Below are 60510 nucleotides of genomic sequence, written 5' to 3' on the forward strand. Positions count from 1 at the left end.
TAACCCGCTATAGGCTAATGTATGGAAATGAAATTTGCATCGGGGATAAAGAATATTAGTTTTGGTCTTACCCCATATATACACCGATAAGTTATTAGCACACTGTACACTCAGTACTTTCCCGAGTTCTGTGAAAACAAAGTCACAGGCATTACTCGGGTGGATTTCGAACTCACGATTTTTGCATTACTATATTATTAAATAGGCTGTTTGGGAAATCGTGGCTTTATGACGCGAAACGATTCTCAGATTCAAATATTTTTTATATAACCACATTTACCAAATATTATACCTCCCCTTTAAAAAAAACAAGCTCCCGTTTCAGCGCTCTTTGTATGCAATTTGTAAAAAACTCAAACTTTGTCTGCGTGTGTAAATAGAAAGTAGTTTGAAAACATTGAAGTTATCGCATAAAAGCTTCTAAAATGTTACATTTTACTATTGTAATTTTTAATCTAAAAAGTCCGGATTTTCAAGGGGGGGGGGGGTTAACCCCTTTGCATGCAACCTTTATTTACCAAAGGAGTGACCCTGTACATTCCATGTCCATGTCCTTATTGGCAGGCAAGATACTACACAGGCCATACAGGAAATTTACATTTTATGCTCCTTAACTTCCTTATGCATCCAATGTTGTAAAAGTAACAAAAGTAAGTTTTGAGGTAAGCCTCTTTTTTTTTTCTTTTTTTTTAACAATCAGACAAACATTTAGGATTTGAAACTGAAAACCTAGTCTTCTCTCCGTTGGGTTATTGGCATGTTTACTTTTTTGAGTGGCTTTGTACAAATCTTCCCATCTAGAAGTCTGGGCTCTGTGGCTCTTTTGTAAATAATATGTAAGGGTTTATTTCAGTATGGTAATTTAAAATAAAGAACCGGGTACTTTTGGGCGGCAGGGGATTTTCATGAGCATGACAATTGACAATGCTCCAGACAAAGATCTCAGAACAAATGCCTGATGCTAGTATTAACTGTATACAAAGTCGTTTTCAGATGAATAACAAACATTTATTTGTTCAATTTGTAAATGTTTTTGAATGTACAAAAGATTGAAAGAAATCAACACGTAACCCAAGAGTACTTTATAAATGTTTGTTGTTTGCTTGTATCTTAATATTATAGACCATGTGAACCTTGTTTACATTAAGTGTGACCTTGTACAATCTTTGAGTATTCTGGCAGGCAAGATACTACACTGGTCCTAAGGGAAAGTTGACATTTTGTGTCATAATTTCCACATAAAACCAAGAGTTGTGAAGTAAAAGCTGGTCAAGTTTTGAGATCTGCCCCCTTTCATCATATCAAAAGTTGATAAGAATTAAACAGTGCAATCTCCATAAAATATAAGATTTTATGTTTTCTTCCATTGAGCTGTGTACAAATTATGGCTCTTTTGTAAACATGTGATGTCACAGGTCACATCGTCTATAGCAGGTGTGCTTAAATTCATATTAATAATTCTGATATTGCGCATAAAGTGATATTACAGATGCTTTCATTTTGATAAACAAATTAGCTAAAACCAACATAGGGGGGATATTCAATCGAAAATAAAATATTGTTACAATAAGTTCTGTATTTCTCATCTAAAGATACGGGGATGAAATTAAACGAAAGTGAAAGTTCAAAATTAAAAATGGCTTGCAGGTTTTAGTCTCCCTTATTCTAGACCCAGAACCTCCTTCTAGTAACAACTCAGGAGGTTTACAGACTGAGGGCATTACCATAAAAAAAGAAAACTTCAAAATTTGACACAGTGTGAACTGTATTTTTCACCAATTGGTGATTGCTTTACTTCTTTCAAGACATTTTGACTGAAAGGAGGATTTGAGAAAATCCTAAAATCAAGAAAATTCCTGAGCAATCACCTGCCTGATTAATATAGAATGGTCATGGATGTAGCAGCAATGTTAGGGAGCGTTTCGAAAACTTAAACGGTCAGAATGTTCTAATTGCACATGGACTAATCTGTTGGAACGCTGGAACATTCAAAGCCCCAATACTTCAGCACAATGACAGGGTCTAGCGGAATGTTCTAGTGGAATGTTCTGGCGGTCCATTGAAACATTCCACAAGAACATTCCATAAGGTCTAATCATGTCCAACTTTTGGGATGCTCCCTTCAAGTTCAGCCCAACTGAAAGAAATCGGAAAGTATACAGATGAGATCAATCTTCTCTATGATGTCTTAGCGCTGAATGGTTAAAATAAAAACAGTAACATGCATGGTAATCTGATTTAGGACTCGGGAAGTTTGTTTCTTAATTTTGACTATGGTCTAGTACAAACAATGGGAGACTTTCTGGGACGATAGAGGGCAGCAGACTTACCGGGTAAATCCATTGTTCTCAGAATTATGCGCATGTTCAGAACTACGTAAACAATGGAAATTTACCCGGTATGTCTGCTGCCGCCTAGCGTTGGAAAGTCTCCTATTCTGGTCCGAGAGATGTTAAATTTGCATTTGGGGATAAAGAATAATAATTTTGGTTTTGACCCATACACCGATGTGTGTTAGCACTGTAAACTCAGTACTTTCCCCGAGTCCTGTGAAAAAACAATAACAGGCATGTTACATGGGTGGGATTCGACCTTCGACCCTTTCTAGACACTGCTCTAGAATTGCAAGGTTCGTGGGTTCGAATCCCACCTGAGTAACATGCCTGTGATATTTGTTCACAGTATTCCGGGAAAGTACTGAGTATACAGTGCTAACACACATCGGTGTACGGGTAAAAACCAAAATTATGATTCTGGTCCAGTACAAATGTTGAGCTACAAGCCCCGCGGTCTTGTAGGTTTTTCTCCTGTTATGTCATTAATAAGCAAAGTAGTGATTGTTCAAAGCTCTAGGATAAATAGACGCTTTCAAGATGCCACCAAATCTGATGATCTCAGCCCGTCCAACACACAGCGACGGGAATAAAGTTTCGGGCGCATACCCGTATTTCATCTCGCTGTGTGGATGGCCCGGATTAATCGCAGCTCTGTGTTCATTCTGATCAGGTGTATCCAACCATGCCACTTGAAGATCACTTATCGCTGTACTCACGTCTAACACATACTGTTGTTCGCCGTGTGGAATTCGTGTATACAGTGGAGGATTAAGCCCTAATTTGGACGGCGATTTGCAGCACCCGTACTTCTCATTGAAAGTGCAGATTGAGTTTGATACCGGAGTTTTACATTGGCAAGTTGGTGAACATGGGCAGCCTACTGGGGTTTGATCGACCAGGGAAGAGTCTTGGCTTTCACCGGGCGACGAGTTACAAGAAGCTGCTGGGATGATGTGATTCCTAGTGTCTGACTTGTCACTAGATTGACTTCGTAGACGTTTAGCATTGGTGTGGAGGTCGCTCAGGGAACCTCTCTCCACACCTCCTTGAGGGCGGGGCGGGTGGTGAGACTGCGTTCGGCTGTTTGGCTGGGGTCGTTGCGGGGCACGCATTGCTGGAGCTGATCTGTGAGAGTTGAGGGCTAAGCTTAAGCTGCTCCGGAGTTTACTGAAAAACACAATGCTGTCACCAATCTATAAAACAAAGGAGAAAATATAAGTTAAATTTAAAAATCCTGCACATGTTTAAAACAAGAGCTGCGAAAGTATTTGTTTCTCCATGGCTTTGAGCTTTAATTGGGGTGAACTTCCATATGAAAAAAACACTGTAAAAAGACTTAAAGATTTCAGGTGCGCCTTTACCTTACAAGAAGAATGGCTGAATATTTGAGGGGCAGCAAATTCCAGATGTATGATGTTAATCTCTCTCCATTTCCAGGGTACCTCACTTATATCCAGCATCCAAACGTCATTTAATACCTGGTGGGGGGAAACAATAAACACTGTCTCTTCAAATGGTTCGCTCAAGGGGCGTTAGTATTGAAAGTTCTGGTTGAAGTGGGTTCGAACCCCAGCTTGGCCAGTCAAAATGCTGGCATCTTTGACTATGATAGTTGAAACATGATTGAGTTGCGTGAAGTGCTCGCTTCTCACTACTGCGGCCCTGGTTCGATTTCTGGCGAGGGTCATTTGTGATTAGAAATGTGCGTTGGTTTTTTTCTGGCTAGTGAGTAAAGCACTTGCCCGTCACCACTGTGGCCCAGCCGTCGATTTCACCAAACTCTTCCTAACTTAAGATTAATCTTAGTACTTAGGACGAGTCCTAACACTGCACTGTAGCATGCAGACCTTAAGATTAATCCTAAGTTATGACGAGTTATTTGTCCTAACTCGAGATAAGACGAGTCCCAACTCTTTGTGAAATCGTCCCCTGGTTCGATTCCCGACTAAGGACATTGTGAGTAGATTTGTACGTTGGTTCTCTCCTATGCCATGTGGGTTTTTCTCCAGACCCCGCAAGTTTTCCTCCCTCCCAAAAAAACCTAAACACTTTCATTCTCTGGCTGTGCATTGGGGTCATATGAGTCAATGTCTCTGACTACCATAAGCACCGTTTGCATGCCTGTGGCTTGAACACATTGTAGACGCATCCTTCGCAATTCAGCTTCTTGGCTGCAAGTATAGAATGATTTAGCCTCCCAAGGTATCATATGGCAAAGTTTGACACATTCTTTTCAACAAGGGTAACCTACCTTTTCATAATTGCCCACTCCTCCAACGATTAAGATATGTCCATCGTCCAGAACAACCTGGGACAAAAAGTAATACAAACATTCAATATTTGAAGGGAACAAATGAAAGTAAAAATAATTTATTTTGTATAGGTGGAGGGGGCGGATGGCAGGGGAGAAAGGGTGAGGGTAGAAAGATTTTTGTTGTAATGACTGCATCCATGGTGAAAGCGCTTTTTGTTTGTGCTAACCCGTGAAATATGCTTATGCCTAAGCAAATTTTTCTGCAACATTGGCTTACAGTTTAGCAGCACTATGAAACTTGCCTCTGGTCTGTAGCACCCATGGAACATTCCATTGTAAAGGTTAACAATGCCAATGTGATTATTATCTGGTGCAATATCAATTCAGTATAATGATGCAGTCTAGCGGTTCAAAAGATTGCATTGCAGGCTGATGGTAATGGGCTTATATGGTATCGCTATTTTCTATTGACCCGATTCACCCGACGTCATCATCAGAATAATCCGCGACTCACGCTATTGGTGGGCAATTGACGCACCCTTTTGTTGGGCAATGTCTCTGTGCATTATTCAGTGAAGTTCACATTTTTGGCGATGCTGCATTTACTTGTAAACCTATTGCCCACCAAAATGATGAGCGTGGCACAGTCGCAGCGTGTGACGTGCGTGCAAGGGGTCAATGAGTCTGTTCTTTCAAACATGTAATGTGATGGGCATTTGAGATGGATTTGCTTCTACCTGTACGTGTTTTTCCCTGGCTGGTGGCCTCTTTCCTTCCATCTTCATACAATTCCATGTCATGCTCTGGAGTGACAGCACCCATACACCATCGTACCTTAATAATTATAAGAAAAAATGTTGGTAGTCAATCCGAGAGCTCACTAATTGTAGAGTTTTTTGTGTTTAAAAAAAGAGAAATTGACTAGAGCGAGACGTGAACCTGTGACCTCCAGCTCAGCGATTACAAGATGCAAGGCTTCTGACTGGCACCTCCAATAAGACAAAATAGGGAGACTACCAACATAAGGGGCTAGATGGATCAGTTGGTAGAGCACAGACTCATTAATCTACAGATTACAGGTTCACATTTGTTCAGCAATTTGCTCAGCCCTCAATTGAGTATGAAAGTACACTTTTTTTCGTAAGACATATGTGTGCTTACAATAAAAACAGTTTATTGTATGTTAAATGTTCCACTAGTTTTTTCTCATTTGGATTATAGTCTTTTCAAAACAAAATGCTGGTCCAGTAAGATGTTAAAGCAACAACCAATTATGGATTCCCTCCCCCAAATTTGACCTTTGTGTGAGAAAAGCAGATTTCAAAAGAAATGACTGTTCCCCGAATGAAAACAAAATATAGATTTTTTATGACCAAAGTAAAATCCACTGCTTACTTTGTTTGATTCCCGCAACTGCCACCAAATATGACCATGAGGTCATTCACCATACTTGCCCTGTGGCTGGCCATCGGTGGCGGGCAGAGACTTGTGACCACCGCCCGCCATTTGTTCTTCGGAATATCATAGATGTGAAGATCGTCGGAGATATGGGGCGGCTGGTGAGGGGGGTTTGGGACCGGGGGTGCCCATCCGCCAAAGAGAATGAGAGAGCCGTTGTGGTGGACCATTGAGGCTGCTGCTTTGGGGGACGGGTATTCCCCTAAAGGAAAGAAAAAAAACAATCATTCTACTGTTAACAATCATATTATACATGCACCTGGCCTAATACTTCACTGAGGCAACAAAGGCGGTCGCCTCCATGCCCCCTTCATGCCATTGAAATGATCCAGTAGAAATCTACACTATGAACTTGCTCATTATCAAATTTCTACTGGAGCATTTCAAGGGCACCTAGGCAAGGACCAGGGCAGTCGGCTATATTGTCTCTGTGAAGTAACAGGCCTGATGCATGTGAGATGGGTTAATGACATGCCTGCTTAGATCATGATGGCACGGCCTCTTTAAGGGATCCTGGGATGAATATTAGGGGTTCAGATAGGCAGATCTTTTTGAGATGATGTATTACAGGCCTTAAACTTAGCTCTTGGAGGGGCATGGTAATTCCATGAGGAACCATGTAAATATGGGAACTTTGCAAAGGGCACCACAGTAAAAGCACAGGGCACTATGGCAATTGCCATGGGTGCCGTGGGTTATTTCAAGGCCTGGTATTATATACATTACCGAGTGCCATAAGCCTTTTCCACGTCCTAGTACCGACGTCCATATTCTGCAGATCACAGTAACAGGTCCCACTTGCGGATCTCATTTCAGAGGGTACAGTGCCCCCAAACATGTACATCGTACCCTCAACATAGCACACGCTGTGCATGGAACGGCCAAAGAGCGAGTTGCCATTACACTCATGATGCGACCATTTTAGCGAGCCGGATCGGGCAGCCAGGCAGAAGGCTTGTTCTCGCTGTTTTATTACACCTGTCAATCAAAAGATCATTAGTTGTTTTTGTTAATCAAAATAGTTTCAACCTGAAGTTCATAAAAGTATTAAATTGTTAACAAATTATTTTTAAGACCTCCAAATCATTGGTTCATTCAAAGTATTTTATTGACCCTTTGCAGCACATTCTGTCACCCAAGCCAAGTGCCAGTGGAGCCAGTTTGTGTGAAGTTGGCTTGGGGGAAACGTGTATAAAGTCAAGTGTGTTGGTTGGACCACACCCCAATAGGAATGAATTAGTAATTTTAGTAAGGGGCAAGCATCTTCTTACAACAACTTAATAAGGTCAGGCAGGGGGAAGCCTCCATCCTTTTAATTTCAATCACATTTGTTATGGGTTCATAACTATTGAGTCTCAATCAATGGATTGAAAGGAAGAGGCAAAGACTACTTGTCTTGTTTAGAACTCAGTTAAAGAATGGATGAAGGAAACACAAGTAATGCTTTATACATTAGAGTTGTCACTAGAGGGCGGTATGTAAGATGAGTGATCCCAACAAAACACATTGACACACTCAATAACTGAAAAGAAAAAAAAACTACAGAGAGCAACATTCTTGCCGTTGCTTCGTTTATATTATAGCTTCCAATTTCCTTTTTTCCATTGCTACTAACACAATTACATTCCTGCCGTTGTATTGCTGTTTTCACTCTCACGAGTCCCAGCATAATAAAACAACAAGTGAAAGAAATAGTCACACATTTTCATGTTGTTAAATTAATCAAGATTCAATATCGATCATCAATAGTTTACAATTACATTTCTGTCATTCAGATTGGGAATTCCCAATGATTTATGTGAATGGCACACATTAGCTGCTTACCCCGCATTAGTCGATGCCACTTTCTCGACACAAGAGATGCATTTTTGCAGTCACTGTAAGGAGACAGATATGACATAATTCTCTCTAAAATCTCCTCTGGCAAGTTTTCTATCTGTAAACAGTTACAAGTTTCTCCACGGATGCTCGCCATGTCTGCCAGCTATCCACCACACCACACACACAACACACACACAGTTCACGTCTCTATGTTCCGCCCAACTTGACCATCGCACCAACTGTAGTTGGGACTTTAGTGTTCATCTTGGGCATTACTTCCCAACTAGAGTTGGACAATGGTAACGTTATTGTACAGTTGTTAAACCAGTGGGTCTCTGCTGAATTTGCAACCAACGAGCTCCGTGATGGCAAAATCCCAGAAGTTTGTATTTTTTTTGTAAAGACATTTGGTTGTGTTTTATGAGTTACCTTCAAAAAAATTAACATTATTTTTTTTGTCGGAGTGAAAAAGGTGGAGGCTATCTTGATACTGTGGTCATGGAGGTATAAATTTCTAACTCACAGTGGAGTTCTATGGGCGATCCCAACTATAGTTTGGACGCCCAACTGTAACACTCAAGTTGGGATTTTCCTAAGTTGGGACGGAACATCTAGACGTCTGTTCAGTCGTAAAAGCTTACACAACACAGCCGTCTGCTTTCACAGACATAACAGACGGCAATTAAAAACAAAAACTTTAACATTTGTTTACTACGTGGCTGTGTTTATACAACAGTTTTAAGATAAGTAAATACAAAATAATCACTTCTAGGTTTATTTAATACTTTAATGTATTTTAGTTCTAAAAGAAAAAAAAAAAAACTTACTAAAATTGTGCAACTCGTTTTGAACGAGCCTGTCATGTCAGCGCCCGTGCTGGGAACTGAATTAATTCTGCTTCAGCTCTTGTTGTTGTGGTGTGCTGCAGTATTGCTCCATGGCTGCAGCGATGTCTCTGAGTACAACCTTCCAACTATACGGCCAACAGATAGACACAAACTGGCCTAAAACACCCAAAGGAAAAGAGTATTTTTCAAGCATTGTGAGGAAGGGGAAAAGGAGAATTTATGGTGAGAATTATACTATTTTCTTTTTTTTACTAGGCAAGTTTTATTTATTTTTTTAAAGTAACTTGACTTTCTTGAACTTACTTGAATTGAATCCACCGACGCCATCACACAACTGGGGAGGAGACGGTGGTTCTGGTTACTGTGGCAGACGGCTTAAAAAAGCTTATGTGTAGAGCCCCCCGACGTTCTTTAGGAATTCGTCCACATGTCCCTTGATTGAAAATGTGTTAATAAGTTTTATATTATTAATTTATTATTAATTTATTATTAAAAAGTAAAATTTAAAAAGTTTCGTTTTTGTTGTTAATGTAATTTTCAGATTGTATTAAAAATTATTACTGAATGGGTGACAGTGACATGAGTCATGAGTACAGTGTATATATAATAATATTGTCTATGTTTTATGAAAGTTTCATATATACTATTCAATTTGAACAGTTTCATTTCATTGAAACTGTTCAAATTGAATAGTATATAGTTGTCTATCGTCGGTTATCCTTATCTCTGAGTGTTTAGGATGGCTTGGGTGGTTCTTGATGCTGAAGCCTTCAATTCAAGGAATAATTTCAAGTATAAATTTCGTTTCTCTTTTTCAGGGTTTCTGGAGAGGCCATCGCTTCCGCCAAACTTGATTCCTGATGTGGTTTCTTACAAAGTGATTTTGAGGGGAAAGGCTGGAGTTGGAAAGACGAGTACGATTGCAAAGCTTGTAGGGTTGCAAGTTCCGACATCACACAGTGAAACACCAGGTTAGCGGAGTGGTGTTGCGTTAGTTCGTTCACAGTAGTTCACTAGTTGTAAAACCCACATCCTCCATCCAATCTTCTGACCAGGATGGAGGCTCACGATTATCGCAACTGAGTTTAGTGAAGCTATTGCTAAATCTTCAATATTTTGACTGCTGCAATAGGAGACTTTCCAACGCTAGGCGGCAGCAGACATACCGGGTAAATTTCCATTGTTTACGTAGTTCTGAACATGCGCATAATTCTGAGAACAATGGATTTACCCGGTAAGTCTGCTGCCCTCTATCGTCCCAGAAAGTCTCCCATTGTTTTTCTTTGTTAACGCTAGTTAGTAAGGACAGGACCACTTATAATCTATTCCTTTTTTTTTATAGATTTGTTTGATAACATTTGTTATCTTAAACAAAGGGATGGCAAAATTTACTCTTCTTCTTCAAAACGGCGATACTAATTAACTTTATTGTTTTCATTATTTAGGAATTGTATCATCGGTAGTTTTTTGGCCAGCGAAGCTGCTACACTCTGATAAAGTACTGCTCTTCCGGCTTCAGTTTTGGGATGCAGGGGAAAATGCCATCAAGAAGTTTGACCACATTCTGCCTGTAAGTATTTAGTAAACACAAGCAACATTTAACCCAAATCATCATAAACGTTTTAGACAACGTGACAAAGTTGAGTTGTAGAAGTGTGCAAGAGCTGAGAGTAGTGGCGATTGAAAGAGAACACAAGTGATGGCAGCGACTCCAGGAATTCGCCCCTATTTAAACAATCTGAGGACGAGGCGGCCACAGATGCGACTGTGGGAATAATGATGATGGTCATTACACAGTATATAAAACAAGCAAGCGATCATGATTTGGGAAAATTACTAAGGCTGTTTTCTTGACTTGTAAGATATTTCAGTAGTAATTATTTATGTGGAGGATTTGTTGCGAGATGAACTTTTTAATCAGGTAGGGTTCAGAGTGAAACTAATCAATTTTTTCTCCGTCAATGAAACCAATTTTGTTGTGCCTTGTCTTGAGGTAACCTTGTTTATATTTCTTTTCTAGGCATGCAAGGCTGATGCAGACGCAACTCTAAACCTCTTCTCTTTCACGGATCGACAAAGTTTTGAAGATCTAAGGACACAGATGTCTCAGTCGGCTCAATCTGGCGACCGAGTTATACGCATTGTTGTTGGAACCAAGTACGATCTTTACAGCAACAGCGAAATCACGTCGCGGGAGCTCCAAGATTTCCAAGATCAGTGGACAGTCCCGATACTAAAGATTAAAAACGTCAGCAAACCTGCGGGGAATGATCTCTTGTACTCTGTAGACACGATGCAAGAAATTAACGAGGTATCGACAGTCATGAATAGTCTTGTGGATTATATTTGGACGCAGAAGAAAATTGCGTCTGGTGAATTGAAACCTGAGGATCTGAGGAGGACAGGAGTAGATGGAGGGAGTGAGGAGGTGCAATCAGATGAAGCATCTTATGTTTGAAATTTGGAAAAAATCTGCCGTGTAAACTTTCCGTTCTTGTAGGAGCACTTCTAAACCCTGAATGCCTTGCCAGGCCTGTATGCTTCGGTTTTGAAAGGGCAAGGGCACCAAGGCATTTTCTCCTTGGTAAATCGCCTCTGCCCTCCGTTGCCTCTGTGATGTGAAGTGTCGGGCAGGCCTTGCAATAAATCATTGTGCAAGTGCAAACATGCGAGGGGCAGGGCCAGAACTTACACATGTAAACAAACTAGATTGACAAAAATGTCCCTAAAACATAGGAATTGAACTGCCTCTAGATACCGGGCGGGCAATCTCGGTGTTCCAAAAAGACACTGCTCGAGAATTGAAAAGTTTGAGGGTTCGAATCCCTCCCGAGTTGTATGCTTGTGATATTTTTTTTTCAAAAAAATCGGGAAAAGTACTGAGTACGTGTATACAGTGCTAACAGTTACACCCATTGGTGTAAAGATAAAACCAAAATTAGTATTCCCTAAAAAACTATCCCCGATGATGCAAATTTAACAACTGTTAAAAATATACATTATTCAAAATCTTGTATCTTTTCAGCAAAAGCAAGATACAAAACTAATGCTTTGAAAACTCCTCCTTAGTGAAACTGTGTCGGTTAAACAAAACATAATTTTGCCTTATTGTTTCTCTGTTCACCTGTGGGAGGATGCTGGTCAGCGGCTTAACTAGATTTCTAATTGTTTCTTTTACTTATGAATGGTGAGTACAAATCGAGTAATTAAATTTGTTGTAATATTTTCTGTATTTTGTTTCTTCCTCATGTGATGTGGAATAAAAAAAATTGGAATAAAATTTCAATCATATTCTTACTTTTTCCATACACCTGGTGTTCCTTTCTTTTGGATTAAATATTAGGGTCTTTGCGAAACCTAGTTGTTGAGGTTTTGAAAACAGCTGGAAGCTCAGAATTCTAATGCGCTGTTTCGAAAATACCCAGGGTTTTCAACTACTGACATATTTTTTAAATAGCGCCCTCTTGTGGGTGCGTTTTGTAAGGTGATGCAGACGACATTATCATCAAGTTGGGTTCCCCTTTCAGTTTGATGGTTTAGGATCACATAATATCAATAGTCGGATCCCCCATTCAATCGCTAAAATTAATTACAAAATAACTCGCACGACGAATTGTTCGCCGCTGGACTGGACATTTTGAGGTAAAGTATTCATGAGGAAAAACGTCCGGGTAGTGCCCAAAAAATATGTATGACGATTTAAACCGCAACTTTGAAACAAAAATGGGAAAATGAGGGTCGCCTGCCGTGCAGCAAAGCGATAAAATAAGTGGGAAATGTTAGCATGCTCAGCAGACACCGACTTCAACAATCAAGTTCGTCTTCTATTTTTATGACGTAACTAGTCACACACTGACTGCACGCTCACTGACACACTGTGGATGGGATGGGCGAATTCATTATTGGGCGTTTGGTGCTGACGAGCGCTAGCGCATGTTTTTCATGAGGTGGACGTGGGTTCACCTCAAGTTTTGCTGTTGTCAATTTCTCTTTGTTCAATCCAAATTTATTTAAAACTAGAGGACTGAGTCTCAGTGACAGTCAGTTCTACTTTTCTAGTCTAAACTGAGTCTAGGGTAAGTTTTAACTAAATAATTTTGGATTAATGAACAAACAAACTTTTTTTTAAAAGAGAAATTGACAGTGTGTCAATTATTATCAGAAAAACAGTTTTGTGTCCTAATAAAAAGTAATCTTTACTTTGTACTAATAAATAGTTGTAAAATAGGCTGGTTGTACACATCGTTATTGCTCTTAATAAGAGTCTTATAATTTATATCATAAATTATATCAGGCCAATACTCCATGTATGATATTGTGCTTTTTGTTGCAGGAAGGTTGATGACCAGGCCTTTTAAAGTTCAGGCTGTCATCATTTCGAACCACATAAAGGCATCAAGGATTCAAGGGAACTTCTTACTAGCAGAACTGAGTAGCTCCCTCCCCCCATTCCTCCATGCTCTCCCCATGTAAATTTTCTCTTTCAACCTTCTCAAACCATTTTCCCTCACTGTACACTCAGGTTGAGTTTGAACACAAGTCAAGTCTGATGGAGAAAGAATGATGGCCTCTAAAGTACTACAGAATCCGTCTCTCAAAGGCTTTCGTCATAAACTGGCTCTTCTGCGAAGCCTAGACGCCAACTCCACAGCGGTTAGACCGCCCACCCAGCTTTACCACAACCAAGCAAGAACAATCTCACGCAAGTCTTTTCCCACCGATTCAAGACTAAGAGGCTTCGTTGCATGTTCTCCAAGCCTCCATTACCACGGTAGAACCCAATCGCACGAAAATAGAGCAGACTTCATATTTAGACAGCTGTCCACAACCTCGGCATCTACTCAGTCGTCAAGAGAGGTACCCCTAACCTCAACTGTTTATCCAAACTTGGAACGAGGTACTTTTTCAACGATAACCCCGGAAGATGTTACCTTCTTCAAGGAGCTGCTACCCCAAAGGGTTGTTACAGATAAAGAGGACTTAGTCGCCCACAATACTGACTGGCTAGGGTCGCTAAGAGGTAACAACAAAAATCATTGAGGGTCAGAATTTGCCCACCTGATGATACAAGCATGGAATTTGGTAACAACTTAGAGTATGTGATGAGAAATAAGGATAGGGCCATCGCAGATTAGCCATTGCTTGTTATTGTGCTATTCTGCCATGGTCTCGGCCTTGCTGCCCCTTGATTAGTTTCCCATGGACTTGAAGATTTTTTAATGAAAGTACCCATTGCAAAATGAAAATGGCCTTGCCCCCACAATGATGGAATTCCAGGCCTGCAGATCGAACAGCACTGCGGAACGGACAGTGGTGGACACAGACCAGAAAAGCTTTTGTCAAACATTTTTACATCCATTTTAAATACCATCCCTCTTTTGTGGGAGATCAAGCAGTAGCTCTACAAAACCAAGAATGTTGAATGTTTATATTGATTGTGATGCAATTTCAGGTTCAAGCCAAGTCCTTCTAAAGCCGAAGACCACTCAAGAAGTCTCAAAGATCATGGCGTACTGTAACAGTCGCAACCTGGCTGTCGTACCCCAGGGGGGTAACACAGGACTAGTAGGGGGTAGCGTACCAGTGTTTGATGAGATCATCCTATCAACTGCTCTGATGAACAAGATTATAGATTTTGATTCACTGTCAGGTTGGTTTAAATTTATGGATTAGATTACAAATATTTATTCAGCCAAGGTTAAAAAGTTAAAAACCACAAACTTCGGAAATTGTAGTGCACCTTCAGCTCTCTAGATTTTACAATCACAAAATGTAACACTTTATCACTTTTTTAACCATAGCTTACCTAAGCCGACCGCACTCATACCCCCTCTTTCTTACCTAAGTGACTTTAGATGACTGCACTCACACCCTTTCTTCCTTTTGACTCTAGTCCACTGCAATCATAACCTCTTCCTTGAATTGTTACGTCATTGATAACTTTAATATTATAACAAGTTGGTTGTTTGGTGTGTTTACCGAAAAAGTTGCCTCTTTCACAGAAAATTATGTATCATCATTGTGAGACCTTTTCCCTGTTTATTCATCGATAGGAGCACTTGTATGTCAAGCAGGGTGCATCCTGGAGAAGTTGGACATGTATTTAGCGGGCCATGGCCACACGATGCCCTTAGACCTCGGTGCCAAAGGCAGTTGTCATATAGGTGGCAATGTCTCCACCAATGCTGGTGGGCTCAGGCTTCTACGCTATGGGAGTTTACGAGGAACAGTGCTAGGAATTGAAGCGGTGAGGTTCAGAATTGTGTCTTTTCACCGCAATAATGTTGTAGTTATTTCAAGTTGTGAAGGTGGACCCCTTTATTAAAGGCACTGGACACCAGTCGTGACACTTGTGTCCCTGAGCAAGACACTTTACTATAATTGCTTCTCTCCTTATTTGGTAATTGTCAAAGACCAGTGAGTATTTTCACTTGGTGTATATCGACATGTGCATCAAATAACAAATATGTGAAAATTGCAAGAGATATAATGAAAGAAAAACTTCTTTGTTGCACAAACTTGTGTGCTTTCAGATGCCTAACAAAAGGCTTCGGGCCTTAAGTCTTTTAGTGTCTGAATCAGAAATTACCTCTTTCTCAAAAACTACTTACTTCAGAGGGAGCCTTTCCTCACAATGTTTTATATTACCAATAGTGTACAGTGCCTTTAACAGTTTTCTGAGAAATAATTGATTACAGGTTTTAGCCGATGGACGTATTATTGACTGCTTGTCAAGCCTACGTAAAGACAACACAGGGTATGATTTGAAACAGATGTTCATCGGGTCCGAAGGCACTCTTGGCATTGTCACCGGAGTGTCCATTCTGTGTCCACCACGTCCTCAATCTGTCAATCTCGCTTTCTTTGGTAAGTCAACAAAATTCTCTTTGGGTGCTGAGAAGTTTCTGGACCATCCATAATTTACAAAATCAACCGTGGTTTAGTTGCAGTCAATATGCTGTGAAAAACCCCCAAAAATGCCGAATCTTCCCCCACACAAAACTTACATGCATACAGAGTTCAAACCTGCACCAAAAGATGTATTTCTTTCCTTGTACCTCGTACGGTCATAATGGGTTATTGTGGCTGACTGCTAGTTGTAGCGGCGTCCTTCGCAATTCAGCTCTTAGCTGCGAGTAAGGATGATTAGCCTCCCAAATTGTTATTATTATTTTTATTATTATCACAATCTTCCTCAGTCTTCAGTTATTTGAAGTTGGCGCAAGAACCGGAAGATACTGTATAATAAGAACCAGAAGATCCTCTATAATCACTTTAAGAGCTCATGAAGTTTGTTTTGCTTTGTCTACAAATTCTATGTTTAATGTAGTTATTCATGGCAAATATTTTTACACCTATAAGGTTGTGAAAGTTTTGAGAAAGTACTGGATACGTATAAGGAAAGCAAAGCACACTTGGTGGAGATCTTGTCGGCATTTGAGTGTATGGACAAAGAATCTATGATGGTAAGTTATGTATAAATAATATTATTACTACATGTTGTGGCCTCATTTATATAGCGCTTATATCCGTCATTCAGTTATGCTCAAGATGCTCAAATTCAGTATTTGCCTAAAGGTATTGTGGAGCTACATTTATGAAGTATGAGACCTCCTTGACAAAGTACTATGTATTGGTTTACAAGGTGCTGTGTTGAAATATGCAGCCAATGAAACCAGGAACATCAGGGGGAACCCCTTGGGTTCTTTTATGTTTGTTGCACAACACACAGGACCAATGGCCCAAACATAGCACCAAAGGGCACATGACTAATGGTTAAGCGTTTTCCTTGCTTTAAAAGACACGAGCGTCACGACTGGAACTCAAACCTAATCTCTGCTGAACAGAAACAACAGAGCTGGAGTCAAGTGCTCTTATCCTCTCAGCCACGATATGCCATAATACTTTTTTTAACCTAAAAGTTATTCAGGTTCTTCTCGCAGTGCTACTGCAAACCTTACTAGTTTGCAATCCCACCCTGCCCACTTTCAAATTCTGCAGAAATGATCTTGTTTAAAGTGATTAGGTAATAATTCTCTTACACAGTACGTCACTAAGTACTTGAAGTTGAAGAACCCCCTCAGCCAGGAGTATCCGTTCTACATTCTGATCGAAACCTCTGGATCCAACGCCACCCACGACGAAGAGAAGTTAAACGACTTCCTACAGCACATAATGGAAACGGAGCTGGTGTGCGACGGAACAGTGGCAACTGACTACAGCAAAATCAAGGTAAGACAACAGTTCCTTTATGTTTAGTTCCGCCAAAAGTTTGAGTATCTCTTATTGATCAACAAAGTGGTTCAGATCTGTGGTTATGTACTAATTAAAGCCATTGGACCCTTAGGTACCCTCGGTACAGAAAAAAAAATAAAAGTTCACAGATTTACAAATAACGTACAGGGTTTACAGAAGGTAGTGGTGAAAGACTTCTCTTGAAATCCATGAAATGCTTTACTTTTTGAGAAAACAGTAAAACAATATCAATTCTCGATATCGAGAATTACGGATTTATTTTAAACACATGTCATGACACGGCGAAACGTGCAGATACAAGGGTGGGTTTTCCCGTTATTTTCTCGCGACTCTGATGACCGATTGAGCCTAAATGTTCACAGGTTTGTTATTTTATATATAAGTTGTGATACAAGATGTGTGGGCCTTGGACAATACTGTTTACTGAAAGGGTACAATGGCTTTAAATCAAGTTTGGAGGCCTTGAACTTCGCTCTTGACGGGAGACAGCGATTTTCCTCCTGTAAGGGGCACTTCAATGAGGAAAAATTAAGTTTGTGTTAAAACCTTGCAAAGGGCAGCAGCGCCAAAGCGCAGGGCACCACTGCACTTTCTATGGGGGACGGTGGGTTAATTCGAAGCCTTAGTTTGATTATTTCGTTGAAACAGCGCAGCAACAAACAGCATTGGGCTTCTTTCTGACCATTCAACATCATCCAATGCATTATAGTTTAGGGAATAAAAGAGTGGCGACAGGTCATTTTAATGGCCGTTTATAACCGACTGGGTTGTGGCCAGGCAATAAAGGCCCAAGCCGAAAAGCATGTCTAGCTACAAACTGCCTTTGTTCTGTATTTAGAAGAACAATTAGGTTAATACATAAATATCTACTTATTGTAGATGATATGGCACATGCGAGAGGGCGTTAACGAAGCTATCCAACGAACCAAGGTTCAGTACAAATACGACCTCACACTTCCCCACAAGGCGTATTACGACGTCATCCGTGAAGTGCGCGCCCACCTTCGTGACAACCACCCAGAGTTACCCATTTGTGATGTAATCGGCTACGGCCACGTGGGTGACGGAAACCTACACATGAACGTTATAGTTGAGGAGTTTTCGAGCGAGATCAAAAACGCCCTCGAGCCATTTGTGTTCGCTCTGACGGCGGAGAAAAAGGGAAGTATAAGTGCGGAGCACGGACTCGGCTTCAACAAGAGGAAGTTTATCGGGTACAGTAAGACGGACGAAGCTGTGAGGGTCATGCAACAAATGAAGAGGCTGTTCGATCCAAAAGGGATTTTGAATCCGTATAAAACTGTTCCGGATCCAGAAGTCTAAAACTGACGCTCTTGAAGTAGCGATCATAATCATGAGTTTGCCATTCTTAGATCTTATCCCCTGCATTCAAAGGGTTGTACATGTAGGCATATTTCGTTTAATGTGGTAACCAGACTGATTGTACCTGTTTGGAGGATCAAGGGGCAAAGTTCCCCTGTGTTGAAATGTGTTGTTAACATGCATCGCTTAGTATGGTTACCCGCGCAGACTGTTTTTGCTTGCTTGTAGGAGGGGCAAAGGTTTGCCTTTTTGTATTTTGGTAAATGACAAGAAAGAGAGACATCTTGTTTATTAATAATGATGTGAAGAAATGGTGTTTAAGATTTGAGGTTCCTTTCCAGCAATGCATGCACGCTACAAAAAAAGAATTATTTTCTATTTTCAAATCAACCATGAAAAGACGATTAATAAATTGGCTGCAATTTGGTTAACTTTTCGTTTTTTCTTTAATAGTGGGATTAGTGGTACTGCAAAATGGCTTCATTTCACACAAGTTGCAAAATAGTTTCAAATGTTACTTCTTTTTTTTTTTTTGGGGGGGGGGCTAAAATGCCATTGCTCCAATTTTTCCAATGACCTTTTAAAAATGTATGATAAAGTTTTAAGATAAGTTGAAAATATTTATAAATATTATATAAATTATGAGAAATAATCTATAGCACCACCAATTATCGAGGCTCACTTCAGGGTTGAGCTTTATTCTTAAAACATAAAATTTAAGTTGGCATAGAGATTATTAAATTAATTTTACAGTTTATAATAGATGAAGTTGTACAAATCATATTTTTTGAAAAGAAAGAAGAAAATAAATAAGCAATTGACAAGATAATTTTTGTTCTACCCACAAAATCACGTTGTCTATGTGATTAATTTATGTCGTGTATCATAATGAGAGAGGATTACATTGCTTGCAATCTTATGATTCTGTCTTGCTTTGGCTGAATTTAGAATCTGGCTATGGCTGTGACTTTTACAACATAAACACATCGCATGTATGTGTGTGGTTATCAAGCCATAACCTTAGCCAAAATCATCTAGCCATTAATAAACATCCCCATATTGGTCACAAGGAACTGCAAGCAAACAGAAACAAAATGGCCGCACTTGAACAACCATAAGCCCTGCACGTTGTTTGCTGTAGAAATGTAAGCGATACTGTGCCTCAGTTTATATCTACAGATGAAATCTTATACTTACGAGATAAAAAGATAAATGTTACATAATATCTAGAGTTACAATTTATTTAATACTGGCACTGATGTGATGATGTACGGTAAGCTAGAATAAAAATAGCCTTATCATGAAAAGATTAAGCTACATTTTTAAGGGAACGGGTACAATAATAAGATTTAAATTATAGTTATTTAATATGTACATATTTGTGTTATAAATATTTACAATTAATCCCTCTGCTGCCGCTTCCCAGGTTGAATTCATAAACTTTGGTGGGATCCCTTGATATATGGCAATAACAGGTTGAAAGGATTGGGACAGGCACCCTAAACCAAAATATTGACAAAATAGTAAAGACCGCCAACATCTGTGTCTGTCTGTATATTGAGCCCGCAAAAAAACATGTCTGAAAGATACATCACACCAGCTTGTGCGCATTATAGCTCAGTAGGCAGAATCCGGGGGGGGGGGGGTCGCAGGTTTAATTCCAGCTCAAGTCAATTTGTCTTTGATCAACCCCAAATGATATAACTTTGACTCAGTCGCCAGTTTTCCCTTGTGGTGTATTACTTCATATTTATACATAAGACATTTCTCCTTAAAGAAATAAATTGTAAGGGCACACTCATAAACTATTCAAAATCACGTCTTGTGGGTCAGGCGTTGTTTGGCTTTCTTTTTCGACTTCAAACCTTGTGCCTTACATTTCCCGGCGTTATGTCTCAAGAAAAAAACTTGACCATTTCCTCCATGGCTTCACTAAAAGGTTAAACGCGGTTTGATGTGAGTTTATAGGGCGCCCTCGGTCGCTCAGATAAAGTTTACAGATTAATGAATCCGTCGAATCCACTTGAGGTTGTACCAGTACAACTCTGGCATTCGCATTCTTGCACCAACTCCACCAATTTGTCCACCTTTTGGGAAACGGTATCTATGACGCAATCCAGTGGCATCTGTGAAATATAATTAAAGATTGAAATGAAATTATTCCGAATACAAACACAGTATGGGTGAACATAGCTGGACGGGGCCGAGTTTCAGAAATATCATTTCTGAAAAATATGAAATTGTTATAATTTGTTTTGTTACATTTCCAGAAATAATATTTGTGTGTGTCTATGGTCTAATTAACATATTATGTTAAATAGACAAAACAAATGCTAAAAGCAACTTAAAAATGTACCAACCAAGTCACTGTGTACATTGCTGCTAGCTGGTTATTGCTAGTTTTAGCTTGGCACATACAATTGCAAGCTATGTTTTGTAATAATACTACAAATGTCATTATGGTCAGTGTAGTTCCTTGAAATGGTGCACCAGTATTACATTGATTATGCGAACACCAAAATATAGTGATCAACCGTTTGTACCCCCCCCCCCAACCATACAGCTTTTCTGTTCTCAATGTGCTCTTGAAATCTCAGGAATTCTTAGAGGACTTTAAGGGGGGGGGGGGGGTACTGTACTAGAGTCAAACTAAAAGAGTGTGAACCGTTAAAGCATTTGAACATGGGGGGGGGGGTGCCCTTTGCTCAGTGGGGCATGCCATGGTAATGGCCATTGTTTACGCATTATTATTCGTAACACTTTGTGAGGTGCAATGAATGTAGTAGGCCACAAGTCCACTGAAGAGAATTCCTTTCATTGGTGAAAGTAAATTCCTGGGCAACGGGACCCATTATTAGTTGCAAACATTTGAATAATTATGACTTGGCGTAATTGCTGAAGAAATACCTGTCGTCGATTAGAGTATAACGTACTCCCCTTTACCGGCATTTGGGTTCATTCCTGCATTTGCCGTCAAGACGAGAGGTCTTCTGTACCGTATAGGGAACAGCTATGTTTCTTAGTTCGTTATGTTCAGCCAATTTTGGTGTTACTTGTTACTTCTGTGACTATAAAAGTATTGGGAACAGTTTGGCGTACCGGACGATGAATTGGTGAGTTGAAAATTTAGAAAATAATTGTTTTAACGAACGTTTAGAAAAGCTGATGCGTAAATCATTGGGATAGATGTTTGCAATAAATTGTCTAAGTATCTCATCAAATGAGATACTCCTTTTGGTAGAAACGGGATATTCCTATTTTGAAAATGAGATATTCCTTTTGGTAAAAATGAGATATACCTTCTGGTGAGAATGAGATATTCCTGCATGTTGGTAACATTAAGAGGATAACTTTCCATATGGCGCCACCACTTTTTCACTCATTTTTACAAAAAGGGATATATCAATCAGGTAAATTAGATACTATATTATTTTATTTCGAATGAAAAAGTGGTGGCGCCATACGGAAACTTTTCCCATTAAGATATTCCTTTTGGTAAAAAATGGGGAACAAGTGGTGATGACAGGATATGGAAATCTTTCCATAGCTACCTTTTGCCAGGTGGCTCTTGAAGGTTTACAGCAACTGCAGTAATGAAGCTGTGAGTTTGGCTCGACCGGCATCGTGCGGGGTACACTGTAGCTATAACACTGACCAAGACACACCTGAAACACAAATCAATTTGTATTTACTCTGAATTGAATTGAATTGAATTGAATGGTTTATTCGTCAAGTGAAGAGTAGTGGACCCCTCCCTCAAACTAAAATAGGCCAAAATTGCACAGGAGATGCCAGAAAAAAAATGTTGATTTTATTTTTCAATTTGTTTATGAAGTCTTTGTTCATGTTTTCCTTCGTAGTTTGTATTTTTTTAATTTTTTTTATCTGGATCGTCTTTAGATAGTGATTATTTTCCGCTTTTTGACTATCCGCAGAATTGTGCTCTAATTTGTACTGTTAGTTCTTTGGATATTGTATGAGTGCTGCCTTGAAATGAATGAATAAATTAATTAATCGATGTTTAAATGGTTAAAATAAATAAGTTATATATAGTTTTTTTTTTTTTTTTTTTTTTTTTTGCAAGATCTTACAGGAATCTTGATTAGTATGGATTTAATTTGGCCCTGTTGAGATTTCCGCTCTAGTCAATTTGTCTTTGTCCAATTCAAGAATATTTAATTAAATTTATTCATATTAGTGAATCGTCATGTTTTGGGGGGAACAAACTACGTATAATTGTGTACAAACCCATCAAAAAGAGGAGAAAAACCTGGCACAATATTCTTGTATCTTTACATAAAAAAATAAAAAAATTAAAACCTTGTTAGAAATTTTCTTTGACGTGCATCCTTCATGGCTGATAACTTGCTGTATACCCTGCGCCTCACACCAAGCTGACTTGTCCGGGAACAGAGGCAATCTGTCCACGGGTTGTCCCCCGGTGTGGCCGCCCCTACCACCGGGCCGAGCCCACGCTGTGGAAATGGCTAATATCGTTATCCAAACTGCTATGGTTAGCAAGTGTGTGAGGGTGCTGTTTGAAGTCATAGTGAGTTTCAGGGTGTGTACCTGTGGTGAGGGGAAAATATTGATTGTTTTAAAAGAAAATTATGGGTTATTAATTTCATAAGAGTCCTTTATGGTTCAACAGATAAACATTGCCGTCTCAAACTGCCAAATATGCCCTCAAATAATCTCGTGACAAAATTTAAGGTAGAGAACGTATGATTATTAATATTTTGAGTGTCACAGCTCTAATTGCAATCATGAAACATGAATCTCTAGCAAAGTTTTCCCCGCGTCCGCCATTTTAATTTAACGGCATTTTGCAAACTACTAGTGTTTTTTTTTTACTAAATTCGAAGATTTCACCGATTTTTATCCTCCAACCCTATGACATGCGAGAATAATTCGAGTACACTGCAGAAGGGCGAAAGTAGACGCACGTATGTTTTTTCTAAGGACTTGCTCGTGCTGTATAAACAGTAGTATACTACCAAAGTAAAAGGCCGACAGTAGGGCTAGTTCTGCAGCTGAAATAATATCCTTGTGAGACAAGACTTATAACTACGGTTTGTTTGTCACGGGTATAGATTTGGGGTGTGACCGTCCGCTTAACCCCTTCACCCGATGTTTGCCCCGCATAAACCCGCAAAGACAACTGCGGCAGCGTGAAACATGTTATTTGTATACCATAGTCTTACCTCGAGGCGTTACACTCAACGCACATAACGTCACAAGCTTACAAAACGCCCTCAGTACAGTACGACCAATGCAGACCTATATACTGAGAGTTGAGCGCCGAAAGTTATTAGTCAACAAGTACTGTAACATACTAACTAGCGCCACCTACTGGTCAGAATGTAATAAACTTAGCAGCAAGAGCGATGTTTTGTATAACCTGCTTTTTTTTCCAAACCTGCATGAATGTGTAGCGATACATTTGTTTGTTAGTGTATTTGTTTGTTTGTTATCAATTATTTTTGAGAAAATTCCGCGATTGTGTACAGATACCAGTATGAAAAGTAAAAAAACGAAATTTATTTACAATGACAAGTTAGGGAAAGAAGACGCTTTCTTCTAATGCTTACTTGCCAACAGCAACAAAGAGAGAACAAAATCACTTGCCGGGAAAAAAATAACAATTTGCACTTATCTGTTTATACCGCATCTCTTATGAAAACTAAACTAAGCGTCTATCAATAATTCCCAACGTACTTGACCCTTGGGTCAACTTAACTTGTAAAAGTCTAGACGGGACAATTGCCCCGGGCTTGTTTTAGTCGGTTTCACTTTGTATTGAAAAGGAGAAAGGATGCAAACGGGGAAAGTATAAACAGTGTTGCTGCTTAAAGGCAGTGGACGCTATTGGTAATTGCTCAAAATAATTTGTATCAAAAACCTTTCTTGATTACGAGTAATGGGGAGAGTCTAATAGTATAAAACATTGTGAGAAACAGGTCCCTCTGAAATGACGTAGTTTTCGAGAAAGAAGTAATTTTCCACGAATTCGATTACGAGACCTCAGATTTAGAATTTGAGCTCTCGAAATCAAGCATCTAAAAGCACACAACTTCGTGTGACAAGGTTGTTATTTTTCTTTCATAGATATCTCTCAACTTCGACGACCACTTGAGCTGAAATTTTCCCAGGTTGGTTATTTTATGCTCATGTTGAGATACACCAAGTGAGAACACTGGTCTTTGACAACTACAATGTCCAGTGTCTTTAAAGGGAAGTTGGATGGGGATGCCTCAATTTAGTTCAATTATCTTGCTTTCTGTGAACTTTCACTAAATTTCGGTGACCATGCCTCGGTTAAAACAAAGAAAAGGCAATGTATGCTTATTGTCAGGGTTTTTACGCACGTTCTTATTGGCCGTGTTTCGAATTATTTTGATAATCTTGACAGCCGGATTTCAGCTCATTTTTCTTTGACGGTGTTTGTTCCGTATTGAATCCTGTTTTGATCAGTACCCTATGCTGTCTGAAAAGTAGTCTTACTTTCAAGTCTGAGACAAGGAATGTAGGCTAATGACGGAGGTTAATCCACAAGAGGGCGCTATTTGGGCGCTGATCAAGCCTTGGACAGTAAAATTTTACCCAGGATGATAAATCTTGTAAATGCGTTTATTCTAACCTCTGTTTAAACTCGACTCATCAACCAGCCGAGATGTCATGAAGATGAAGACAATAATGGGAGGAATTGCAAAGATCGTAAATGTCGTAAATCATGATGGGATTTGCACGTGCAATTACAAGTGAAACGTTATTTATGGTGAATTAAAGGCAGTGGACACTATTGGTAATTACTCAAAATAATTATTAGCATAAAACCTTACTTGATAACGAGTAATGGGGAGAGGTTGATAGTATAAAACATTGTGAGAAACAGCTCCCTCTGAAGTGACATAGTTTTCGAGACAGAAGTAATTTTCCACGAGTTTGATTTCCAGACCTCAGAATTAGATTTTGAGGTCTCGAAATCGAGCATCTGAAAGCACACAACTTCGTGTGACAAGCGTGTTTTTTCTTTCAATGTTATCTCGCAACTTCGACGACCAATTGAGCTCAAATTTTCACAGGTTTGTTATTTTATGCATGTGTTGAGATACATCAAGTGATAAGACAATTGCTAATACTGTGAAGTGTCTTTAAAGGAAACGTATATCACTTGCAGACCTAAGTTCTGCTTTTGGTCACATCTTAAAGACATTTAGAAGTATTGAAGTGGATTTTAACCTCGGTTTCTGCGTCATTTTGACCATTGTTTGGGTCATTTTGACACAGATTTCGGGTCAGAAGTGGGTCAGTCCCCACGGGACCCGGGTCAATTCTGACCCGGATCCGGGTCAATTCTGACCTGGATGTTGTGAGAGTTCTTTGTCATCATCGTACAACAAAAAATGCTCGCATTAATACTCGGCAAGAGTTGTGCACACCATTGATTTGGCCCTCTAACGACGAAACAGTCGTTAGTTTTTTTGTTTGAAATAATGCAACGCAGTAGCACCTTTAAGGTGTTTTCCGAGCAATGGAAAACCATTACCGTTCGGGTGTGGGCAATCGTGTAATAACTCTCCCAAAATTGTCATTATTAGGTGTTAAACACAATAGTTATACTTCTCAAGTGTTTGATGCGGTGGTACTTTGTGCTGAGCCTTTTTACCGCTCCATAAGTTAGTCTTAAATCTTCATAAGTTAGTCTTAAATCAGTCAGTATTATCGTATTTATGGCATGCTGTTTGCGGTCAGGTCAAACTCGGTAAAAAAAAACTGACAGTTGATCCTAAATCTTCCGACAGCGTCCCCACCTTTTGGGGTAGTCAGCTGCATCTTGAAAAAACATCACGTACGGACTCATAAAATAATCGCTCCTCGCAAAGTGTGTTTTGTGTTTATATCGTTGTCTTCAAGATCTCGAGAAGTGGATTTTTGAGGTGGCATTGCAAACCTAGTGTGGATTTGAGAACAAAAGAAAGTTGAGGCTTTGCATTTGATGTTCTGGGGCCCTTTTTTTATTTGACTTGCCAGATGTTTGCTCTCAAATATTGTTGTTTTTTTGTTAGAATAGCATCATTGGTCTTACAAAATAAAACAGGGATGCCCTCGGTTTTGTACTAGGGTTAACATTACAGTGAACCCGAGATCAAAAGAGGTCCCCATAAAGCAGGGTTCTGAAACACTCTGTTGATTTTTAAACAAGCACATCTTTACAAGATTTTCACCACTGTTGAAGAATTGTCCTCAAGTGAAAAAAATAGTATACAACAATGTGAGATTTTGAAATGGCTCTCTCTGAAGTAGCGTATAGTTTTTGAGTAAGAGTATATTTCTCGTTCAAGCCCTTTACCAGGCATCTGAAAGCACACACATTTGTGCAACAAGGGTGTTTTTTCTTTCATTATTCTCTTGTAACATTGATGACCAATTAAGGCAAAATTTTCACATCAGATGTTTCTGTTTTATGCATTTGTTAGGATACACCAAGTGAGAATACTGGTCTACAATTACCAAAAGGTGTCCAGTGCCTTTAATGTCAAATTCTACGTTTCAAAAGCAATTTTGGGAACATCAAAACGTCCTAATTATTGTTACCTTTAGAGTAGTGTTCTGTCTTCTGTAAGTCAACCGTGACGACACGGTTCCATTCAATCAGGTCTGTGGTATTCCGGATTATTCGGAAGGGTCGGTTGGTAAGAAATGATTCGTGGCGATATGTTGGCTCGGAACGCGTATTTCATACAGTCTTTAGAAACGCACAGTTGGTGTCAAAGAGCTATGCATTTTGTGCAATCTCAAAATTTTAGTTTTCTGTTTTTTTTCTAGTAAATTATCAACCAACCAAAAAGCACCCAAATTTAAAAACAATATAGTTATGTTATTAGTCTGTCATTATGCCTATGTGAAAGGAGATTCTTTGTTCCCAACCCATTACAGCGAATTGCTTGTAGAGCTGCTCAAAACAAACAAACAAAAAGTTGTTGATATACAAAAATATATATATAATAGCACACAAGTTTACCAGCCTGTTTACACTGCGCCGTCTTTGACTGGTCTCCTGCAGTAGTTTTGCTATAACTGAACATTTGTAATTACTTGTTTTTCTGTTACGGAAGCTGTAATGAATTGAATTGAATGCCATTTTGTATATAATTGCTGTGGTTTCAACCATTTGTACATTGTCTGCTTTGTCATTTTGTCAAGTAATCTTTATATTTTTAAATTATTGTATATTGTATAATTTTCTCTTAATATTTTTATATGGAGCTGCTCTACTCTTGTAATTGCCTGCAAATGATGATTAAAGTTTAATTGAATTGAATTGAATTGAATAAATGAAATGGAATGCGATGTCCTATTCCATGGAGTTACTTAATAAATACAAAAAGTAGCTAAGCACAAAATAATTTTGCTTACCAAAATACAATGCAGATGCTAATTTCAAAGATGGCTTCCTTCATAAACGTAAACAACAACAAAATTAAAACTCCACAAAACTTACCTTTATACAAAAAGTGTTCCGCACGACTCTCTTATAAAAACCTCCTTCACTCCTCAAAACAGAAAGTCTGAATCCCAACTCCAAGAAATACTTCTCTACCTCACACTTCCCAACCTGAATTTATCCCCACCTGCAAAAAGCCAACAAGGTGTGTATTATTATTGCCCTAATTCTCCCCATCGGGGGCAGGACTTGTTTTCTTTAACGAAGCTCGCTCGCTGAAAGAGAGCTGTATAGCTATAAATTACGGCACCGGTCGCTTTAGATAAAAAGCAACGCCTCGTTCGAGAACTATTTATCATTTTGATTTATTGAGCGGTGTCTGACTGTTCTTTTAAAGCGCGTTTTGGTAACTTTTGGTGACCCGCGGTCCGCGCCTGTGATTTGTCAAGAAGGGAGTGAAAATGACCCAATAAAAACGCCTTTGTGTCATGTATGAGGGTAAATTTAGTACAAATTGGAAATGTTGTCACCTTGTATGGAGAAATTTAGCGTTGTAGTTGTGAACTTTTTGGCTGTATTTTTATCTGTTCCTTGGTGGACATTGCTAAATTTGTTAATGTGTTCGTAATATACCTACCAAATACATCCCAAATCTGATTTCACATATTGATCTGTTCATTCAATCCAAATAATTTGGTAAACAAACAATGAAAATAAAATGCATATTATTTATTCAAATGCTATTTTTTGACCTATGTTCTAACTTGGCATCCCCATGATGTTTCTTGAAAACTCGACTGTCCAAACCAAATTGCTTTTAAGAAAGTTCAGTACTGTGTTTTGACATATAGAGGGACCAGTTTTCTTTGGTCGCGTGGTTTCGGTTCAACTGCAGAACTGGCACCTTGTGTTCGCCCATGCATTTTTCGATTAACCCAAACAAAGTGACTTCTATTCGCAATATCAATTAAAATCCAATATACAACCATTTTTGAAAATGTGGCTTGAAATGAAATCCATTTAACATTGTGCTTGTTATAGCAACTATACATAGTCGTGCTCTCAGCCCTTTAATGTGCCCATAAAACTCCTAACTCCTTGGGTGTTATTATGGTGTATAAATCAACAACCAACTCGTTGTGCTGAACCCATAAAATGATTGTGATAGATTGGAGAAAGTCTCTCGAGGTGTCCTCCGGCTCGTCAATCACAAGTGATGATGTTTTACACGCTTTCTTTAATGGATTGTAGTTCGTGAAACAATTCCAGGCACGCTTTGATAGAGATGGGCACTTAGCCAAAATACATTGAGCAGTATCAGTTACTTGTTTGGGTTCTTCACATTTCCACATGAAATGTTTTCTCAGAGTTGCATTCCGCGTTGGGGATATTGTATATCTTGATGCATAGAAAGTAACAGTAGACGCATCAAAACCAGCGCGGTACCTTATCTTTGATGCAACATGACACTTACAGCAGCAAAACTGAGCTGTACTGTATCCATGATGCAAAGAGTGTAAACTACGAGCTTATATAGTGATGTACCTTGTATTGATTCAAAGACAGTAAGCTTACATGCTTATACAGTGATGTACCTGATATTGATTCAAAGACAGTAAGCTTATATTATACAGTGATGTACCTTATATTGATTCAAAGACAGTAAGCTAACATGCTTATGTGATGTACCTTATATTGATTCAAAGACAGTAAGCTTACATGCTTATACAGTGATGCACCTTATATTGATGCACATACATGTTCAAACGTACAGTAGCAATAATTATTACAGTGATGTACCTTATTGATGCAAAGAGTTGCAGTATCTACCAGTGATTACCTTTTTGGAATGCAAATAGAACAAAACACTACAGTAGCTATACCAGTGTTGTACCTTCTTGGAATGCAAATAGAACAAAACACTACAGTAGCTATACCAGTGTTGTACCTTCTTGCTACAAAGAGAGTAAATTTACAGTAGCTTCACTTATACCATGAAAACATACCTGTTATTAATGCAATAAGCTAGCATCATTTTTACAAGTGATGCACCTTACATTGATGCAAATAACTAACTTACAAGTAGGTACATTTATACCAGTGATGTACTTTATCTTGATGCAGAGAGAGAGTAAACTAACAGTAGCTATCAGCATTTGTACCAGTGATGTACCTTATATTGATGCAAATTGAATAAACTTACATTAGCTAACACTTTAAATGCACGTTATGTACATTATATTGATGCAAAGAGTGTAAGCGAACAGTGAGGTTAGAACCTTTGCAATAATTTTACAGATGTCGTTCCTTACCTTGAGTCAAAGAGAGTACCTATATACCGATTTGAAGCAGTCTTACGAGTATCAAAAATGCTGGTCCGAATTTCTAAAACAGAGAACTATACTACATAGTTCATCGACGTTTCGTGAAGTGGAAGAACGAACTGTGAATTTGACAAATGCATCTTGTTTGCCCCGTGCTCTGTCGTTGCAACTAGAGTTTATAGTGCTTTGAAGTGGGAACATGGGTAATCGCAAGCGTACCCTATAAATCAATTGTCATGTAAACTATGTATGGCTATCAATCATTCAAAGAAATGAACCAATTCAAACGAGATTTCTGCATGAAAGTGCTTATACTAACTATTTTTACACTTATGTCATAACACTTTATGTACTTGAATGGGCTATTTTAAGTTGTCTCGAGTTATTTGCAAATTGTTTATGATTTTATCATTTCCAATAATTGGGAGTTTTCTACAGACTTGCATAGACAAAGTACAATGCAACGTTCCAATTGGCACGTGGGTGTCGTCATATATTCAAAAAATGATACAAATCTACAACACAGGGTGTTAAAATAGCACTTATTTTTGCGCAATCAAATACATTGTTACACAATTCTTTTCAGAACCATCCGACTCAATAATATTAGAGACAATCATTACATGGTGTTACCGCAAACTTTTTTATACCGTATTTCAAATTCCACCATGCAAAGTTTCAAATCCTATACTTGTCTATATATTTGTTATCAAATATTCTACCTTTGTTGAACGCCTAGTATAATTTGATCTGAATGTAATAAAGCTATACTGCCTGTAAAGGTTCGTGGCCCCGGTAGCACAAGCGAAAGTGATGAGTACATTGCGAGGCCAGTCGGCGGCCCTAGCCCCCTCCAAGCACCCTGACGAACGACGAAAAGAACGGCCGACAAGGCCTTCCTGTGCTCTGGGGAGCCATCTAAGTCTCCCCGGACTACCCAACCATCAAAATTTAATTAGTTCCATGGATTTTTTAATAAATTCTTGAAGTGTTCCGGAAAAACCATGAATGGGAGCTCAATGAGGCGTTATCGAGTAAGCTGTACTTGAGAAAAAAAAAATTCTGTACATTTTTGTTTCCCCTCGTTTTATATGACATTAAAGGGAAGGTATACAATTAATGTTAATAATGTTCGATAATGAAGCGTTTTGAGAATTATTTCACTTCTAACTATGGGAATCATGTCGTTTTTTTTTATTTCCCCCAAAAAAGTTTGAATCATTTGAGAAACGAACAGTCAGAAAAAAATTTCAGATTGTGTAATCCAATTACGAATAATTCTTCCTGCATGAATGTAATCGCCCCGGATTTTGGCAATGGCTCAAAATCGCTACAACCTTTTGAAATGAAATTTATTTTCAAAGGGCAATATTTCTAGGTAATTATTTCCCTCTGCAACTAAGTCTTTTTCGAGAAAATTTAAAAGAACGCAAAAGCTCATTTTGGTTGTAACAACCAAAATTAAGGACAATCTGTTTATATGCTGAGAATTGTGCATGTTTTTCACTATCTCGTCTCCTGACTCGCACAACAGATTAAGCTGAAAAGTTCACAGGTTTGTTATGTAGGCCTGTAAAAAAAATGGTTGATCACCCAAAACATGAACACCTTTTTGTCGGCTTTTCCAATCCCGTAACCTTGAGGACAACATTGGCTTGAGGGCGCCACTTCCTTCTTTGTATTATATTGACCTATTGACTTAATTGACCTATGAAATAATGACCCACTTCATCATAAAACAACCTTGTGATAAAGCTCCCTCTGATCTGGAGATGACCAGCTTTGAATAAAGAGACATGCTTGATGGTTCCTCTGTCTTAAATATGTCATTATTACAGAAAGTCGTAAATAATCTGTCACTATTTCTTTCCTCAAAATAATGATCAGCATAAAACCTCAATTGGTAACGAGAAATGGGGAGATAGTATAACACATTGTGAGAAACGGCTCCCTCGGAAGTGACATAGTTTGAGAAAGAAGTAATTTTCCACGATTTTTTTTACGAATATTATAGTACCAGTAGTTTAGTAATATGGCTGATCTTGGTTCAAACCGTAAAACGAAAACCAGTACAGGTACTTTTAGGATAAGTAAACTATGAATGTTTGCCAATGTTGTACCGTGTATAGTGAAAAACACATGACAGCAGTTTTGCAAGCTTTTACCTTTGTTTTAATTTAAAAGAAGCTGCGTGCTGTAAGACACATTCATGCACTTTATTTTTATTCAAAAGGTTGGAAATCCAAGTACATCAACCCTAACAACATGACTGATGGCGTACCTTATCTTGACTAAGTGAAAGATGGAACTCCTACATTTTATATCAGCCATCGCCAATGATGTATTGCTCATACGGATAATGGTAAGCATAACAACATATTTCACTCTAAAAACTACCGGTTCAGAAGTGACTCGGGTTCCGGGTCCCGTGGGCACTGGCACATTTTCTTGGTCCCCGCGACCTCGAATCTGTGTTAAAATGACCCAGAAATGGACCCGTTTCTAATTTAGGAACCTCATACATTTACCAATAAACGAGAACAAAAAGTGGTGAATAAGCTGCAAGAATTGGGAGGAAAGAAACCAACAAAACTCACCTGTAACTTCACAACTTGTTCCCTTGCCGTAACTTCACAACTTGTTCCCTTGCCGATACTAAAGAACACCGAAAAATGATAGGATGCTCAACAGTTTTGGCATAAACCACGATCGATACAGCCGTTATTGTAGTTTATAGTAATCTCCAGCTACGAACCCCTTCAACAAAAACAACCCAGCCAGCCGCAAGCTCTTCAGCCAAAGTTCCCCTTTTGTCACAGAGCTTTCAACTTGAGTAACAGCTAACCGTAGTACTGTACAGAAAACCGTAACACCAAGTCCCTTGTGAGAGATGGTGAGAGTATGTGAAGGATACTTGAAAATGATGGTTGTTTAACCGTGGACACTCGTGGCCTTTTGGTTCGGGCAGGGGGTACTTCAGAGTCTTTTTGTTGGCATGATTTGGAAACAATTCACACTCATCCAGTAATTGGCGTGTCAATCAAGAGGAATTCACAAATAAAACATCCGCTCTGCTGTCGGGAGAGAAAGTGGAAGGCCTCAATTTACAATGTTGTTTTAGATTAAAGGGGTGGTTCGTTTGGTTTTCTGAAGAAATTGATTTAAAACCTCTTGCTTTCTGTGTTACCTGAGATTTTTTCCCCCAAACACACAGTACAAACACGCACACTGTTTCTGTCTGCTTATTTCCCTCGTCCTGTCTAAAAGAGAAGGGTTTCTGTTAGAAGGATCCGGAATTCCCTCAAGGTACGGTTTTGTGACCTTTTGAACTAAGGGACTTCAAATAAAAACCACAACCTGCCGACTGTTTGACCTACATCGTGATGAGAACTCCGTGTGTTCACAGTTGTCTTATTTCTCTCAAGCATGTGAAATTATTTGTTCAACATGTTTGGTGAAAAAGGAGCACCAGCCGAAGTTTAATTGCGGAGAGAATAACTTTGATATGTTTTTTTCATGTTTCTCTTCGTATACTTTAAGTGTGGTACTACATTATTTCAATTGTTGTGTAGTCGATTCATTGTCGTGCCTTTTGTCAAATAAATAATAATTACAAAAGGGTAGACAAATTTATTTATTTCAAGTAATAGACCACAAGGGAAACTGTCCAGGTAAATTGTAATAATTTTTGGTTTGAACAAAGACAAAGTGAAATTTGAACCTGCTACTCAAACTTTTCTTTTTTCAAATTGACAAAGTCACTTTCCTCAAGTTGTGGTCTATTACTTGATATAAATAAAAAGGCCTCCAAACTGAAATATTACTCATCGCTTCTCAATTCTTTCGTTTCCGGGAAAAGCAGAATGTTGAACGATTTTTCCGAGCGGCATGTGCGGTATTGACATATTAATTTAGGGTCTTGAGAAACTTGAAGCGTAGCGTGGTGAACGTACCGATTGCAGATTCACGAAGAAAAAACACATTTTAAATTCACGTGTAGTTCCCAGGAAGCACAAGAAAATAAAATATTGTGTTCACCTGATTTCAAGATTTTCTCGAAATCTAATGGAGCCTTCAAATTTTCCTGAAAGTAGACTTTAAATTGAAAGGTAGTCCACATTGTGTATCAACTTGTTAATGGTGTTTGAAACTTTTCATTGTGAAGAATTTGTCGAGGTTCTCTTGCGAAATCTTGTCAAACATTGGTTAATTTTACAACCTTGCTTAAATTAAGCAAGGGACCCTAGTAAATTGTTGTTGTCTGCATAGCACTTTACAGTTCATGCAAGGCTGATAGTGGTGTTACACATCATTTGGGTTGCGGTCTTTGTGGTCCAGTCAGTGCAGAAAGACCGCACTCTTACCGGAAACCTACTCCCATGCCAAGCCGTCAATCGAGGCCACAGATCAGCCTGCCTGGTTGAGCGACACTTCCTTCCATAATGTGCATTTTAGAAACCTAAAACAGACCTTGGAATCAATATTAGTCATTCTGTAAAGCACATGAAGGAAAGCTGCTATGTCATTTTTTAAAGTGCGTTTCTAATTTGTTATGCCATTAAATTGTTTTTATTTTATTTTACAAATCACAAGTAGTTTTCATTTTGTCATGTCACCTACGAAGGCAAGTCAGCTGGCGGTTTGTTTAAATAGCGCCATCTAACGACCAAATACATCCAACCAAAGCGGGGGGGGGGGGCAGCTTGCGTCTGTTTCTCTTATTAACATAAACAAATCCAAGAACTTATAACTAGTTTCAGTTTCACTGATTATGAAGATCGATCGATCCAGCACCAATCCTCCAGAGAAACATTTTTGCCTGAAATGATATCAACGGTAGAAAACATTAAATAGCAGATGAAGATCCCCAAATAAACACTCATTTTGATCGGAGCAATTGAAATAAGCAAGATTGTTTGTTTGACGCGATCACATCTTTTGATGGAGTTTTGTACTGCATGGTTGCCGACGTGGTTGTTGGCGGATGGGCAATAATTTGGTTCTGAGAGTCAACGATTTCATCCACATTACAACGTTTGAGCGTGACACCAGGCTTGCTGAGATATAGAGCAAGGAGTCTATTCAATAGACCTTTATCATGGTGTAGCCATCTTGATTTTCTCCCATTGATATCAATGTTACCATACCGAGGCTGGATGAGCAAAACAGTCTGGTTCCTATTTGCAAAATGATTATTATAGCATTCATTATTGTTTGCCGATACGAGGAACATGACCAACACGGAGGCAGCATGTCAAAGTCTATAGCTTCATACTGCATATATCTGGAACTCCTCGCCTGGTGCATGTTTCCCTCCATCCTACAATCTAGACTGTTTTAGAGGAGTATTAAATCCTACCTTTAGCTCCCCTGCGTTACTTTAATCTTTAATATTTGTCTTCTAATCCCCTTACAAAGAGTGGTTTTTAGCCTAGTTTGGGTCGAACTTGCAAAAACAAATGAAGACAAAACTTGGGGGCATTGTACCCGCGAATGTCGACCATTGTACCCGGCGAATGTCGACCATTGGAAGCGCAAAATTACCCCGTAATGTAGAGCCAAGGAAATGGGCACAGTTGACGGTCATTACTCCCGGTGAATTTGAACCTCTTCCAATTTCCGTATTTTCTGGACTATGTTGGTTGTTTGTGTTTGGAATTGACTAGCAAGGAACAATTCCAATCAGTGCCATGAATGTAACTCAAGTATGGTCCACTGGTGCTCACAGCAGTCCCGATTGTAATGAACTCCGAAACCCTAATCGTTGGATTCAAGACGAAACCTAGCCGACTGTTGTTAGCTATGTTAAAGGAACACGTTGCCTTGGATCGGTCGAGTTGGTCTTCGTAAAGCGTTTGTAACCGTTTTTTTTTATAAAAATGCATATGGTTTGAAAAATGTTTAAAAAGTAGAATACAATGATCCACACAAATTTGCCTCGAAGTTGCGTGGTTTTCCTTATATTGTGCAAACTAACACGGTCGGCCATTTATGGGAGTCAAAAAAATAATCCAAGGCAACGTGTTAAAATAGACGATAACGTGTTGATTCGCAGAAAGTACGGGCCGAAGGCGAGTACATTTTAATCGCGAATCTACACTTTAGAGTCTATATCTAACTTAAACTATTTCCCCCAATCTTTGTAGTTTGTACACTCTAATTTGTACACTCAACTGTAGATTCGTAACGCATCTATACTGTTTAGTGTAGATTCGTAACGAATCTACTGTTTAGTGTAGATTCATAATGAATCTACAGTGAAGTGTAGATTCGTAAAAATAATCTGCACTTTCATCAATAGTGTGACGTCACAGAAATAGTTTGTATCTCACTCTATGGCGATGGCACCAGATTGGTTCTTCGTCATGCATTGAGCATTACGCCATCATTAATGATAAGAATGTTGGCAAAAAAGTGTCCCTTCCAGCAAAAAAAAAAAAACGGGCAGAAAGACTATACTTTGATTCCATGTTCGTTATGGAATGACATAACCAGTATATATTCGCCACGCTGACCGACTCAGACTCTGTTGTGGCACTTAACCATAATTTATTCTCTTCACCCAGGTGTATAAACAACAAATGTGAATCTCAGAGAGCCAATTGCGCAGAGGCACTTTAGAAACTCCCGGGTTAAAGTTAACCGGGATTCTACAAGTCACAGGGTGCCAAGCCTATTTCTGGGTATGACCTGGAATTGGGTGTCAAACTGACCTGAAGTTTTAAAGGGACAAATTGATATATTTTACCTTTGGAGGGGAACCACTTGCTTATGATGGTGTTTTAAGAAGATGACAAACACCGAATGGTGGCTTTAAAGGAAATCTGTTAACATTTTACCTCGCCATTGTATACCAAACTCTACTACCATGTCAGGAGAGTGTACATTTATCGCATTACGGCGGCTTTAAACACGCACCACGTGGCACAGGCTAATCGCACCTTGCATCAAGGTTATACATGTACATATGACATGTATAGTTTCTGCTATCTTCAGAAGATAGCATTGAACATGCCCCATGGCTATACCTGAGCTTCGCGCTCATACATACCGCCTCCTTTATGTATAGTCAGTGACGGGAAATCTTTAACAGTATTAGTGAGCACTTCGGGAAGGGTATAGTGTACTAAAAGCTTTTGGTGGTAGATCAGTGGTAATCAGCTCATTTCAAGTCCCTGATACTTCCTAGGATATCGGGTTCTTATATATGGCGTTGCACTCTGCAGACAGGGTGGAGTGAAGTTTGAGATAGATACGTTTAAGCTTGTCTTGTTTGCATCTTGTCGATCGGGTTTCAATTTCCCAAGCAGGTAAAGTGACATTCATTGGTTCAACGTGGTTTGTGTCTGTCTTCACATCATGTGTGCTTTACATCAGGGCCCAATTTCATATAGCTGCTTAAACAGATTGCTTAATAATTGTATGCTAAGCTGAAATGAGCAGGATACCAGTCACAAATTGTATATTGGACATTGAGGTTTGGCTGGTAACCTTACTCGTGTAAGCATATTTTGTGTATGCTTAGCAATGTTTTTGTGTTAAACAGCTCTTTGAAATTGGTCCCTGATCATTTTCTTGTATTTTTACAGCAATGCGTTGGCTTAATTAAAAAAGAAGGAGTTACAACCTCTGGTCTAGTTATGAATTTCTTAAAATAAAATTACAAGAATTGTTTACAAGAATTTATTTACAAAAATTTGTCTCTGGGCGACGACCGGACGTCAATTCCTTTAGGTTTTGTTTAGCACTGAAATTACCACTGTCGTATTGCTTTTCAAACAGGTTTTTTCTTCTTCTAAATCGATTCAATAAGGGGAGTACTTAAAAATAAATACGGAAAATGTTTGAGGATGGCAATATTCTAAACTGCAAAATAAATTGCGGCCGGACCAGCCGTAGGTTCATGCTTCCCTTGCGGAATTGTTCGCGTACAGTTGCCGTGTTTTTTTAGGCCTCTGCGGAGCGCAAAGTTCTGGTAAGCAGAACTAGGGATATCTTACTTTTAAGATTTACCATTTTGGGAGAAACATTCTTACCCTTTTAGGGGTATATTGTACGTCAATTTCTTTGTGTTTCTGTAAGAAAAAAAGTTGATTAATGGTGGTCATTCAAGAATGGCAGCAATCCTATACAAGGACGTTTGTCTTTACGAACCGGCGTACTTACATTTTTGTCAGATACTGTGCGCTTTGTAAGTGCTGTGTATTATTTTATTATTATTAAACACAAGTTTATTTTGATATCATCCAAGACCAGCTTGAGTAAAATACCCATAAATTTATTTTAAAGCAAATAATATGGGCCTTTATTTGTCTTCGAATAGATCTTTGATGCAGAGATCTTAAGACGCACTTGTGAACAGTATTGAACTTTCAAGGCACTCACTTTATGACGAATTTTCATTCGTTCTACGAGAACCATCGGTGAAGGTAAGCTTGTTGTTCCATTTTTTTAATTTTTTTTTTTTTCAAATCTTGTATGTGGATGAGATGGGCATTAAGTACTGGACAGTTGCTGCTTTTGATATCTTTACACGTTATGAATCAAGATAAGGTATATATTTTCTAATTTGGACGATGTGCTGCTACCATAGACTTACCCGTTTTGAACCAAAACAGACTAAACGTTTACTTCTTGCACAATTTTGTTTAAAACTTGCTGTCGGCGTTGAAGCTTTCCATTTCCGAGAGAATAATTTGTTTAAATAAGGTTTCCCAAAAATGTTTCAAACTCGGACCTTATCAAATACAGACATCCAGAATTGGCTTATGCGTGTGTGCTTTCTATTTCGCTATGTGACGTCATAATAAATTAAATGGCTCATTGGCTTACAAACGCCATCAAGCAGGGTTCATGAATATTCTTTTGCATAATTCCATCCAGAATATGAAATAATATTTATTAACGAAACCATTGTGACCCGTTTTTTAAACACGTCCCGAACACCGCACGGGACTCGCGGGATAAAATGCCATCGTGTGTCTGTGTACGATTCGGCTTTTGATATTCAAGAAGTAATGATTTTTGTCTGAAGACGCGGATGAAACCTTGATGAGATTTCCTTCAAGGCGTCTCTTTGGACTCTCATCCAGAACGCATCCATGCCCCCGGGGTAATATACATTTTTGAAGAAGGCCCAAGACGTAGAAAGAGAAAAGACTTTAAAGGCACTGGACACGTTTGGTAATATTGTCAAAGACCAGCAGCCGATTACACGAAACGCTAATTCTATCTCAAGAAAGACCAGCAGCCGATTACACGAAACGCTAATTCTATCTCAAGTTAGGACGAGTCGTCCTAACTAGGATGGGTTCAATGTGTCCTTTTACGCCTATGGATACGGAACTTAACTCGTCCTGAAGTCCTAAGATTAACCCTAAAGTTAGGAAGAGTTTGGGGAAATTGACGGCTGGACACTTTTGGTATTGTCAAAGACCAGTATTCTCTCTTGGGTGTATCGCAACATTATACATAAAATAACAAACCTGTGAAAACTTGGGCTCAATTGGTCTTCGAAGTTATTGCAAGAGAACAATGAAAGAAAAAACACACTTGTTGTATTACTTTGTGTGCCTCGAGACGCACAATAAAAGGTTTAATTAAGCTGAGGTCTTTTGAGAAATTACCTCTTTCTCAAAAACTACGTTTCTTCAGAGAGAACCATTTTTCACAATGTTTAACCATCAACGGCTCTCCATTTCTCGACCAAGTAGGTTTTTATGCTAACAAACTCAATCCTTACTTAGGACTAATATTAGGACTATTAGGACGAGTCAAGTTCCGTATCCATATACGTACGGACGCATTAGACCCATCCTAAGGGATATGGGATAAATCCTAGTGCTTCGTGAAATCATCTACAAATAAAACTCATGTTTGAAGATAGTGATGGTAGAAAGAGTCCCTTAAAATATTACTTGCTGAGGTGCTGTAGTTTTTGAGAAATGAGTAAAGCAAGTGACGAAAATTATTTAAGCATGTAAAACGTTATTGTGTGACAATGTTTTACTAATTTCTCAGAAACTACAGCACCTCGGCAAGTAATATTTTAAGGGATTTTCTCCACCATCATTATCTTCAAACTGTATGAGTTTAATGTAAATATGTGGACATTGTGTGTTGTGTCCGACGAAAAGTACCCAGACACTTTAAAGACACTGGACACTAATGGTAATTGTCAAAGACCAGTCTTCTCACTTGGTGTATCTCAACATGTGCATAAAATAACCAACCTGTTAAAATTTCAGCTCAATTAGTCGTCCAAGTTGCGAGATAACTATGAAAGAAAAGAACACCCTGGTCACACGAAGGTGTGTGCTTTCAGATGCTTGATTTTGAGACCTCAAATTCTAAATCTGAGGTCTCGAAATCAGATTCGTAGAAAATTACTTCTTTCTCGAAAACTACTCCACTTCAGAGGGAGCGGTTACTCACAATGTTTTATACTATCATCCTCTCCCCATTACTCGTTACCAAGTTAGGTTTTATGCTAATAATTATTTTGAGTAATTACCAATAGTGTACCAAGTTAGGTTTTATGCTAATCATTATTTTGAGTAATTACCAATAGTGTCCAGTACCTTTAAGAACCCGTTCATACCACACGAGTGAAATATGTATGTCTAGAGATGCAAGGGATCCTCCTATAGGATGCATATAAGATGAACTCTTGAGCACAGATGTTCTGGTGTTTTATGAATATTTGATGAGGCTCGAGGGGAAACTCACAATTCCCTTTTGAATAAATTTGTTTTTACATCCGAGGGATTGGACCATGATTGAGAAGGGAAAAGGGCGGTACTTGTTTATCGAGACTGAGTTCAAGGGGAAATTCATTAGGAAAGCAGCTGCGATTGTGGATTGTCTTGTTAAGTATTTTATGATGGAGCTGAAAGGCCCGGGCACTTCTTCTTGTAAATGTGTTGTTAGAGTTATCTATATTATATCATGTTTTCATCGGGAACTTTTAAAATTAAAGATGGAATGCATCGTTGTTCCTGGAAGAGTTCATTGGTTGCATACGTCGCACATAGTTATGTGCAGAGTTGTGATCTACCCAACACAGCCTGTGCAGTCCAGTGGTTGGCCAACTCAATGACAGTGCTAGAAGAAGTCGGAGTTAGGGGTTCTACAATAATAATCTAAAAAGACCGAATAGTGTTTCAAGACCCTCTCGTCTTTCCCACTGCTTGCCGTAAACCTCTCGGTACGCCCCACAAAAAAATGCAACTGTTATCCCTCAATACCACACGGATCGATACGCTGTAAAACACTTCTACATGACACAGCCCTACGCTTGCATCGTCCTTGGGGACTTGGGACGAACTCGCCGTTTGATCAGTTTATGGTTCGGGTTCCAATCAATTTCATTTACGGTTTGAGTTGCGTTTTTCTTTCTAATTATCGTGAAATGCCTATTGGATTTTGGTTTCCCGAGGGGATAATGATGCAACGAAGGACCATTGATTGAATCGTAGGATCCGTTTTCTGTAACTAATATTATAACAAACAATGGTCAATTAATTTGACATTTTGAGCAGTAGGGTGCTCTGGTCTCTTTCCCAAACATGTGTGCACACTTTGGCTGGAAAGCAAATTTGTTCTGTGCATCAAAATTGCCACTGTCGTAGTGCTTTTCAAAGGGCAATGTTTTTTTTTTAAATTCGATTCAAAAAAGGAAATCCTCCAATAAGACATCAGGAAAATGTTTGGTGCAGAAAAAAAAATTGCTGCTGATGGATAAAACTTCAATGATGTCATCATCATCTATAAATAACGTGTACAATTTTAGTGCCACACAATCAGCTACGGATATTCAGCGTTTCAGCCGAAGCCATACACTGCCACAGCCGTTAAGTTGGACAATTCAATGTGTATATCAAATTACTGACGTCTGGGGACACGACCGATTTCAGCGTTAGAAATATTCCAGATTATAGATTTCAAATTAAAGTGTGACTCATTATTTTCACCGCACCAAAGCCCTCAAGCGGATTATATTCGCCAGCGTTCATACTTCGGGGCATTGTTTTGTTTAAATAACCAGCGTCTGGGGACACGACCAATTTCTATTATTAAGATGTGTGCAGAATGATGAGTGAGTCATGCATGTTCTTAGGCCCTCAAGAGTATCAGATTCGCCAATGAAGGGGACTCTAAGGCCTTTTGTGCGTTCAGGTTACCGTCGTCTGGGAACAAGACCAAAATCAATACCCCTAGCCCTTTAACTTTAAATGTAGTAACAAGCGAGATGGGTGCATATTTGTACTTTCCAAACTCAAAAGACTGTTTGACCCAAAATGTGATAAGCAAAGACAAAAATTGCAAAGCAAAATGGGCTACCTGTGGAAACACAGCGGAACGCACGTTGCTCGCGGCTGTCAAATGCTGCTAATTGAAATTGTTTAAGCGTTATTAAAATCGGCTCTGATGTTGTGGTGGTGTTTCTATTTCACAATCGAAGCCTCGTCCTTGTATTCACACAATCCAGGGTGAATTCACAGTCTGTGATGCATTTAAGGCGACAGAACGACAATGCCGGGCACACATTTTTTTCTTTAATGTATTTGTTTTCTTTAATTTTCCACGGCCATTCTCATGTCATTTCTGTGGACGACAAATCACTGTCAGAATGTGTGTCATCTCTCTTGAGCGAGCATGTGCCAGAACTGTCATGAACTATTTACTTTCTTTTGGTCCATCGGGTTGTACCTGCATTAATAATTGTGTTGTCATATTTTCACTTTATCGTCTTACTCTAAAGACAGCCTATCTTTTTGGCAAAATTGAAGTAGGAGCCAAAGCACCAATGGTCCTTTGGTGATATTTTGCCTGATAACCTTTTTTTTGTATGTTTGTGCTCGGCACCATGCAGCTCTTAAGATCACTTAAAGGCAGTGGACACTATTGGTAATTATTCAAAATAACTATTAGCATAAAACCTTACTTGGTAACGAGTCATGTGAAGAGGTTGATAGTATAAAACATTGTGAGAAACGGCTTCCTCTGAAGTAATGTAGTTTTCGAGAAAGAAGTAATTTTCCTCGAATTTGATTTCGAGACCTCAGATTTAGAAATTGAGGTCTGCATCTGAAAGCACACATCTTCGTGTGACAAGGGTGTTTTCTTCTTTCATTATTATCTTGCAACTTCGACGACCGGTTGAGCTCAAATTTTCACAGGTTTGTTATTTTGTGCATATGTTGAGATACATCAACTGTGAAGAATAGTCTTAGACAATTACCAATAGTGTCCAGTGTCTTTAAGCCCAAACCTAAGCAAATACCATATTAATGATGTAGATCAGTCTTGCTGTTTTCAATTTTTGGCGAATCAAAAATTATCAGGAACCCAGTCGCCAACGGTTCATACTATGACATGCTAGTTAAATTTGCCTGATAATCATTTTTTGCAAGTTTTTATGCTCACACAGCTCTTGTTTGTGCTGAAGCAAGTTCTACGAAATTGGGTCCGGTATTCGCTACGACCGTATACTTCTTGTATGACCAGACGAAGGGCTTATTAAGGCACAAACTTAAGAACTCAAAATGGCGCCTCAGAGTATCCAGCACTGGATAGATTTTCACCACTTGAGGGCTTTTTATTAAGATCCCTTTAAAGACACTAGACACCTTTGGGTATCTCACAGTTAGCATTATAATAACTTACTTGGTAACGAGCAACGAAGAGATGTTGGTAGTAAAAAACATTGTGAGAAACGACTCCCTTTGAAGTGACCTAGTTTTTGTTTTTTGTTTTTTAAGATGTAGTTTTTCACTAAAATATTTGACTCTGAGAAAGACTTCAGAACACAATGTGCAAAAATTGTGTTTTTTCTTTCATTATTTTCTTGCAACTTCGATGAGTACCAATTGAGCCCAAATTTTAACAGATACTGGTCTTTGTTACGTACCAAAGGTGTCCTGCAGCCGATACGTCTATGGTTAATCCTAAGTTAGGAAGAATTTGGTGAAATTAACGACAGTGCCTTTAAAGCACAACTTAACTCAAAATGGCGCCTGAAAGTATCCAGCCCTGGATAGATTTCCAACACTTAAGGGCTTTTTTATTATATCCCTTTAAAGGACAAAAAGGAAAGGTATTCATCTATCTTCTTCACACCTCTTTTCAACCTCGCCTGTGAGTCACCTCCTTCCCGGGATGAGGAATGGAATTCAAGGATGAGTTTCGATCGATTGATGCATCCTCACACCCGCACGGGCATTGAAGGTTGTTTGGGGTTGGGGATGGCTTGGTACCGGTTTGCACCATTGTATAGAGGTCCTCGTCACCTGTTGTATAGTAGGCATTCTGTATTGATGCCTTAGGACTGGGGATGTGTGTTGATTTGATGTTTCTTTTTGGCGACATGATTGTTGTATTGTTGTTGGCATGTTTTGAGTGTGTGTTTGGGGGATGGGCCTACAGGAATATGAAAGGTTGGGGGGGGGGGGCTGATGGGTACTGGTTTGTTGCTCCATTGAAAGGCCCTTATGCACCTGTTGTATATAGGCATCTTGTAATAATGCCTAAGGAGTGGGGATGTGTAGATGATGCCCCTTTTTGGCGGCATGAATGTTGTATTGCTGTTGGCATGTTTTGGGGGTGTGTCCGGGGGATGGGCCTACAGGAATATGAAAGGTTGGGGGGGGGGGGGTGGGGCTGATGGGTACTGGTTTGTTGCTCCATTGTTAAGGTACTTATGCACCTGTTGTATACAGGCATCTCGTAATGATGCCTAAGGAGTGGGGATGTGTAGATGTTGCCCCTTTTTGGCGACATGCATGTTGTATTGTTGTGAGCATGTAGGATGTGTATTCGGGGGATGAGCCTATTATGAAAGAAAATGAAATTGATTTTAAAGGGGGTTTTATATCCGTGTTCGAGGTTGTTAATGGTTGTTTGTTAACGTTTGTAGTGTAGAAACTTCTGGGTCAAATTTGACCCGGATTCCAGGTCCCATCCGGGGGGGGGGGGGGCCTTGATCAATTTCTGGGTCAGGCTGACCCGGGATCTGGTTAAAGAAGGGATTTTAATCGGGATTCTGCGTCAGTTTGACCCATTTCTCTGTCACTTTGACACAGACTCCAGGTTTTATAAACTTGGCCCGGCAGTGCATATAGTCCTACGGGACGCAGCAACTGGGTCAACTGTGGCTAGAAAACTATATGTTAAACATCCTTTTGATACTATCTTCAAAGATTTTTGTTACAATTTCTGTAAGCATTTTGTGATTGAGTATGAACGCACGGATTTAATCTCGTTCAATTTCGAAACAATCTCGCAAGCTTATAGGTGAACCTCATTTATACAAAACATTATAGTGCGTTAGCATTTTTATTATTCACAGTTTGTCTTTCCTTAATCTACACAATGTACTCTCGCCCGTGACGAAATCGCTATAGGGGCCTTTCCTGGGACCCACTAATTTGTCACACACTCGCAATAACGGATCTCAAAGGAATAGATTTGTCACAGGGGCCCGGTCGAAACTTCTTCTTGGCTTACACACCCCTAGATTTCCCTCCCGGTGTGGAGCCGTTATTCCTCCCCGTTTTAATTTGAAGCGACTCGGTGAAACGTGATCGGTGCGTGTCCCACGGAGACTTTTATCTCTCATTGTGATGGCAGCAAATAGAATCAATTTGAATTTGAACCCACAGCCTCCGCACTGTTTAAAGGTGGGTTATTTACGGTCGGGACGAGTTGGCATAAGGCATGGTCGGTAGAGGGCTCCGTTTTCGTGATCCTGCTGACAGCGAGAATTGCGATTAGAAGCCATTTTGTGTTACATTCATTGGGTGCCATACCAGTCTGCCCATTATGTTGTGGTGCAACCGGGTGCCATACTAGTCTGCCCATTGTGTTGTGGTGCAAACGGGTGCCATACTAGTCTGCCCATTGTGTTGTGGTGCAAACGGGTGCCATACTAGTCTGCCCATTGGGTTGTGGTGCAAACGGGTGCCATACTAGTCTGCCCATTGGGTTGTGGTTGTGCTGCATTTTGACCAAATGGCGTCCAGCAACCTGGGGTGCGTTTGTTGGCGGTTGTTACAAATAATTATTTCGGTTGAACTGGAAATTGGTAAATCAATGGCCAATGACCTAAACGGTTTTTTGTTACGACCGCCAAAACGGACCCAATGTGACTCGCCGAAGTAAACTGGTCCCTCCGTGTCAACTGTCTCAGTCCCTATCCCTGACTGCGTGGGTTTTCCCCTATAGGGGTTTTTCCCTCCCACGTCTAAAACTGAAACTTCTTCATTGTCTTCTTTACAAAATTTACCGCAAACCTTACTAGATCCGTTAGGATGCTTTGCCGACTACGTAATTCAGATTAAATTATTGAGATTCGGAATCCAGACTCGTTTTCAGAGTGTTTGGCCTTGACAGTGACCGTAGGCGTGACAGTGACCGTAGGCGAAAGCGGGCACTTGCAAGTTTAGACAACGGCATAAATCCCGCCATAGAGCCTATAGTTTGTTTTCCTGTTGGTAATCACTATGACGTAATTTGAGCCGGAAGTGCCTCACAAACGAAATACACAGACGCAGTTCTCAAGCACTAACGCTTCGCGCTCATCTTTAGACTGCAACCGGAAGTACGTCACTACTTACGCGCAGGACAGGAAGTGCCCATAAGTTTCGAAGCCTCTCAAGTTCTTTGTAATTTATTAAAGGCACTGGACACTATTGCTAATTATTCAAGTTAATTTTTAGCACAAGAGCTTACTTGGTGACAGGCAATGGATAGCTGCTACTAGTATAAAACATTACGAGAAACGGCTCCCTCTGGAGTAACGTAGTTTTTGAGAAAGAGGTAATTTCTAGCTCAAACAATAAAAATACTTCATCTGATGCTTTTTATTTTTGGAGCAAGGTCTTTTTCTTTCTTTTTCTTTCTTCTCTCGCAAATTCGACGACCAATTGAGCCCATATTTTCACAGGTTTGTTAGATGCATGTTTGGGATACACCAAGTGAGAATACTGTTCTTTGACATTTACCAATAGTCCAGTGCCTTTAAGAGTAAGCTCTCTGATTATGCGCTGGTTACCAAGTAAGTTTTTATGCTAATTTTCTTTGAGTACTTACCAATAGCGTACAGTGTCTTTAAAGGTCAGTTTGCTCGCTCCATTACGATTGTGTAACCTATCGCTCTGTCACAGTGTTAAGTAGATATTTGTCTGCAGGGTCAAATCAATCAGGTTTGGATCATGAACGTGCTAATACATTGAAGGGGGTATTGATGGTGTTCAATTACCATTTCAATTTATGAGACGACTATCTTAGGCATGGGAGCATCCTCGAAGATCTAGAACACTGTCTCATCTGCATTTTGTAATTCCCTTTCTCACAATTGACTTTAAATTAACTTTGTTCTTTACATTTACCAATACATCAGCCATACCTCTACACAAGACTTACGATAAACCGTTTACCCTAACGTAAACTTGTGCATAAACGTTTACTTTTACGTCAGCCTTACCTTTGCATAAACCTCTACATTTAACTTTACTAAACCTTTTCATTTACCTTTACTAGAATATCCGCACTAACGTAAACTTTTATATAAACCTTTACGTTTACCTTTAACTTTAACCTTACACTCAAATTAACCTCTGCCTGTTCACCTTTACATGCCTTCGTAAACATTTACATAAACCTTAACGTTTACCTTTTCTATAACCTTTTAGGTACATAAACCTAGTTAATATACCTTTACCAAACGTTTAAGTTTTAATATAGAACCCTTAAGTAACGTAAACTTTTGCATAAACTTTGAATTTAACCTCGCAACAAAAGAAAGGTGATTTCATAAAATGGGACTTCTTCTCAGATTCTGCGTCAGTTTGACCCATTTCTGGATCATTTTGACACAAATTACTCCGATCACACTGACCTGAAATGGATCAGTCCCCTGAGGACACCCCGGGCTTAATTTTGACTCGGACAGTTTTAGAGTAATGAGCATTTTTCATAGTGATCAATTGGTTTTTACGCCACATAAGATATATATTTATTGACCAAACCAACAGCGGACGAGCCGCCAACTGCAGGAAAGGATAATACACAATTAAAAATATTCATATAGCCTATATACAAACAAAACGTATGTGTACAAAGTTAACAATTAATATAGAATCATTTTAGGAAAGAAAATTAAAGCATACATTGAAGATTAAATAAAGTAAAATTGGTAACAGAAACAAATCAGCATGAACGACTGGGGGAAAAAATATTAAAAATATATTTTAAAAGCAAATGCCTACATTAAATTATAAAATAGAATAAACAATAAAAGACAAGGGAATTTTTTTAAAAGAGTGCCCCTTTAAACATTTCTTTGATCCCTGTGTGCCGGAGTAGACACAGCCGAATACAGACCTAGAGTGCTCCTTTAAATTAAGTACCTCTCTCATGTTATCTCTACACGTAGCGTTCACTATCGATTTGTTCAGGTCGTTTCCTAACCTACATATCCAACCGTGTTTATGTCAATTTTCATTACAAATTTGTTTCAATAATGCTTGTTTTTGCCCTGAGGCCGCACTGTGCACTTCCAATTGTCAGTGACAGAAACGGGTTATATTGATCCTTATTATAAATAATTCCCTTTAATGAACTTTGTTAGTCGTCCTGAATCAACTCTCTTCGCTTATTGTATTCAAATTGAGGCTGGAAGGAAAACAAATAGCCAGGTCCCTTCGATGAAATGATCATACAAACTTGTATTTGTATTGCGTTATACAGGAAACCTGACCAAGATGACACAAAAGTTCCCTATTATAGACCTTTCTATTGCAACGCCACTGCCCAATTGTTTTGCCAACCCTGGTTGGAAAACCATGGATAGAGATGCAAAGGAAACACTGTTGTATAGGATTGTGTGCTTTTAGATGCGTGAGAAAGGCTTCATGCCTGAAATGGTTCCCAGCTTTAATCTTTCGGGTGAAAAATACCTCTTTCTCTAAAATTACTTCACAGTAGGTTCATGGCCTTTAACTTGTGAAGCATACAAAAAATACACCATGCCTTGCTAAACTGACCATGAGTATTACAGAGCAATGTTTAAATCTACCAGTTTCCCCATTCACTGGAACATCTTTGATAAGTTTCGTACATTATGCACACAGCCTCTTTTGGATTGTTAACATATTCTAAGTGAAGCCCTGCTTCATGCTCATCACACCATCCTCTGGTCACACGTGTCTGCACATCAAACTCGAGCGGAATGCCAGAGTTATTAGGCAACACTTCCCAATGCATTCAAAGATGTTTTCCCCTTGGAGTAGCGAGCTGTCTTCCGTTAGGGCTTTAGCCTTAAATAACAAAGAGTAGCCAGTGGGATGGTTGGTTTAAAGATGTTTTACAAATGGCAAAACCATGAGGCGAATGGAACTCAAGTTTAACGCAAAGGAAATGCAGAAGGGGGTACCCCTTCACCAAAATATACATTGTTAACATTCGTAGATTAAAATGTAATTCGCATTTGACAATGAAAAGGGAAAGAGGGGAGAAGCATTGTAAATATATCTCATCTTGATTCAAATATAGTGAGCATATAAGTGCTATAATAATATTTTTATTCATACAGATACAGCCACCTATTCATATTGATTCAAAGATATTGCTTTCACTGAGCTTCAGCTTCATGCAAAACTTGACTTTTATTCGAAGAGAGTCATCGGAACATTCATACACGGATTCGATTTCACACAGCACTAAGATTTTAAGATGAGTTGTCAGTAATGCAATAGTGATTTGTATTGTAGCATCACTTTGCTTATAGCAAAGTCAGCTAAATTAATGTTGTAAACACGCACCCAAAATTGTTAACCTTCAAAAAGAGAGTCGATATAATGCAAAGTAGACACCTGTTACCGGTCAAAAGGGTATTTCATTCACATTGTTCTGCCTGGTGCCCGGTAGAAGCTATTCTGCTTAGTAAAGAGTAACAGCTTGATCTGTACTTTGGGCCCAGTTCAGCCACCATAGCGATGTGTGCCTTATCTTGATTCAAGAGAGTAATAGTATCGACGTCTAATATAGCGCACGTATCTACCAAACAATGTACTCGAGGCGCTGAGGGTTTTACAAACTTTCAGAAAGATATGTTATTGCAGTGATGAATTCTGAGACCCAATTGTTCAGCACATTCTGAGGGTTTACAATGTGCGACGGCGCATACAGCAGCCACAGCCAGGAACACCGGGGCAAACCCCTTCTCTTTTCGTTGTGCACTGGGTTCTTTTACATGCGTTACAACACAACACATGGGACCAACGGCTTTACGTCCTATCCGAAGAGTACAGCACCATTGTCCTTGGGGTGATCTGTGTGCAAATAGAGTTAGCAGACATCTTTAAAGAAAGAACAGTGTATGACCGTCTCCCGTGGGTCCTCGCCCCTCCTCCACGGGCATTGCAATCTACCTTATCATATGCAGACACTGGTAATTCGAAGCTTACCAAAACACCAGCCAACATTCATGACTAGAATCTAAATGCGATCCGAAGAGTTCTTTAATTCTCTCTTTTTGTCCTATCTGGGGTACGTGAATGCTGGTGCATTTTAATGAAGTTGTTACTCCCTACCGTATTCCGTGCTGACCTGTTTTTCCCCGCAAGTTGGCTTACGATGTATAATAGATAAAATGGAGATATCAGCTATCTACTTGCGCCATGATATCTTGCGTTGGGTTTTACCCACTGACTGCCCGTTGATGTAAACCCGTATTGTAATGTAATCCCACCCGTGGTCGGTTTCATGTGTACACGTGTGGCTTACGTTGGTTTACATGGCAAAGTACTTGCAAATTGCATTCCGTAATGGTAACGTACACAGAACACGCGCATTATACAAAATTCAACTGTTATTGGACGTACTGTAAACGTATACTCTATACAAATATCCGGGTGGAATTCACCCGGACCCAGGTCTCGTGTTCTGTATGGTCCGGAGTCTGTGTCGAAATGACACAGCAATGTTAATGCGATTAATCCGAGTAACACTAAAAGTCCGGTTTTTAAAACCATTTTCCGGGTCAGCCTGACCCAGAATCAGGTCAGGAACCCTGGTATCTGGAACCGATGGCCCTTTTCGAATCTATGGCTTCAGATTCGTCTTCAGGCTCCGTTCTCTCGTCTGAAGCCGTGTGCAGTGTGCACGTACGCAAAGCAAAACAACCGCAGGGCCAAGCTAGCCTGAGCCGAATCTGGAACCGAAGCCGTTATTTCGAAAAGGGCCATAGTCAATTCTGACCCGAGGTTTACGGCTATTTGCTCTCGGTCAGTATATAATGAGCAAAACGTAAATTTTGTAACACTGGTTCTTTTAGAGAACCACCACAACTCACAAGAAATGAATGTTTTATTTTGAGGTAAAATATGTTTTAGGCGGTATTATGTCGGGTAACTGAGTAGATAACTGGACGAAATTTGTGTCAAATCTTGAGCAAAAAATGTGGCAACTGTGCGAATTCAGTGATAAGGAGCCTCCACTGTACAAATTGGACTCCTCGCTCCTCATAAAATCACTCCTAAATATAAAACCCACCAGCGGCAAAGTAAATATTTGAATAGTCCGATGGGACAGCTCTCCCACTCAACATGTCGTTCAGGCAAGTCACTTGAAATACAGAATATTTCCCCCACTCTTCAAAGAAGAAGTATTGATGACCTTTTCATCACCAAACTGGTAAAACCGGTTGTTTGTTGTCCGCCAAACAATCCGGGCTTTAGATTTCCCTCGTGCCCCTCTCTCTGCCCGGTGATTATGTGCATATCCTCCCGGCAACCCTGGCACGATGGAGGGTCTCCATCGGGAGTCCAGGCAGGATCGGGATCGATGGCGTGATCACCCTAGGGATCGACTCATCCGGTATTATGTGCGGAGTTTTCTTAGCGTAGTTTTTTTTTTCTTCTTCTCCATCTTTGGCAGTCTCACCGTGCGCTTCCTGTCTTCCCCCAAACTCTGTTGTTTTTTCTTCCTCTTTTTTGAAGGGACAAGACTTGACCAAGTCGCTCTCTAGACCTACGATACGTTTTCTCTGCATCTTCTACTTTTGTCAGTCTCACCATGCGCTTCCTGTCTCTTGTTCCTCCTACTTTGGTGAGGGGAAAAGACTTCACCAAGTCGCTCCCTACTACACTTACTTATACGTTATTACCAAGATATGGGAATTAGAACCACTGGGTAGTTTTTCTCCATCTTCGTCTTTTGGCAGTCTCACCGTGCAGCGTTCTTACTTCCTGTCTCCCTAAACTCTCTTGTTTTTTCTCTCCTACCTTTATGGAAGGGAAAATACTTGACCAAGTCTCTCGCTACACCTGCGATACGTTGACCAAGTGATTAGATGTTAAACCAGTCACAGCCTGCCGGCAGGTTGAACCTCAAGCATCCACAATTGCGATCGCGACTTGACGTAGTTGCTTTTTGTTTTGACTTTGTCACTTTTCTCAACTTGAACAGTTTATTTCGTGTTAGAGCTCAAATTGTCAAATTTTTGTTTTGCTGCGAGTTCAACTGTCTTTAAATGGCTATACGCTTCATACTCTCACGACTGAAATTTTAAATAATTGCGGTAGTTGAACAGGCTGATATGCTATTGAAAGCAGCCAGAGCTTGGTGGCGAGTCTAGGTTGAATATCCACACAGCCACCCTTAAGCTTTCCGCTATAGCGCAGATCCACTCCAGCGCATGATCACCAAAACGGTACCCCACAAGCACCGCAGATTGCCCCTTAAACACAACACAATATGAGCACAAAGAATACGATCTAAAGTCTCAAAAGGGTTACTCAGCTGCCGGTATGAGCAAACGACTTAATACGAGTCTACCCCTGGGGATTTTTGATATGGAAACAGTTTGTGTGACCGTCTTAGCCCATGGTTAGGATAAACATGTCTTGTTTGGAATTGCTTTGAAGCATAATAAAGCCACCTCCTTCGGCATGTTATGTTTGGTGGGACATCACCGCTTCTTCCGATAAAAAATGTCATGGAATCGCCTGGTTGAACTCATTTTCTAGTACAATATAATTTGACGGTGCCTTCATCTCTTCTTAAAGACGACGCAGCACAAAGGGGTTTCCTTACTAACAGTATATACAGCCGTTTTTTAGGAGATGTTGTCTAGAACTAGTGGTGCTTTTGAGAGCTTCAGATTCGAACACCTGTTATGAAAATTACAACTTCTTTTCGAAACAAACCTTATGAAATATGGGTAAATGGAATTGTTAAAACTAACACATTTCAAACTAGAAAAATGATACATATTTTACTTGGTCAATTGTATACTTACTGTGGATAAAAAAGTCATTAAAGATGACACTTTGATGCATTGGGCATAAACAACTTCCGTTGTATTTTGCAGAGCTGCAATTGGAATTTGTTCTTCTTATATATGCATAAAGGTGCTGGAACGTCGCACGAGTCACCATCTTTGTAATCTATGTAATATTAGATTGTCATCGAGGTCAAAGTTTAAGAGTCGGGGCAGTCGTGTTCGGACCCCCAACGTGGATTCGTTTTTGTGAAACAGATCAGGCAGACACATTGCAGATCAGGATCGATATTTCTGATCCGGCTCCCGTAACCGCACAGCTTATTACATGTGCAGCTAGGCAAGATGTTGTTGCAATGTGTTGGAAGAGCTACCTGGTACACAAACACTACCTTTAAAATGAGGCGTCCGTGTCACAGACTACCATTCAATTGCTGATCGGGGTCGAGACTTTTGATCCGAGTCAATTCTAAACAGCAGAGCCCATTTCTTGTGCAGCTGTTGTGGGATATAGGCAAGAGGTTGTTGCACCGTATTGGAAGAGCTACCTGGTACCCAACGACACCTTTAAAATGGCGTCCGTGTCAAAGGCTACCATGCAATTGCAGATCGGGGTCGGGACTTTTGATCCGGGTCACTTGTAAACAGCAGAGCTCGTGCAGGTACTTGCTGTAGACTAGGTCAGAGGCTCTTGCAGTGTGTTGAAAGAGCTAACCTTGTACGCCTTTAAAATGGCGTCCGTGTCCCTACCATGCAATTAACGGTGTACAACACGCTCTCGAAGCTGTGCCAGCGGCCTCTGTTAGTGTTTGTTCCAACGTTGCTGACTCTAAATATTGATAACCCGCCGTCCACGATTTCATTTGTCATTTGTACTTCTGTACTTGGATGTCAGTCTTCTATCACACACTTAAACTCTTCCCTCATGCCTTCCCTTTCATGACTTGTAAAGAATATACCAAGTCTGACACCCCGACCTTTTCTTTATTTATGCGAGCGTCGGTGAAGTACCCTCCCATAGCAAATCTGACGTTTTTATTGGATTTTTCAGTTTCGGCACCAGGCCCTTCAGACTATTTTCGCTGTCAGGGAACGGCATTTTGGGTGAAACAAGAGAATGACAAAGGAGTTTAGTTTTAGAAGGAGTGGGAACCTCGCGGGAATTAAGATGAATTCTCGAGTAGTCAGTAGAGATTTTGGTTGGGGATGATTTTTTTGTGAGCCATCATTCTTGATGCTTCGGATCATCACGGCATTATGGAAGTTAATTATGGCGCGATTAGAGCGTTCATTTGTAATATCAATCAAAATGGTGACTGGAAGAGATATGACGTGGTATGTGATTTGTAGGGAAATAAATGTGCATAACTTTAAAGGGGAGGTATGGTCTTGGTTCATGAAAAGGAATTAAGCGAACTGTTTGTGTGTAGTTTTTGGAAAAGCTTGCTTTAAAGCGAAAAAACACGTGTGCGTGTGCTTTTTTAAATTGTGTTATTGGCGGTGGAAATGGACGCAATCAACTATGGCTAGTCTTCAAATTCTGTTGTATTGAAATTTGCAATAATTTGTTGTTCTGAGGGGACTGTTTTAAAATCAGTATTGTTGCTAATAATTTGTTTGTCTGTTTTTTTTTCTCGGAAAGTAAAAATCATTGTCATTAAAATGCGTTGCTAGTTTCGATTATCATCAGACACATTCCAGTAATTTGTATCCACAAGACTTTCTACATCTTACGAAAACTTATGATCTCGGCAGTAAATGCATGAAATGTTCCTTTTATTGAACCAAACTTAACCTAAAATTAGACCTACTTTAAAGGCAGTGAACACTTTGTAATTACTAAAAAATAATCATTAGCATGAAACCCTTACCTGGTAACGAGTAATGGGGAGGGGTAGATAGTATAAAACATTGTGAGAAACGGCTCCCTCTGAAGTAACGTAGTTTTCGAGAAAGAAGTAATTTTCCACGAATTTGATGTCGAGACCCTCGGGATAAGATGTTGAGGTCTCGAAATCAAGCATCTGAAAGCACGGAACTTCGTGTGATAAGGGTGTTTTTTTTCTTTCATAGTTATCTCGCAACTTTGACGACCAATTGATCTCAAATTTTTACAGGTTTGTTATTTTATGCATATGTTGAGATGCACCAAGTGAGAAGACTGGTCTTTGACAATTACCACTTTTGTCAAGTGTCTTTAAGCTGATCCACAATCCTTGACTATCTCTTCACTGTTTCCTCGAAATGACGACTACACAGAAATCATAAAACTGTGTCAACCGGTTTCTGACCTTCTATCATACTTAATGCTGTCTGGTGTTTAGACACATTACAACATTCCATTTAAAGTGGGTCCATTTTGTATTTTAATTCGGTCTGCATAATGTGTTTAGCCGGGGGTGTAAATGCATCTCGTGTTTTCGAAACACAGACTACAGTTCCGAATCAGGCTTATGTTCTTCGGCCATTTTCAATCGATGGACATCTATACGGGCCCGTTGCTAAAGAACTGATTGTACTTTGTTTAAGAAATTCATTCCAAAGTACAAAATTATGGTAGGATCAGAACCCAAGGGGGACTTTAGGACGCTTGGTGGCAGCAAACATACCACGTGATTTCCCATTCATTTACGTCACTTTCTTAATTAGAGAACAATCTAATTATTTGGTAAGCAAGCGTCATGGAGACAGTGGTTAAGCACAATAATGTTTGCAATAGCGCAGAAAATCTGTTCCGTGATCCTTTTAACAAGAAGTTAATTTATTATCCCGACTGTTATAAAGTCTATTGTATAGTTGATGCTCCTTACAATGTAGACCGTGACGTCACCAAGTTACGGCTCGTAGCGCCAATCAGAAAATCTTTTCTGTAAACCTTTTAACAAGAAGAACTTTATCTGTGACTGTTATAAAGTCAAGATAGCGTTGGTGCAATGACAACGTAGACCGTGACGTCACCTGGTAACGGCTCGTATAGCGCCAATCACCAATCCATTTACGACTGTAATTAAATAACGATGAGGTCATAATAGAGGACAAATGTCCCGAAAATACGCGCCAAATTGGATCAATCAACTTCAATTTATCGTCTCCCAAATGCTGTTCATTTCGCCCTTAATAGCCCGTGGGCTACCATCGCGAGCAAGCGGAAATTGGCCGGTGCAATGAGCCGCTCGGACGGCGTATAGCCGAGTCGCCTGCGCCCCGCTACTGTGCCCGCACTCAGTAACCGTAAACAAAGTTCTTCTTTCTAGCTCCTGGTGTAATTTAATTTCATACCTGGGACACAAACCTCTCCCGTCTTGGCGGCCAGTCGGACAGAAATAATTCAAATTGGTTATTAGTGCTTTGAACAAACCGAGGCGTTTGTGGAACACTCATTACACAGGCACTGAGTGAGAAGGTACAATCTACCGTAACATCTAGGAATAAATTATGAAAAAGGTTTTTGTCGACCAAGGAGAGGAGTGTATTTTCCATTACTCAAGTTTGTTCACTATTTCAGCAAGTCAATTTCTCTTTTCATTGCAATTTTAAGGTGACTCGTTATGATTGGTGATCTCTCTTGTTTCGCCATTTTGTCAATGTATACGGAAATTTACAACTAACTCAAGTGAACTGGGTAGCCTATTGTATGAATGTAAAACAATTCAGAATTAACGTGTGTTTCCATAAGTCAAAGAAAGAGCTATGGTTTGGAATAACCGAAAAGAGACTAGTAAAATCACAAAAAGTTAAAGGCAATCGTATGTAATTAAAGGCAGTGGATACTTTTGGTAATTACTCAAAATAATTATTAGCATACAACCTTTCTTGCATGGTGACGAGTAATGGGGAGAGGTTGATGGTATACAAACATTGTGAGAACTTGCTCCCTCTGAAAAGCCACAGTTTACTAAAAAGAAGTAATTTTCCACGAATTTGATTTCAAGACCTCAGATTTAGAACTTGAGGTCTCGAAATCAACCATCTAAACGCACACAACTTCGTGTAACAAGGGTGTTTTTTCTTCCATTATTATCTCGCGAGTTCGATGACCGATTGAGCTCAAATGTTCACAGGTTTGTTATTTTATGCATATATTGAGATACACCAACTGTGAAGGCTAGTGTTTGACAATTACCAATAGTGTCCACTGCCTTTAATAAGCATTACTAAACAGACATAGACTTTATGGACAATAAGTCATTTGATGGGGGCATCTCGTCTACAGGACAAAGAAGGTCTTTGGCCCATGATGTGTGTTCTGCGCGTATTGTGCGCTTTCCATTGAGCAAGTTCGGGTGAGTGGCTTGGGACTTGACCAGAAACTGTGACGTAGCTCTCAAAATGAACGTATCGACCATGCTCCAACGGTTCGATGTAGTCAACCTCCCTGTGCTCTATGGTTTCTGGTTAGTCTAGTCGGTCTAGTTGCCAACAGAACTTGCTCATTGTTTCATTGCAGTTTGATGACGTCATCGCAAGAAGGTCCAATTGTGATATATGTTTATTTATGAGTCGTACCGACGTACCGGTCTTAATTTATCAATGTACTTCAGCCAAGATGTTCGAGTCAGTGTTGAAGATATCTCCCTAAACTAAAAGAGAACTAGTTTGAACTTTAACCAAGAAGTAATTTCATTCCACCACACAAAGAGAAACAGACGACAAGCATTAACTTTCTCGCACCAATATATTCCACCTGTACGCAGCCCCTGTGTTTCACCGTGAGCGTCCTCTCAGCCGAAACTCGTTCCCGCCAATTTTAATAGAGCCAGCTGACAAATCCCTTATATCGCTGTATTAAAGGCACTGTTCACCTTTGGTAATTGTCAAAGACCAGTATTCTCACTTGGTGTATCCCAACATACACATAAAATAACAAATTTGTAAAAATGTGGCCTCCAACTGGTCATCGATGTTGCAAGAGAAGAGTAAAAGAAAACCACCCTTGTTGCATTACTCTGTGCGCGTTCAGATGCATATAAAAAGGTTTGTCAGAGCTGGAGGTGTTTTATTATTAGACTGAGAAATTATCTCTTTCTCAAAAACTCCCTAACTTCAGAGGGAGCCATTTCTCACGTTGCTTTATACCATCAAAAGTTCCCCATTGCTCGTAATACCAAGTTTTCATGCTAACGATTATTTGGAGTAATTACCAATAGTGTCCAGTGCCTTTAAGGTGCATATTCCTGTCGACGACCTGAAACGGCGATTTCAGCGCGATTTGAGCGCAATTACAGAGGGGCTCCGGCGCTCCGATTGCCCCATCGGGCTCCTTTACTGTCATCGTTGCTGTCAAAATTAGCACTCTGGGCACTCCGGTGAGTAATTCCAATCGGCTATACACAGAAGCTGAGTTCAAATCCTTTTGGTCTAATTTCGAACAGGAATGGTGATGAAAATGGATGAGGGAGACCTCGTTTTGTGTTTTTCTTTTACCCAAGAAGAGGAACAAATGGTAACACAATCCGGAGATGTAGTTTAGCGCTTGATCCTGCCGAACGTTGTCCCCATTTTGGAGCTCCGTTTTGTGATAGAGTTATTTGAATCTGACCCACTGCTGCCAATGCAAGTATTTTGGAACTATAACTTGTAACAGCTGGAGCCCGAAACAAATCATTTAATGGCATGGACGATTGGGTGAAATTCAGCAGAATAGATACATTGGCGTAAACAGCAAGCATTTTTATGTTGTTCCTTATAGACTTGGGTTTGAGCTGCGTCAAGAAGTTTGGTACAATACACTATCGTGCCAAACGTGAAATAGTGTGGTACCTTTTTGTTTGTTTTATGTATTGTGTACATGGGGACCAGACAGTGGCTCAATATTTCGTCACCAGAGACAAGCAGCGAAACCAGGACATGGAAACAGATTAAATCTAAAAACAAATTAATCCTTCTGATGTTAAATCTATAAATAAATTTATAAACATCCTTGAAACTATGGATTGTCATGAACGGCCACATTACCGATCGGTGCAGCAAATTTGTTTTCTGTAGGCCTACATCAAACTTGCCTCTGTCGTAGTGCTTTTCAATGGGGATTTTTGTCTTAATCGATTAAAAACAAAAAGGATTCTTTTAAAACAAAACAGTTTTGAATATGGTAGTTCTTTACTACATGAAACAAAAATGCCAATGGTGTAGCCTGCCAGAATCTTGGTACTTTTTTTATTATATCCAAACGCAAATTCCTCACGACGGAAATTAAAATAACGACCGGCGACAAGTTGCTGGAACCACCCGGCCCAGCTGGTCTTAAACACACGCCCCCAATCACTACTTACAACCTTAATTTCTAGTTCAAAACACCCTTGTTGCAGCTGCCATAACAAGAAAATGTGCGTTGACATCCGTGACGAGTTGTGACATGTAGGTCGACGGATAGAAACGTAAATACTATTCCAATTGAATTAACTATGAGCAAGTTCGAGTGTGCACTATGGTTAACTAAAGGTTGACTATTTTGACTCAAACCCAGACTGATCGACCATTGGTTGACTATGTTGTCGACCATTTGGAACCGGCCTCGTGACCATGGTTTCTTCACTGGTCCCAATAGCCTGTTTCGTGATACCATGTGTAGAGCGCAAAGGGGAACCAGTCACACTATAGCGAAAAAGGCGGATAGGCTTCCAAACGACTCGTTCGAGTGAGTGCGTCACAGCGCATGTACGTTGCTGGTCAGTGGTCGACTAAATTGTGCGCACTCAAACTTGCTCTATGTTGAAGATTGGGTCAGCTTTACGCCATGCCTAAATTCCCGTCTTCAATTCATGTATTTCAGGTCATATGACCCAAAATGAGTCAGGCCACTGGGGCGACATTTACAACGACTAGAATAACGTATTTCAATGACGTCATTTCTGACTGATATGTCACTGCTTTTCTACGTTCTTGTCGCCTACATTCATCAAGTGGAAATTGAAGCTCTTGATCAGAATTTAGAATTTCATATCGGGTTTCATTTGAGTAGTTGTTTTATTGTAACTTCGTCATTCATTTTTGCTTCAAGGGGAAAAAATCTACGGTTTTATTCTTCCGGGCGAAGCTAAACTAAAAGAATGTCGCGCTCAGACGAATGGTGAAACGAGAGCCTTTTTTTCTTTCCTTTTTCTCTCTCTCTCTTTTTTATCACTCTTTCTGTTTTTTTAATTAGGCGGATAGCCAGCT

The 60510-nt window shown here is 39.6% G+C and overlaps 4 protein-coding genes and 1 long non-coding RNA gene across 8 annotated transcripts; 3 read left to right on the forward strand and 2 right to left on the reverse strand.

Annotated features, from left to right (window-relative positions):
• Positions 1-2711: 2711 nt before the first annotated feature.
• LOC117302349 (F-box only protein 42-like) lies at positions 2712-8091 on the reverse strand. The gene is made up of 7 exons (XM_033786265.1): positions 7873-8091; positions 6775-7026; positions 5986-6250; positions 5328-5424; positions 4588-4644; positions 3698-3814; positions 2712-3529 (listed from the first exon to the last, which is right to left on the reverse strand). The coding sequence occupies exons 1-7, from the start codon at positions 8021-8023 to the stop codon at positions 2819-2821; spliced, it is 1650 nt and encodes a 549-aa protein (XP_033642156.1). The 5' UTR covers positions 8024-8091; the 3' UTR covers positions 2712-2818.
• Positions 8092-8752: 661 nt separating this feature from the next.
• On the forward strand, positions 8753-12025 carry LOC117302774 (ciliogenesis and planar polarity effector 2-like). The gene is made up of 4 exons (XM_033786808.1): positions 8753-8939; positions 9536-9688; positions 10163-10287; positions 10738-12025. The coding sequence occupies exons 1-4, from the start codon at positions 8807-8809 to the stop codon at positions 11173-11175; spliced, it is 849 nt and encodes a 282-aa protein (XP_033642699.1). The 5' UTR covers positions 8753-8806; the 3' UTR covers positions 11176-12025.
• A 252-nt stretch (positions 12026-12277) lies between these two features.
• On the forward strand, positions 12278-18862 carry LOC117302775 (D-2-hydroxyglutarate dehydrogenase, mitochondrial-like). Of its 2 annotated transcripts, none has more exons than XM_033786810.1 (8): positions 12278-12359; positions 13240-13737; positions 14170-14367; positions 14771-14964; positions 15416-15584; positions 16080-16183; positions 16764-16949; positions 17853-18862. In XM_033786810.1, exons 2-8 carry the CDS (start codon positions 13278-13280, stop codon positions 18294-18296), a joined length of 1755 nt encoding a protein of 584 aa, XP_033642701.1. In that variant the 5' UTR covers positions 12278-12359; positions 13240-13277; the 3' UTR covers positions 18297-18862. The 2 variants fall into 2 exon arrangements, with proteins under 2 accessions (XP_033642701.1, XP_033642700.1); XM_033786809.1 differs by having other exon boundaries at positions 12312-12359; positions 13051-13737.
• A 102-nt stretch (positions 18863-18964) lies between these two features.
• LOC117302777 (neuroblastoma suppressor of tumorigenicity 1-like) lies at positions 18965-33298 on the reverse strand. 3 transcript variants are annotated; one of them, XM_033786811.1, is made up of 5 exons: positions 32666-33298; positions 27802-27931; positions 22617-22865; positions 21848-21961; positions 18965-20422 (listed from the first exon to the last, which is right to left on the reverse strand). In XM_033786811.1, exons 3-5 carry the CDS (start codon positions 22842-22844, stop codon positions 20291-20293), a joined length of 474 nt encoding a protein of 157 aa, XP_033642702.1. In that variant the 5' UTR covers positions 22845-22865; positions 27802-27931; positions 32666-33298; the 3' UTR covers positions 18965-20290. The 3 variants fall into 3 exon arrangements, with proteins under 3 accessions (XP_033642702.1, XP_033642703.1, XP_033642704.1); XM_033786812.1 differs by lacking the exon at positions 32666-33298 and adding an exon at positions 30057-30215; XM_033786813.1 differs by lacking the exons at positions 27802-27931; positions 32666-33298 and adding an exon at positions 26895-27006.
• Positions 21317-38491, forward strand: LOC117302778. The gene is made up of 3 exons (XR_004520456.1): positions 21317-21409; positions 32302-32430; positions 38392-38491. It is a non-coding gene; the product is annotated as an uncharacterized LOC117302778 (long non-coding RNA).
• The last annotated feature ends 22019 nt before the right edge of the window (positions 38492-60510 follow it).

Source organism: Asterias rubens, chromosome 18, assembly GCF_902459465.1.
Source record: "Asterias rubens chromosome 18, eAstRub1.3, whole genome shotgun sequence".
In the NCBI taxonomy this organism is placed as follows: domain Eukaryota; kingdom Metazoa; phylum Echinodermata; class Asteroidea; order Forcipulatida; family Asteriidae; genus Asterias; species Asterias rubens.

Excerpts from the sequence above, each read along its gene's own strand:
- LOC117302349 (XM_033786265.1), bottom strand. The coding sequence starts at position 8,023 with ATGGCGAGCATCCGTGGAGAAACTTGTAACTGTTTACAGATAGAAAAC. Across the intron at positions 6,251-6,774 it reads GAAAAGGCTTATGGCACTCG|GGGAATACCCGTCCCCCAAA; the intron begins GTAATGTATATA and ends TCTTTCCTTTAG. Across the intron at positions 3,815-4,587 it reads GAGTGGGCAATTATGAAAAG|GTATTAAATGACGTTTGGAT; the intron begins GTAGGTTACCCT and ends TCCCCCCACCAG.
- LOC117302774 (XM_033786808.1), top strand. The coding sequence starts at position 8,807 with ATGGCTGCAGCGATGTCTCTGAGTACAACCTTCCAACTATACGGCCAA. Across the intron at positions 8,940-9,535 it reads GGGGAAAAGGAGAATTTATG|GGTTTCTGGAGAGGCCATCG; the intron begins GTGAGAATTATA and ends TCTCTTTTTCAG. Across the intron at positions 9,689-10,162 it reads ATCACACAGTGAAACACCAG|GAATTGTATCATCGGTAGTT; the intron begins GTTAGCGGAGTG and ends TTCATTATTTAG.
- LOC117302775 (XM_033786810.1), top strand. The coding sequence starts at position 13,278 with ATGATGGCCTCTAAAGTACTACAGAATCCGTCTCTCAAAGGCTTTCGT. Across the intron at positions 16,184-16,763 it reads TGGACAAAGAATCTATGATG|TACGTCACTAAGTACTTGAA; the intron begins GTAAGTTATGTA and ends TCTCTTACACAG. Across the intron at positions 16,950-17,852 it reads CTGACTACAGCAAAATCAAG|ATGATATGGCACATGCGAGA; the intron begins GTAAGACAACAG and ends TACTTATTGTAG.
- LOC117302777 (XM_033786811.1), bottom strand. The coding sequence starts at position 22,844 with ATGACTTCAAACAGCACCCTCACACACTTGCTAACCATAGCAGTTTGG. Across the intron at positions 21,962-22,616 it reads CAAAGAAAATTTCTAACAAG|GTGTGTCTTGGTCAGTGTTA; the intron begins GTTTTAATTTTT and ends TTTGTGTTTCAG. Across the intron at positions 20,423-21,847 it reads CAAGAGCCACCTGGCAAAAG|ATGCCACTGGATTGCGTCAT; the intron begins GTAGCTATGGAA and ends TATATTTCACAG.